Below are 61,475 nucleotides of genomic sequence, written 5' to 3' on the forward strand. Positions count from 1 at the left end.
AATAATAACAGGGACACAGTAACACACACCAGATTTGGAATAAGACAGGTTATTGTCTAATGATAACAGTGACAGAGGAACACATACCAGAATTGGAATAAAACAGGCAGGTTATTGTCTAATGGTAACATTGACAGAGTAATAGAGCTGCACACGGTGTCACAGTGGTTATCACTGTTGCCTCATAGTGTCAGGAACTTGGGTTCCATTCTGACCTTAGGTCACTGTCTGTGTGGAATTTGTACATTCTTCCCATGTCAGCATAGATTTCCTCCAGATGCTCTGGTTTCCTCCCACAGTCCAAATATGTTTATTATTAAATTAGCTAGGCTATATAGTCCCCGGGAGGGGTCCAGAGCTAGGGTGGGGGATTGGGTGCTCTTTCAGAGGGTCAGTCCAGACTCAATGGGCCGAATGGCCTCCTGCACTGTAGGGATTCTATGAGTCAACATTGGATCCACTCACAAACTGCAGCCTGACTTATTCTTGGAACAAACCGTGTTTGTTACTCTCAAAGTGAGTGAATCCTTTGCTGTTTCTCCTCTGGGCCCCATCTCCACTATTATTGTCTGATTGTCCCACTGAGACTCTCACTGTTATTATTGTACTGTCAGCGAGTCAGCCTGAGCCTGGGGCCACTCTCACCATCTGCCACCGTCACAATGACCGTGTGATTGACGGCAGCTCCCGACCAATAGGAAGAGGAGGGGTGGGGCTGGAGGACCGACAGGGAGCGGCTGGTTCTCCAACCAATCGGAGCCCGCTGTGATTGAAGCATGCGCAGTGTGGGTAATGGTGAAGCGGAAGGGCGTCGTCTTCAGATCTGAAATTGGTAAGAGGCGTTTAACAATGTTGAGGGAGCGAGAGATCGCGGGGGTGGGCGGAAATGTTATGTAAAGCTGTTGTGAGGCGCAATACTCGGAAAACAGCTTACTGGAGCCAGTTTGTACCGAGCGGAGCTGCAGCTCATATTCGGCTCTGGTTAACGGCCGCCATCTTTATTGGATGTGCATCAGGGCGCATGCGCGTTTCTCATCTTAGACTTAGATCATAGAACAGTACAGCACAGAACAGGCCCTTCGGCCCTCGATGTTGTGCCGAGCAATGATCACCCTACTTAAACCCACGTAACCCGTATACCCGTAACCCAACACTCCCCCCATTAACCTTACACTACGGGCAATTTAGCATGGCCAATCCACCTAACCCGCACATCTTTGGACTGTGGGAGGAAACCGGAGCACCCGGAGGAAACCCACGCACACATGGGGAGGACGTGCAGACTCCACACAGACAATGACCCAGCCGGGAATCGAACCTGGGACCCTGGAGCTGTGAAGCATTTATGCTAACCACCATGCTACCATGCTGCCCCATCTTTGTGTTTCAATGTTTCAATGATTGGGAGGAGCTTGTTCCCCATTGTTCAGAATGGAGACAACTTGTCCATCAAACTGGATTAGTCTTTGACTCCCAATGTCTTATTGATGATGCAAAGCGGTGGCAGAGATGGAAAGAAAAGGAAGCCAATCCTGCTCTCTGGATTTCACTGTCACATTAGACATTCTGTCCCATGTGTCCAAAGCTCTTTTGATTGATTGATTTATTGTCACATGTACTGAAGTACAGTGAAAAGTATTTTTTCTGCGGCCGAGGAACGTACACAGTACGTACATAGTAGACACAAGAATAATCAACAGGAAACATTGACAAATGGTACATCGACAAACAATGAGTGATTGGTTACAGTGCGGAACAAGGGGCCAAACAAAGCAAATACATAAGCAAGAGCAGCATAGGGCATCAGGAATAGCGTACTTACTGGAAACAGGTTGGTCTGAATGGGGGAGTTGTTGAGGAATCTTGTAGCTGTGGGGAAGAAGCTGTTCCTATGTCTGGATGTGTGGGTCTTCAGACTTCTGTACCTTCTGCCTGATGGAAGGGTCTGGATGAAGGCAATGCCTGGGAGGAGGGGTCTCTGATAATGCTGTCTGCCTTCCTGAGGCAGCGAGAGGTGTATACAGAATCAATGTGGGGGTGGCAAGTTTGTGTGATGTGTTGGGCTGAGTTCACCACAGTCTGCAGTTTCTTGTGATCTTTGACTGAGCAGTTGCAGTACCCGGCTGTGATGCAGCCGGACAGGATGCTCTCTATCACACATCTGTAGAAATTTGTGAGAGTCGATGCAGACATGCCAAATTTCTTTAGCTTCCGCAGGAAGTAGAGACGTTGTTGGGCTTTCTTGACTGTTGCAACAACGTGAGTGGACCAGGACAGACTGTTGGTGATGGTGACCTCCAGGAACTTAAAGCTATCGACCATTTCCACTTTGTAGCCTTGATGTAGATGGGAGTGTGTTGTGCTGCGCTTCCTGAAGTTGATGATCAGTTCCTTGGTCTTTATAACATTTAGGGAGAGGTTGTTTTCGGTACATCATGCAACCGAGTGATTTATCTCCCTCCTGTAGTCTGATTTGCTGTTGTTTGAGATGAGGCCCCCCACAGTCGTATGATCCGCAAACTTCGATTGAGTTGGAGTTAAATCTTGCCACACCGTCATGGGTGTATAGGGAGTACAGTAGAGGACTGATCACACATCCTTGCGGGGGTTCTGGTGTTGAGGACTATGGTGGAGGAGGTGCTGTTGCCTATCCTGACAGATTGCGGTCTGTTGGTGAGGAAGTCGAGGCTCCAGCTGCACAGGGAAGGGTCAAGTCCAAGATTGCGGACTTTGGTTATTAGTCTTGTTGGGATAATGATGTTGAAGCTCTGAGGCTTCTTTTACAGGGGATTAGAAGCGGAGGATTTGCACACAGAAAACTAACCAGGAGAAATGTTTATCTTTCCTGAATTTCATTTCTGGACTGACAGTGATGCCTTTGTAAACTTCTTTCACAGGGGCTTAGAAAGGGATTTGCAGACAGGAAACTCACAACCAATCCTCACGTCAAATTCTGACAGCACCATTCGGGTTCTCAGGACCTGGAGATTATCGACTTTTGTGTGTAAGCATTGAGTTCAGATCATTATCACTCACTGTGTAAAATTTCTTCCTCCTATCTCCCTTGTAGATCTTGCTCAAAATCTTAAATCTGTGTCCCATAATCCTTTTACACTCTACTGATGGGAACAGAGTTCTTTATCTTTTGCCGGATTTGCTGTTGTCATTTCCGATGCCTGGGTCGATGCCGGGTGGTCCGTCCAGATTTCACTCCATTTTTGTTCTTGTAGTGGTTGAATCAGCTTGGACCAGTCCATTTAGGATCCAGTACACAATTTACCCCAAGAATCAATTGATGTGTATCCAGGTCTGGGAGGGATCCCAACAATTTATTTACAAATGACACATCGTCCCAGTTAGAGGTTTAGCCATTCATCAGCACCCAGAGACCCACTGACCACCTCGTATCTCCCATTAGTGTCCGCAATGATCCCAGTGACTGAAAGAGGGGCCGGTTTATTGATTAGAATTGCAGCACCTCAAACCCTTAGTCAAAGCCCGAGTGAAACACTTGGCTCCCCGCTCCGCAGTCCGGTCTGATCTCTAACCCTTAGTCAAAGCCCGAGTGAAACACTTGGCTCACCGCTCCGCAGTCTGGTCTGATCTCTAACCCTTAGTCAAAGCCCGAGTGAAACACTTGGCTCCCCGCTCCGCAGTCCGGTCTGATCTCTAACCCTTAGTCAAAGCCCGAGTGAAACACTTGGCTCCCCGCTCCGCAGTCCGGTCTGATCTCTAACCCTTAGTCAAAGCCCGAGTGAATCACTTGGCTCCCCGCTCCGCAGTCCGGTCTGATCTCTAACCCTTAGTCAAAGCCCGAGTGAAACACTTGGCTCCCCGCTCCGCAGTCCGGTCTGATCTCTAACCCTTAGTCAAAGCCCGAGTGAAACACTTGGCTCCCCGCTCCGCAGTCCGGTCTGATCTCTAACCCTTAGTCAAAGCCCGAGTGAAACACTTGGCTCCCCGCTCCGCAGTCTGGTCTGATCTCTAACCCGCGAGTGAGTCTCCTGCAAGAACATCACACCAGAATTTAGATTCTTTAGGTGAGCGAAAACCCTCCACCTCTTCACTGGTCCAAATCATCTGCTAATGCTCCAGGTGACCAGCTGAATCAGGGGTCTGCCACCCCCCCGCCACCCCCTCGTTCCCCATCACGGAATCAGCCATGAGGGACTATCCAGTAAATCTTCAAAATGTACAGGCCAAGAGTCCACCCAAGATAGCTGCCACACACGCACCCATACACTCGCAGAGTAAAACACAAACAGTTCTTTAGTCATCAGGTAGCTCACCCGTCTCCCCCCCCCCCCCCCCCCCCCCCCCCCCTCCCTCCATATGTCTACATTCTGCTTCATAAAGAAAATCTCCCTTCATCCCCGAACAGAAAAACAGATTTTATCACAAAATATCAAAAACTATATAGAGGATATCACAACACCCACTGTAAACGTAGATCTTGTCCAATACAGATTACTGGACCCCAGTCCATGCTTTACAGTTTTTGCCTCCTGCGGTCTATCAAAATGGAAGTCTTTGGACTCATATATGAGCTGCAGCTTTGCCGGGTATACCACCCTGAATCAAACTCCTTCCTTACACAGAGCAGCCTGAACCTTATTAAAGGCCACTCGCTTCCTCACCAGCTCGGCTCCCACATCCTGGTAAATCCTCACTCGGATAACTGATTGAATCCCTTCCCACACTCAGAACAGGTGAATGGTCTGTCGCCGGTATGACTATGGTGATGAATCTCCAGCTCACATGGGGAGCTAAATCCCTTCCCACAGTCCCCACATTTCCACGGTTTCAACATGCTGCTGGTGTCCTTGTCCCTTTCCACGTTTGACGATTAGTTTCTGTCTTGTCCCCACAGAGAGCATGTGCACGGTCTCTCCCTGCTCTGAATGGTGTGATGTTTTTTTCAGACTGTTTAACTGGTAAAAGCTCTTTCCACAGGTAGTTCACTGGAACACTTTCACTCGAGTGTGTATCGGGTATTTTTCAGTCACACTGATCATGAAAATCTTTTCCTGCAGAAAGACCAGACAAACATTTTGCTGAAATAAAAGCAAATTTCTGCGGATGCTGGAATCTGAAACAAAAGAGAAAATGCTGGAAAATCTCAGCAGGTCTGACAGCATCTGTAGGGAGAGAAAAGAGCTAACGTTTCGAGTCCGATGACTCTTGTCAAAGCTCAAACATTTCTCTTTCCACATTCACAGGCCAATGATATTCAGGTCCTGATGAATGGAGTGACTCTGCTAAATCTGGATGTGAAGTTTGATTTGAGTTTCCATCTGTAAATCCTCCCCTTGTAATATCCTGTAAAAGGAGTTTATAAAAGTCATCACTAGGGGCAGGTACGGTGGCTCAGTGGTTAGCCGAGGACCCGGGTTTGATCCTGGCCCCGGGTCGCTGTCCGTATGGAGTTTGCACATTCTCCCCATGACTGCGTGTGTCTCACCCCCACAATCCAAAAAGATGTGCAGGGTAGGTGCATTGGCCACGCTAAAAGTACTCTTTAATTGGGGGAAAAAAAGAAATGGGTACTCTAAATTTATGTTTTTTGTAATTAAAAAAATAAAAGTCATCACTATCAGTACACAATAGAAATTCTGAACAGACAATTCTAGTTTCTCTGGAACATTTTTTCCCGTCTCTCACACTCTCCCTGCACTGAAATCCAAGCCCATCTCACCATCTGCACCATTTCTTTCCTCCATTCCCAGTTTTCTCCTTCTCTCTCCTCTGCCTGGGTTCAGTTCTCCAGCTCCTGTCTGCAGACTGACAATAAAATCAATGGGTCTTATTGGAGGTTTGGGGCCTCCAGCGGGTGTTTGTGAATCCTCCCCGCCCACCTGCCAGGGTTTCCTTCCTTCCCACAGATCAGAGTTCTCATTGATGATTTGAGCCCAACCTGGAACCACGCTAATTTGGCCCTTAATTGGGAAAAAAAAAATTCCAATAAGATTCGCGGCTTCACAAAGTGGTTCCAACTCCTCACACCCATCTTCTTAACACAGGCATTGTCAAAGTCGAGGGCGCGACCAGTGTTGGGTCACTGAACATTGACATCACGTGCTTTGGGCGCGATTGAGATTCCTCCATGTTGTCAGCAGCAAACAAGATAAGAGGAAATAGTGGGTCGCGAAGGTCAGCCGGCTTCGGCTGCGAAGGTCGGCCGGTGTAGCTCACGAAGATCGGCCGGGTTGGACCCCGAAGGTTGGCCGGTTGTAAAAATGGGTCCCCGGAAAAAAAAGTTTGAACAATATTGCCTTAACAGGTTGACACATTTATTTGACTGACAAAAAGCATGGTGCTTAGCACTGCTGCCTCACGGCGCCAAGGACCCGAGTTCGATCCCAGCCCCGGGTCACTGTCCATGTGGAGTTTGCACATTCTCCGTGTTTCTGCATGGGTCTCAGCTCCATAACCCAAAGATGTACAGGGCAGACGGGTTCGCCACGCTAAATTGCACCTTAATTACTGTAAATTTATTTCAAAAAAGTTCCTTAAGTTCCTAATGTTCACAATTAAAGGGATGGGTTCCCCAGGAGATGGCTGACATTTAAGGATGATTAAATTAATAATGGACAGAGATATGTCTAGTGTTGTTACATGGTACAGATTGGATATATTATTTACAGTTTGTAATAAAGTAAATATTATTATTTCTTGTCTTGTAATACAAGACTGTAGCTACGTTATAGATTTCCAGTCATCTTTGCTCCGATTCTAATCTCTGTGTCCTGGTCAGGAAGCAGTGAGCTGAGCTTGGATCTGTCAATCAGCATGAATCAGCACCTTTAGGAGAATTGGGAGGGTGAATATTAGATACAGCAGAGTGAGAATGGAGGGAGAGTGTGTGGGATGGAGATTTACAGCTTTTGGAGAACGAGAGAGGAACTCGAATTGTCAGCTCTGAATTTCTATCCTGTACTGACTGATGACTTTTGTAAATTGTTTTTAAAGGATATTGGAAGAGGAGGAATTATTGACAGAAATCTCAAACATCACATCTCGATGTGACAAACTCACTCGATTCCTTCTGGTCTGAATATCATCGGGCTCTGAATATCATCGGCGAGAAGGAGAAATGTTTGTCCGATCTGTCGGCTTCAAAAGATTTAAATGTGAGCGTGACTAGAAAAGCACCGAGACCCACACAACACACACCCCAGTGAGAGTGTTCCAGTGAGCTGACTGTGGAAAGAGCTTAAACCAGTTACACAGCCTGAAAAAACATCACACCATTCACAGTGAGGAGACACAGTGCACACGTTCTGTGAGCAGATAAGGCTTCCACTGATTGTCCAACCTGGAGAGACACGAGGAGACCCAAAATATGGAAAAACCATCGATATGCGGGGACTCTGGGAAGGGATACAGAGTCCCATCAGAGCTGGAGACTCATCGACGCAGTCACATTGGGGATAGGCCGTTCACCTGCTCTCAGTGTGGGCAGGGATTCACTCAGTTATCCAGCCTGCAGAGACATCAGCAAATTCACACTGGGGAGAGACTATTCACCTGCTCCGTGTGTGGGAAGGGATTCACTCAGTTATCCAGTCTGCAGACGCACCAGCGAGTTCACACTGGGGAGAGGCCGTTCACCTGCTCTCAGTGTGGGAAGGGATTCATTGATTTATCCACCCTGCGGAGACATCAGCGAGTTCACACTGGGGAAAGGCCATTCATCTGCTCTCAGTGTGGGAAGAGATTCATTAATTCATGCAACCTGTGGAAACATCAGCAAATTCACACTGGGGAGAGGCCATTCACCTGCTGTCAGTGTGGGAAGGGATTCACGCAGTTATCCACCCTGCAGAGACATCAGAGAGTTCACGCTGGGGAGAGGCCATTCACCTGCTCTCAGTGTGGGAAGGGATTCATTGATTCATCCACCTTGCTGAGACATCAGCGAATTCACACTGGGGAGAGGCCATTCACCTGCTCTCAGTGTGGGAAGGGATTCATTGATTCATCCACCTTGCTGAGACATCAGCGAGTTCACACTGGGGAGAGGCCATTCACCTGCTCTCAGTGTGGGAAGGGATTCACTCAGTTATCCAGTCTGCAGACACACCAGCGAGTTCACACTGGGGAGAGGCCATTCACCTGCTCTCAGTGTGGGAAGGGATTCACACAGTTAACCAACCTGCAGACACACCAACGAGTTCACACTGGGGAGAGGCCATTCACCTGCCCTCAGTGTGGGGAGGGATTCATTCATTCATCCAACCTGCAGTCTCACCAGCGAGTTCACACTGGGGAGAGACCATTCACCTGCTCTCAGTGTGGGAAGGGATTCACTTGGTTATCCAGTCTGCAGAGACATCAGCGAGTTCACACTGGGGAGAGGCCATTCACCTGCTCTCAGTGTGGGAAGGGATTCATTCATTCATCCAACCTTCGGAGACACCAGCAAGTTCACACTCGGGAGAAACCATTCACCTGTTCTTAGTGTGGGAAGGGTTTACATAGATAATAGGAGCAGGAAGAGACCATTTTGCCCTTAGCACCTGCTCTGCCATTCATTATGATCATGGCTTATCATCCAACTCAATAGCTAATCCCACTTTCCGTCCATATCCTCTGATTCCCTTAACCCTAAGTGCTATATCTAACTGTTTCCTGAAAACATACAATGTATTGGCCTCAACTATTTCCTGTGGTAACAAATTCCACAGACTCACCACTCTCTGGTTGAAGATGTTTCTCCTCATCTCTATCCTAAATGGTCTACCCCGTATCCTCAGACTGTGACCTCTGGTTCCCACCATCAGGATAATCTTTCCTGCATCTACCCTGTTAAGTCGTGTTAGAATATTATAGGTTTCTATGAGATCCCCCATTCTTCTGAATTCCAGCGAATACAATCCTAACTGATTCAATCTCTCGTACGTCAGTCATACCATCCCAGGAATCAGTCTGGTAAACCTTCGCTGCACTCCCTCTGGAGCAAGAAGATCCTTCCTCAGAGAAGGAGACCAAAACTGCTCACAATATTCCAGGTATGGTCTCGCCAAGGCCCTTTAGATTGCAGCAAGATATTCCTGCTCCTGTACTCTAATCTGCTCGCAATGAAGGCTAGAATACCATTTGCCTTCTTTGCCACCTGCTGGAGCTGCTGTTTTCCTTCAGTGATGTGTATGAGGATACCCAGGTCTTGTTGCACATTCCCCTCCTAATCTGGTTTCACATTTCACAAGGAGTGAAAGGGTGTTTGGAGGTTAGAAGATGTTTCATTACCATCTCTGTTTGGAAACCCCCAAAATCATGCCACATTGCCATGAAGATGGGCTGTGGTGGTTACATGGGTCTTTTGTTTAATTTATCTTGGTGCTTCTCACAGAAGAAATTTATTAGGGTATGAGGGGCAAGTTGTCTGAGGTGCACTGGGAAACTACATTAAATAGTACGGTGGGAGACTGGCAATCACTAATCTTTAAGGAATTATTACAGATTTACACGGAGATCGGTTAGCTCAGTTGACTGGATGGCTGGTTTGTGCTGAGTGACACCAACAGCACAGGTTAAATTTCCATACCGGCTGAGGTTAGCCATGGTCTGTGTCAGTATTTATGCTCCACATGATCCACCCACCCCTCTACATCTCCCCCCTCAGCATCTCCTAGTCTTTCTCCCTCATGTATGTATCTAGCTTTACGTTCAATGGATTCATGCTGTTCATCTCAACCACTCGCTGTGGGAGTGAGTTCCACATTCTCACCACTCGCTGGGTAAAGAGGTTTCTACTGAAATTCCTATTGGATTATTGAGCTTCTTCATAATGTTAAAGATTTCCATCAGGTCACCCATCAGTCTTCTCTTTTCCAGAAAAAAGCAGTCCCAGCCTTTCTTGAGTGTTAAATGCTCTCAGTTCTGTATATTATGAATGTTTGTTGCACCTTATCCAGTGCCTCTATTTCCTTTTTCCAAATGGAGATCACCAATGTTGACAGAGCTCCCAGTGCAGGCTAACCCTGGTTCTAAACAAGGTGAACATTTCCTCCATGCTTTTCAATTCTATCCCTCTTGGAAGGACCCCTATATATGGGCCCCACACTTTAGGAAAGATGTGAAGTTCTTAGAGACAATATTGAGAACATTTATGAGAATAACACCAGAGATGAGGGACTCCAGTTAGTTGCAGTGACTGGAGCAGCTGAATTTCTCTCCTGCGATCACAGCATCTGGAGGGTGGGTTTATTTATCTCAGTGCCCATCCAATTTCGTATTGAAATCATTCCATCATCTCTGCATCTCCTACCCTCAAAAGCAGTATGTTCCAGGTCATTACCATCACTTTTCATGTACATAAGGCTCCTGGAGCACAGAGGAGTCTATTTGGCCCATTTTCCCCATTCCAGCTCTTTGTTCAGCGACCCATTTAATCCCATAGTTCGGCTAGGTTGTTTTCTTTTTCAGAATGCATGAAATTCCCTTTTGGAAGTTACAGCGTATTGAGATTCTGGCACCATTTATCGACAGTGCATTCCAAATCACAACAACTCACTGTGTTTTACAACAAATAATTGTGCATATGGTGTGTCTGGGGTTTCACAGAGTATTCAAAATGGTGTTAATGCCGTGGTTATTACACAAAATTAAGACTCAATCTTTATCAGTGATTTTGGTGAGGACACCGAGTGTAATATATCCTCGTTTGCGGACAATTAGAACAAATGTACATTTCTATAAAATCTCTCACTACCACTAGACCTCAAGTATGGAGTACTTTAGAAACATATTCACTGTTGTAATGTAGGAAACTATAAGTACGCATGTGTAATCACATTTTGTTTTAAAATTGTTATTTCCATAGTGTATTCACTGTCATTGGTAACAAGGTCAAGGAAGCCCTTTTATACCTCTAACACGTGGCATCCTGCATCCATTTCCCCTTCTGTACCTTTTCTATATTAACTATGCATTGGTTTCACAGCAAAAAACAACAATTAAATTCATGATTATTCAGTAGTGAACATTGGTAATTATATTGCAAAGACTAGATATTTATTTTAAAAAATAACACCTTCAACCAAAATGTTTCCAGAAACTGCAGAGCTATCAGAATTTGTTTGAAAAAATAAATTACTTTATAATTTTGAGAAGTTACAAGACATCATATTCTGCCAAGACTATGTGGGCTGGGCAGTGGCGTAATGGTATTGTTACTGGGCGAGTAATCCAGAGACCCAGGTTAATGTTTTGGGGATCTGGGATTGAATCTGCCTATGACAGATATTGAAATTGAATAAAAGTCTCAAATTAAAAGTGTAATGTTGACATTGTTGATTGTTGTAAAAACCCGTCGGGTCCTTCAGGAAATCTGCTCTCCTTATGTGTCCTGGCCGACACGTGACTCCAGATCCCCAGCAATGTTGTGGTTGGTTTGTAAGTGCCCTCTGAAATAGCCTCACAAGACACGCAGTTCAACGGTAATTGGAATGTGCAGTAAATGCTGGTCCAGCCAGTGACCCCCACCTCCCATGAGTGAATAATTTTTAAGGCGGCTCATTGTTCAATCTGAAGACTAGTAAGAAACTGTCTCTTTGATTGGATTTGGTTTGTTGTCACGTGTACCGAGGTACAGTGAAAAGTATTGTTCCATACATGAGAAAACATAAGACATATAATAAATATACAATGTAAATACACAGAAGCATATGGAGTGTAGTACTACCCAGTAAAGAACCAGTGTATCTTGTATTAACCAAATGTATTAATTACAAATTACTGTATTAATTATTTTGTAACATGATTAAATAAGTAGTGATCCTTAATTGAGTTACAATTAATGAAACAATTTTTTAAAAATTCATTGGACGTGGGCATCGCAGGCTGTGCCAGCATTTATTACCCATCCCTAATTGCCCTTGAGGGCTGGTAAGAGTCAACCACATTGCTATGGGTCTGGAGCCACATGTAGGCCAGACTGGGTAAGGACGGCAGATTTCCCTCCCGAAAGTGCATTAGTCAACCAGCTGGTTTCATAGACTTTTAATTCCAGATATTTTATTGAGTTTAAATTCCAACACCTGTGGTAGTAGGATTCAAACCCGGGTCCCCAGATCATTATCCTGGGTTTATGAATGACTAGTCCAGCGACGATACCACTACACCACTGCCTCCCCACTGTGTAACTGGTTAAATCTCTTTCCACAGTTAGTTCACTGGAACTCTCTCACTCGGGTGTGTGTTGTGTGGGTCTCGGTGCTTTTCCAGTCACACTGATGTTTCCACAGTCAGTTCACTGGAACTCTCACTCGGGTGTGTGTTGTGTGAGTCTCAGGGCTTTTCCAGTCACACTGATGTTTGAAATATTTTCTCACAAACCGAACAGAGAAACATTTCTCCTTCCACATTCGAATGACAATATTCAGTTGCTGATGAATCAACTGACTTATGTCTGGTTTTTAATGCAATATCTAGTCTGAATTTCCTGAATGCAAACTTCTATTACCCTGTAAATGGAGTTTTAAAAATCATCACTGTCAGGACAGGATAGATATTCACAACACATAGTGCTCGTTTCTATGGAATATTCCTTCCTCTCCCATCCCCAAAACCTGTATCTCACCATCTCCACACACACTCCCTCCATTCTCTCTGCTGTGCCTAATATATACCATTCAAATTCTTCTGAATGTCAATTCATGCTGATGAACAGATCCATGTTCATTAATTTCTGTACAGGGCAAAGAGACCTGAAAAGGATCATATAGGCAGGATAGATGTATATATTACTGGATTTAAAATGTGTGTAATGTACACTGCATCACTCGGTGAGGTGATGGCATATTGTTAATATCTCATGACGAGTATGGGCAGCATGGTGGCGCAGCGGATAGCACTGCTGCCTCATGTGCCAAGGTCCCAGGTTCGATCCGGCTCTGGGTCACTGTTCGTGTGGAGTTTGCACATTCTCCCCGTGTTTATGTGGATTTCACACCCACAACCTAAGATTTTCAGGGCAGGTGGATTGGCCACGCTAAATTGTCCCTTAATTGGAAGAAAATATTGGGTACTTTAAATTCATTTAAAAAAAATTAAAAGTCACATGACTAGTAATCCAGGCCCTGAGTAATTCTCTGGGAATTGGGGTACGAATCCCACTATGGCAGATGGTGACATTTCAATTAAATAAAAATCTGGAATTAAAAGTAATGGTGATCATGAAAACGTTGTCAATTGTTGTAAAAGCCCATCTGGTTCACTAATGTCCTTGAGAGAAGGAAATCTGCCCTCCTTGCTCGTCTGGCCTATATGTGACTTACATAGAAAATAGAAGCAGAAGTAGGCCATTTGGCCCTTCGAGCTTACTCCGTCTTTCATTATGATCATGGCTGATCATCAAGTTCAATACCCTGATCCAACCGAATCCTGACAGTGCAGAACATAGAACATTACAGCGCAGTACAGGCCTTTTGGCCCTCTATGTTGAGCCGTCCTGTGAAACCCCTCTAAAGCCCATCTACACTATTCCCTTATCATCCATATGCCTATCCAATGACCATTTGAATGCGTTTAGTGTTGGCGAGTCCACTACTGTTGCAGGCAGGGCATTCCACGCCCATACTACTCTCTGAGTAAAGAACCTACCTCTGGCATCTGTCCTATATCTATCTCCCCTCAATTTAAAGCTATGTCCCCTCGTGCTGGACATCACCATCCGAGGAAAAAGGCTCTCAATGTCCACCCTATCTAAACCTCTGATGATCATGTATGCCTCAATTAAGTCACCTCTTAACCTTCTTCTCTCTAATGAAAACAGCCTCAAGTCCTTCAGCCTTTCCTCATAAGATCTTCCCTCCATACCAGGCAACATCCTTGTAAATCTCCTCTGTACCCGTTCCAATGCTTCCACATCCTTCCTATAATGTGGCGACCAGAACTGCACGCAATACTCCAAATGCGGCCGCACCAGAGTTTTGTACAACTGCAACATGACCTCATGGCTCATGGACACAGAGATCTCTCTGCTCATCCACACTACCAAGAATCTTACCATTAGCCCAGTACTCTGTCTTCCTGTTATTCCTTCCAAAATGAATCACCTCACACTTTTCTGCATTAAACTCCATTTCCCACCTGTCAGCCCAGCTCTGCAGCTTATCTATGTCCCTCTGTAACATCCTTCTGCACTGTCCACAACTCCACCGACTTTAGTGTTATCTGCAAATTTACTCACCCATCCTTCAACGCCCTCCTCCAGGTCATTATAAAAATGACAAACAGCAGCGGCCCCAAAACAGATCCTTGTGGTGCACCACTGGTAACTGGACACCAGTCAGAACATTTCCCATCAACCACCACCCTTTGTCTTCCATCAGCTAGCCAATTTCTGATCCAAACTGCTAAATCACCCTGAATCCCATTCCTCTGTATTTTCTGCAATAGCCTACTGTGGGGAACCTTATCAAACGCTTTACTGAAATCCATATACACCACATCAATTACTTTACCCTCATCCACCTGTTTGATCACCTTCTCGAAGAACTCAATGAGGTTTGTGAGGCATGACCTACCCTTCACAAAACCATGTTGACTGTCTCTAATCAAATTATTCCTTTCCAGATGATTACACATCCTATCTCTTATAAACCTTTCCCAGACTTTTCCCACAACAGCAGTAAGGCTCACTGGTCTATAGTTACCGGGGTTATCTCTACTCCCCTTCTTGAACAAGGGGACAACATTTACTATCCTCCAATAGTGTATAGTGAATAGTGTCTTCTGGCACTATTCCTGGAGACAAAGATGACTTAAAGATCAAAGCCAAAGGCTCAGTAATCGCCTCCCTAGCTTCCCAGAGAGTCCTCGGATAAATCCCATCTGGCCCAAGGGATTTATCTATTTTCACACTTTCCAGAATCGCTAACACCTCCTCCTTATGAACCTCAAGCCCTTCTAGTCTAGTAACCTGTATCTCAGTATTCTCCTCGACAACTTTGTCTTTTTCCTGTGTGAATACAGACGAAAAATACTTATTTAGCACTTCTCCTTTCTCCTCTGACTCCACGCACAACTTCCCACTACTGTCCTTGGCTGGCCCTACTCTTACCTTAGTCATTCTTTTATTCCTGACATATCTATAGAAAGCTTTAGGGTTATCCTTGATCCTACCTGCCAAAGACTTCTCATGTCCTCGCCTGGCTCTTCTTAGCTCTCTTTAGAGCCTTCCTAGCTAACTTGTAACTCTCAAGCGCCCTAACTGAACCATCACGTCTCATCTTTACATAAGCCTCCTTCTTCCTCTTGACAAGTGTTTCAACTGCTTTAGTAACCCATGGTTCCCTCGCTCAACCACTTCCTCCCTGCCTAACAGGTACATACTTATCAAGGACACGCAGTAGCTGTTCCTTGAACATGCTCCACATTTCCATTGTGCCCATCCCCTGCAGTTTTCCTCTCCAGCCCATGCATCCTAAGTCTTGCCTCATCGCATCATAACTGCCTTTCCCCCAGCTATATCTCTTGCCCTGCGGTGTATACCTATCCCTTGCCATCGCTAAAGTAAACGTAATCGAATTGTCGTCACTATCACCAAAGTGCTCACCTACCTCCAAATCGAACACCTGCCCAGTACCAAATCCAATACGGCCTCGCCTCTCGTTGGCCTATCTACATACTGCATCAGGAAACCCTCCTGCACACATTGGACAAAAATAGACCCATCTAAAGTACTCAAACTATAGTGTTTCCAGTCAATATTTGGAAAGTTAAAGTCCCCCATAACAACTACCCTGTTACTTTCGCTCCTATCCAGAATCATCTTTGCAATCCTTTGCTCTACATCTCTGAAACTTTTCGGAGGCCTATAGAAAAGCCCTAACAGGGTGACCTCTCCTTTCCTGTTTCTTAACTCAGCCCATACTACCTCAGTATTCGAGTCCTCATCAAATGTCCTCTCAGCCACTGTAATACTGTCCTTGACTAACAATGCCACCCCTCCCCCTCTCTTACCACCTTCCCTGAGCTTACTGAAATATCTAAACCCCGGCACCTGCAACAACCATTCCTCGCCCTGCTCTATCCATGTCTCCGAAGGTGACCATTCGGCCTATCGAGTCTGCACTGACCCTCTGAAAGATTACCCTGCCTAGGTCCATTTCCCTGCCCTTGTCCCCGTTATCCCACTGCACACTAAAGGGCAATTTAGCATGGCCAATCCACCTAAGCTGCACATCTCTGGACTGTGGAAGGAAACCGGAGCACCAGATGGAAACACACGCAGGCATGGGGAGAAGGTGCAAGCTCCACACAGACAGTCAAGGTCGAAATTGAACCCGAGTCCATGGCACTGAGACAGCAGTGCTAGCCATTGTGCCGCACTAACAGTCGACTCTGGTGGGATTTGAACCCACAAACTTTGAATCCCTTACTTGCCATTAAGTAGAAGTCCAACGGGCAGCTCAGAGTCGTAATGGATAGCATTGCTGCCTCACGGTGCTGAGGTCCCAGGTTCGATCCCAGTTCTGGGTCACTCTCCATGTGGGGTTTGCACATTCTCCCCATGTTGCATGGGTTTTGTTCCCACAACCCAAAGATGTGCAGGGTAGGTGAATTGGCCACGCTAAATTGCCACTAAATTGGAAACAATGAATTGGGTACTCTAAATTTATTTTTAAAAAGTATACGCCCAACACACTATCCATTGCGCTACAGAGCCATACATATCCTTTGATTCCCTTTCGCCCCAAGAGCTATATCTAACTCCATGAAATTTCACAATGTTTTGGCCTCAATGACTTTCTGTGGTAATGAATTCCACACACTCATCACTCTCTGGGTGAAGGATTTCTCCTCACCTCAGTTTTACCCCTTATCCTCAAACTATGACCCCTTAGTTCTGGACTCCCCACCAGCAGGAACATTCTTTCTGAATCTACTCTGTCTACTCCTGTTAGAAATTTATACGTTTCTATGAGATCCCCTCTCAGACCTACAACAATGTGGTTGATTCTCAAATGCTCTCTGAAATGGTCCAGCACATCAACCCAGTTCAAGGGCAATTAGGCAATAAAGGCTGACCCAGCCAGCGATGTCTGGATATCATGAATGAATGAAAAAAAATCACAACAAAGAAGAGCTTTATTTATGAGTGAATGCACATGACCAGGAACTTGTTACCTATCAGATTAATGAGTTCTAAATGAAATTGGATCAGCACTTGAGGAAATAAACTTGCTGGGGAAAGGGGTACAGGCGGGGGATATAGACCGGGAATGGACTGACTGGATTGATCTAAAGAGAGTCAACGTGGACACAAGTTGTTGAATTTGACTTTGTGTGCTTTAATGACACTACGACTGGAAAAATAACACAATTAGAGTAATATATTACAAGATTAGAAATAATTATGAATAATGATAATTATGAAATTTATTACAGGCCAATAAATATCTAAAACATACCAGATAACATCACGAGAAATATCTCTATGCTCTCTTAATTTACTGTCCCCTTAAATGTCAGTCGCCTCCTGGGGAAACCAGCCCTTTAATTGTGAACATTAGGAAAGAGACCATCCTTTTAGCCAGACAAATAAATATCATGCTCAGGGTGCAAAGGATGTTAATATCTTTAAGAGAGAGTGAGAGGAAGGCATGGTGGCTAACACTGATGCCTCACAGCTCCACAATCCCGGGTTCAATTCTGGCCTTGGGTGACTGTGTGGAGTTTGCCCTTTTACCTTGTGGCTGCGTGGGTTTCCTCCGGGTGATCCGATTTCCTCCCTTGCGCAAGTGTGCAGGTTAGGCTGATTGCTAAATTGCCAGTATTGTCCAAAAAATGGTTACTGGGATAGGGTGGAGGTGTGGCCTTAAGTACTTACCTGCCCTTCAGTAGGGTGCACTTTCCAAGGGCCCGTGCAACTCGATGTGGCCAAATAGCCTCTTTCTGCAATGTAGGGATTCTATGACCTGGACCAACCTTTCCAGAGTCTACACCCTCCCTGGATTCACTTCCTTTCCCTTCAGTTCCGGCAAATCAACAAATAAAAATAAATAAATAAATCACTTATTGTCACGAGTAGACTTCAATGAAGTTACTGTGAAAAGCCCCTAGTCGCTACATTCTGGCACCTGTCCGGGGAGGCTGGTGCGGGAATTGAACCGTGCTGCTGGCCTGCTTGGTCTGCTTTAAAAGCCAGCGATTTAGCCTTGTGAGCTAAACTAGCCCCTGGTTTAATAAAATCCAGAATTAGAAAATAAATGGAAAGGCGGAAGTAAGGAAAGTGATTTTCTCACAGATGTTTGAAACAGGAGGAAGTTTCAGTCTGTGTGAAGCTCAATCTTCATTCAGACAAAGCCTGCCCTCTGATTGCCTGGAGGTCCAGAGTCCTTCCGGTCCTCCAGAACTCCCCGTTGGCCGGTTACCGGGAAACCTTGGCTGGAGGGAGTCCTGGGTAGGGAACGGTCACAATGACGTCACTGCGAAGCAGAGTGATTTTTACTGGCTGATTCAGGCAAGACTCCGTTGTGGCGTCACAATGGCTCAGAGTGTTTCCCCAGCACACATTGGGAGTCCCATTGGGAGAATATCACTGGTTCCTGCAGTAAAACACTGCGGATTGGACAACAGCTCAGCGCATCAAAGTGTCTCCCAGCCCCACGAGGGGTCGGATTGCGCTCCGCGGGAGTTGACCAATGGGACGAGTCAGCGCACCGGAAGCAGTATAATCATCCCGCGTCTGAATGCGGAAGTTGGACAATGGGGTCTGTGAACTTGTTCATTGTTGCGCAGCAAAGCTGCTGCTGCTCCATATGTGAATGAAGATTCAGATTCACACAGACTAAAACCGCCCCCCCCCCCCCCCCCCCCCCGTGTCCAATATCTGTGAGTAACACACTTCCTTTTCTCCGCATTTCTAATTTTGAATTAATTTGTTGACTTGTAGGAGGTGAATCCAGGAAGGGTGCAGACGCTGGAAAGATTGGCTTCGGTCTCTCTCCTCAGAGTCATTGACATAATTTGCTCCCTCAGCTTGAAACATTTATTTCTAAGATAAAAGCAAACTACTGTGGATGCTGGAATCTGAAACAAAAACAGAAAATGCTGGAAAATGTCACGGCTCGAGTCTGGATGGCTTTGACAAAGAATCATCCAGACTCGAAACATTAGCTCTGTTCTCTCTCCACAGATGCTGTCAGACCTGCTGAGGTTTTCCAGCATTTTCTGTTTTTGTGACATGTATTGTCTGGCTAAAAGGATGGTGCTTTCTAATGTTCATAATTATAGGGATGGTTTCCCCAGTAGATGGTTGACATTTAAGGAGACAGTAAATTTATATAGGATAGAATGTATCTTGTGTTGTTATATGGTACTTATTTTATCTAAATTATTTTGATTATGTGAAAAACTGCATTTATTATTATTTCTATTTTAAATATACTATATATTCCCAGTCACAGAGTCATTAAGGCACAAAAAGAGTCCATTCAGTAACTTGAGTCCATGCCGAGACTCTCTAGGGCAATCCAGTGAATCCCTTCCCCCTCTATAATCCAGTTTCTGTGTTGGTTTATTTTATCCAATTGCCTATCGAATTTAATTTTGAAATTATTTGTCTCCACTTCCACCATCCTCCGAGATGGGGATTTCCACATTATGACCACTGGCTGTTTAAATAAAGCTCTTCCACACATCCCCTTCCAATTGTCTGTCCCTCCAATTAAGAAATTATCTTTTCTAGTATCTCACACACGCATACATACAAGCAGTCTCTATAAAGTTTTTTAATCCACTGTCCTGGACAGAAAACAGTGACCGTGGATCTGTCAATCAGCATGAATCGCTCATTCAGAAGAATTGGGAGTGTGAATATTAAGTACGGCAAAGTGCAAAAGAGAGTCTGTCTGGGATGGCTTTAGGTGACTTTAGGGCAGCACGGTAGCATTGTGGATAGCACACCCGCTTCACAGCTCCAGGGTCCCAGGTTCGATTCCGGCTTGGGTCACTGTCTGTGCGGAGTCTGCACATCCTCCCCGTGTGTGGTGGGTTTCCTCCAGGTGCTCCGGTTTCCTCCCACAGTCCAAAGATGTGCAGGTTAGGTGGATTGGCCCTGGATAAAGTGCCCAAAATTGCCCTTAAGTGTTGGGTGGGGTTACTGGGTTATGGGGATAGGGTGGCGGTGTTGACTTTGGTAGGTAGGGTGCTCTTTCAGAGCCGGTGCAGACTCGATGGGCCGAATGGCCTCCTTCTGCACTGTAAATTCTATGAGAAAGAGCGATGAAAGAATAATCCATTGAAACTAGATTTGTCTGTTTTATATTTCTGTACTGTACTGACAGTGATGACATTTGTAAACTCTTACAGGATATTCAAAGGGGAGGATTTGCAGTAAGAAATCTCAAACCAAACTTCACATTAAGATCGGACAGAGTCACTCAATTCGTCAGGATAGGGAAAACCGTCGGCCATTTTACTGTCAGTGTGACTGGAAAAGCACCGAGTCACGGACACCCGCACCATGGGAAAACCGTGGAAATGTGGGGATTGTGGGAAGGGATTCGGATCCCCGTCTGAGCTGGAAACTCATCGACGCACTCACACTGGGGAGAAACCGTTCATTTGCTCTCAGTGCGAGAAGGGATTTAGTACATTATCCAACCTGCGGACACACCAACGAGCTCACAGCGAGGTGCCACTGTTCATCTGCTCTGAGTGTGGGAAAGGATTTACTACTTCATTCAACCTATGCACACACCAGCAAGTTCACACTGGGGAGAAGCCGTTTACCTGCTCCGTGTGTTTGAAGGCATTCGGATGTCAATACAACCTGCAGAGACACCAGCGAGTTCACACTGAGGAGAGACCATTCACCTGCTCCGTGTGTGGGAAGGGATTCACTCAATTATCCCACCTGCAGAAACACCAGCGAGTTCACACTGGGGAGAGACCATTCACCTGCTCAGTGTGTAGGAAGGGATTTACTGATTCATCCAACCTGCTCGCACACCAGCGAGTTCACACTGATGAGAAGCCGTTTATCTGTTCCCTGTGTGGGAAAGGATTCAGAAGTACAGCCCACCTGCAGAAACACCAGCGAGTTCACAAGTCATTACAGGGTTTGGATTCTTCTGTTGTTGCTGCTGTTGATCACATCCAGGACTGACCCACGTTCATTCTGACAGTTAGTGGTGTGAGGGTTGGAGAGTTTGTTTCTGTTGCACTGGCTGGTTTCCCAATTTTCATTCCAGTGACTGAATCTCCTTGAGCGAGGGCACATTTCCACTGAAATGATTCACAGAAGCAGATGCAATGTATTAATTTTATCTTGTACAGTTGTGATGAATGTTTATTATATTAAATATATTGTATTGTAGGAACATAGGAACCGGAGTAGGCCATTCAGCCCCTCGAGCCACTCAGCCCCTCGAGCCTTTCCTGCCATTCAATGAGATCATTGCTGATCTGTGGCCTAACTCCATATACCTGCCTTTCGCCCATGTCCCTGAATATCTTTGCTGAATACAAATCTATCGATCTCCGATTTAAAATTAACAACTGATCCAGCTTCAACTGCTGTGTATGGGAGAGAGTTCCAAACCTCTCCCACCCTTTTTATGAAGAAGTGCTTCCTAACATCTCTCCTGAACGGTCTGGCCCTAATTTTCAGATTATGCCCCTAGTTTTAGAGTCTCCAACCAATGAAAATAGTTAACCTTTATCAACCTTATCTTCTCCTGTTAATATCTGCAAGACTTCGATCAGATCCCCCCTTAGCCTTCTATATTCCAGTGAAAACAGGTTTCATTTGTGTAATCCCTCTTTGCACTTTAACCCTTATAGTCCAGGTATCATTTTTGTAAATCTCTGTTGCATTCCCTCCAAGGCTAATATATCCTTCCTAATGTGTGAGGCCCAGAACCACTCATAGTGACTCAAAGTGGGGTTTAACCAGGGTTTTGTATAGCTGCAGCATAATCTCTGTGTTGTTATGATATAACCATCTAGATATAAATGCTAGCATTCCGTTAGCCTTGTTGATTATTTTCTGCACTTGTTTGTGGTATTTCAGAGATCTGTGCACCTGAACCCCAAAGTCCCTTTGGACATCCACTGTACTTAGCCTCTTACCATTCAGAAAGTACCCTGCTCGGGGTGGCCCAGTGGTTAGCACTTCTGCCTCACAGCACCAGGGACCCCGGTTCGATTCCAACCTTGGGTGACTGACAGTGTGGAGTTTGTACCTTCTCCCCGGATTTCCTCCAGGTGCTCCGGTTTCCTGCAGATCAAAGATGTGAAAGTTAGGTGGATTTGCCATACTAAATTGACCCTTAGTGTCCAAAGGTTAGGTGGGGTTACGGAGATAGGGCGGAGGAGTGGGCCTAGGTGGGCTGCTTTTTGGAGGGGGAGGGGGAGGATCCAGTTGTTGTGGTCCACGTTGGGACTAACAACATAGGTAAAGCTAGGGTGGAGGACCTGTTCGGGGACTATCAAGCACTAGGAAGAAAATTGAAATACAGGTCCTCAAGGGTCATAATCTCCGGATTACTGCCCGAGCCACGTGCCAATTGGCATAGGGATAAGAAAATTAGGGAAGTAAACACGTGGCTAAGGGATTGGTGTGGGAAAGAGGGATTCCACTTCATGGGACATTGGCATCAGTTTTGGAACCAGGGGGATCTGTACCGTTGGGACGGTCTCCACCTGAAACGATCTGGAACCAGTGTTCTAGCGAAGAGGATAAATAGGGTGGTCAGTAGGACTTTAAACTTCTGAGTTGGGGGGAAGGGAAAGTGAAAGTGACAGGGAGCATGGAGTTAAATGGCAAGATACGCAGGAGGATAACATGTAGGCAGGTGGATTTAAGCTTGAGGCAGACTAGGAATGCAACAAAAAGGAAGGATAACTTTGGACATCTTAGGACTTCCAATATCTGTAATGATAAGAAAGTTAGCATTAAGGCACTTTACCTGAATGCTCGTAGCATTTGTAACAAAGTAGACGAACTAATGGCACAGATCATCGTGAATGATTATGATGTGGTAGGCATCACAGAGACATGGCTGCAGGGGATTCAGGACTGGCAGTTAAACATCCAAGGATATACAACCTATCGAAAAGACAGGGAGATGGGCCGAGGGGGTGGGGTTGCCTTGTTAGTTAAGAACAAAATTAAATCTATGGCACTAAACAACATAGGGTCAGATGATGTGGAGTCTGTGTGGGTAGAATTGAGGAACCACAAAGGCAAAAAAACCATAATGAGAGTTATGTACAGACCTCCTAACAGTGGTCAGGATCAGAGGCGCAACATGTACCGGGAAATAGAAAAGGCATGTCAGAAAGGCAAGGTCACGGTGATCATGGGGGACTTCAATATGCAGGTGGATTGGGTAAATAACGTAGCCAGTGGATCCAAAGAAAAGGAATTCATGGAATGCTTACAAGATGGCTTTTTGGAACAGCTTGTCATGGAGCCCACAAGGGAGCAGGCTATTCTGGACCCAGTGCTATGTAATGAACCAGACTTTATAAAAGATCTTAAAGTAAGGGAACACTTAGGAAGCAGCGATCATAATATGGTTGAGTTCAGTCTGCAGTTTGAAAGAGAGAAGGCAAAATCGGATGTAATGGTGTTACAGTTAAATAAAGGTAATTACGAGGGCATGAGAGAGGAACTGGCGAAAATCGACTGGAAGCAGACCCTAGTGGGGAAGACAGCAGAGCAAAAATGGCAGGAGTTTGTATGCATAATTGAGGACACTGTACAGAGGTTCATCCCCAAGAAAAGAAAGATTATCCGGGGAGGGATTAGACAGCCATGGCTGACAAAGGAGGTCAGGAAATGTATCAAAGAAAAAGAGAGATCCTATAAAGTGGCCAAAAGCACTGGGAAATCAGAAGATTGGGAAGGCTACAAAAACAAACAGAGGTTAACGAAGAGACAAATAAGGAAGGAGAGGATCAAATATGAAGGCAGGCTAGCCAGTAATATAAGAAATGATAGTAAAAGTTTCTTTCAATACATAAGAAACAAACGACAGGCCAAAGTAGACATTGGGCCAATTCAAACTGATTCCGGAAGGCTAGTGATGGGAGACGAGGAAATGGCTGGAGAACTTAATAAGTACTTTGCGTCTGTCTTCACAGTGGAAGACATGAGTAATATCCCAAAAATTATAGAGGGTCAGGGGGCTGAGTTGAGTATGGTTGCCATTACAAAAGAGATGGTGCTAAAAAAGCTAAAAGGTCTTAAAATTGACAAATCTCCTGGCCCCGATGGGCTACACCCTAGATTTCTGAGAGAGGTGGCTGAAGAAATAGCGGAAGCGTTGGTTGAGATCTTTCAAAAATCACTGGAGTCAGGGAAAGTCCCGGACGATTGGAAGATCGCTGTTGTAACCCCCTTGTTCAAGAAAGGATCAAGACAAAAGATGGAAAATTATAGGCCAATTAGCCTAACCTCGGTTGTTGGTAAAATTCTAGAATCGATCGTTAAGGATGAGATTTCTAAATTCTTGGAAGAGCAGGGTCGGATTAGAACAAGTCAACATGGATTTAGTAAGGGGAGGTCGTGCCTGACGAACCTGTTAGAATTCTTTGAGGAGGTGACAAATAGGTTAGACCAGGGAAACCCAGTGAAACCCAGTGGACGTGGTCTATCTGGATTTCCAAAAGGCCTTTGATAAGGTGCCACACAGGAGGCTGCTGAGTAAGGTGAGGGCCCATGGTGTTCGAGGTGAGCTACTGGCATGGGTTGAGGATTGGCTGTCTGACAGAAGGCAGAGAGTTGGGATAAAAGGTTCTTTTTCAGAATGGCAGCCAGTGACCAGCGGTGTCCCACAGGGTTCAGTGTTGGGGCCGCAGCTGTTCACCATATATATTAATGATCTGGATGAAGGGACTGGGGGAATTCTAGCGAAGTTTGCCGATGAAACGAAGTTAGGTGGTCAGGCAGGTAGTGCTGAGGAAGTGGGGAGGCTGCAGAAGAATCTAGACAGTTTGGTAGAGTGGTGCAGGAAATGGCTGATGCAATTCAACGTGAGAAAATGTGAGGTCTTGCACTTTGGAAAAAAGAATCCAAGCATAGACTACTTTCTAAACTGTGAGAAAATTCATAATGCCAAAGTACAAAGGGATCTGGGAGTGCTAGTCGAGGATTCCCTAAAGGTAAACATGCAGGTTGAATCTGTGATTAAGAAAGCGAATGCAATGTTGTCATTTATCTCAAGAGGGTTGGAATATAAAAGCAGCGATGTGCTACTGAGCCTTTATAAGGCTCTGGTTAGGCCCCATTTGGAGTACTGTGTCCAGTTTTGGGCCCCACATCTCAGGAAGGACATACTGGCACTGGAGCGTGTCCAGCGGAGATTCACACGGATGATCCCTGGAATGGCGGGTCTAACATATGATGAACGGCTGAGGATCCTGGGATTGTATTATTGGAGTTTAGAAGGTTAAGGGGAGATCTAATAGAAACTTACAAGATAATACATGGCTTAGAAAGGGTGGACGCAAAGAAACTGTTTCCGTTAGGCGAGGAGACGAGGACCCGTGGGCACAGCCTTAGAATTAGAGGGGGTAAATTCAGAACAGAAATGCGGAGACATTTCTTCAGCCAGAGAGTGGTGGGCCTGTGGAATTCATTGCCGCGGAGTGCAGTGGAGGTCGGGAGGCTAAATGGCTTCAAGGCAGAGATATATAAATTCTTGATGTCGCGAGGAATTAAGGGCTACGGGGAGAATGCTGGTAGGTGGAGTTGAAATGCCCATCAGCCATGATTGAATGGCGGAGTGGACTCGATGGGCCAAATGGCCTTACTTCCACTCCTATGTCTTATGGTCTTAACACTAAGGGCAATTTTGGGCACTAAGGGCAATTTAGCATGGCCAATCCACCTAACCTGGAGCTCCACCTGGAGCTGTGAAGCAATTATGCTAACCACTATGCTACCGTGCTGCCTTGTGACTCTTCAGCGCAGGGTAAATCGGGATTGTCCCTCTGAGATCAGGGAAGGTGAAGGGGAGATTTAATCGAGGTGTTTAAAATGAGGAAGGATTTGTGATAGTGTCGATGGGGAGAAACTGTTTCCCAAGAGCAGGAGGGTTTGTAACCAGATGACACAGAGATTTAAGATATTTGGCAACAGAACCCAAGGGGGTGATGAGGAGAATTGTTTTTACACAGTGATGTGATCTGGAATTCACACTGACAGGCTGCTGGAAGCAGATTTACAGTAACTTTCAAAGGGAATTGGATAAACACTTGCAGAGGGTAAACTGGCAGAGTTATGGTGAATGGGGTTAATTGCACAGTTCACTCATCTTTGTGACATTCTGAATTTTCCTCTAACTGATGTTTTAACATTCGATCTTTTCAGTCACCAAGTGTCTCAAGGAGAAGATTAAAACTTTGGTTTTGATGAGTTGTCAGATACATTTCCTGTGTGACTGTAACTCGAGAACTATAAGAAGGATCTGAATATTTTCAGTTCCTCTAACAGATGTACCTCAGATATCAGAAATCTCTGGAGTTCCCCATGTCCTCATTGCTGTCCCCTTGGGTATAACAGCTCTCAGTCAGGTGGAGTCAGTCACACGTGTCTCTGTCATGTTTCCATTCCTATTTTATCACACACCTCCCAGTGACACCACAACACAGAAACCTCAAAATATCATTGCTTCCTTTCACCTTGTCCTCCTATTACAATTGAATATTTATTGGGCCTTTTGTCTCCATTAACATCAGCTTACCTGCCGTTGAAATGACCTCAGAGGCACTGGAACCAGACTCTGTTTATTATACCAGACTCCAATCAGCCCAGGACCTGCAGTGGCAACATACACCAGAATTGGAATAAAAGGCAGGTTATTGTTTAATAAAGTGGGCGGCATGGTGGCCTAGTGCTTAGCACTGCTGCCTCACGGTGCCAGGGTTTGATCCTGGTCCCGGGTCACTGTCCATGTGGAGTTTGCACCTTCTCCGTGTGTTTGCGTGGGTCTCACCCCCACAACCCAAAGATGTGCAGGGTAGGTGGATTGACCACACTAAATTTCCCCTTAATTGGAAAAAATTAATTGGGCACTCTAAATTCATTTCTTTAAAATGTCTGATGATAACAGTGACAGTGTAACACACACCAGAAGTGGATTATATTATGTTGTCAACAAACCATGACGATCTGATTATTATATGAAAACCAAATGTAGTTCCGGTTCTCCAGATACTGACTGTGGCCGCTCTCACCATTTGAAACTGTCACAATGCCCGGGTGATTGACAGCGGCTTCGGACCAATAGGATCAGGTGGGGCGGGACTGGAGGACCGACCGGGAGCGGCTGGTCCTCCAACCAATCGGAGTGAAAGAGAGGCAGGGCCTGCTGTGATTGAAGCATGCGCAGTGTGCGTAATGGCGACGGAGAGCGGTTGCTTGTTTACATGTGTAGCAAGTAAGCGGTGGTGAACCATATGTAGCGAGCGAGAGATCGCGGGGAAGGGCGGAAACGCTGCGTAAGCACCTTGGAAAAAAGTTAGCCGGACCCAGATTGTACCGAGCGGGGCTGCAGCTCCTCATTTTCGGCCTGAATTAATGGCCGCCATCTTTAGTGGAAACAGTGTGCACCATGGCGCATGCGTGGCCGCCATCTTTGTCGGGGCGATGTTTCAATGAGTGGGAGGGGCTTGTTCCCCATTGTTCAGAATGGAGACAACTTGTCCATCAAACTGGATTAGTCTTTGAGTCCCAATGTCTGAATGATGGGGCGGTGGATTGATGGAAAGAAAGGGAAAAATACATCCTGCTCTCCTGATTCCAATACCTCATGGTCTCAAGATCTGTGGTGCTGTCCACCCATGGCAGAAACTCAAGACTCTGAGTAGATGTCATCCTCAAATTGAGGGACTGCTGATGACGACAAGGGGCAAAGTACAGCAGGGAGCATGATCGGTCATTTGGATGAGGGAGCAGGAGAAGAAACGTTGGGATTTTCTATCCTAGATTGACAATCATAGAATCACAGTGCACAAGGAGGCCATTCGGCCCCTCAAGTCTGCACAATCCTCAGACAGTTTCTGAGGAGATAGACGGATTGAATGGTTAGGAAGTGGAATTTGTAGCAGGGAGCGAAGACAGTAGCTTAAGTCTTCCCAAGATTAAAATGAGGGAACTTTCTAACCCAGAGATGGAGAGATTTTTCAGGGAATCAAAGGATTTGAGGAGGAGGACGGGAAGTTGGAGATTAAACCAAGATCAGCCATGATCATCGTGAATGTTGAAGCAGCTCAATGGGGCTTATGGTTTACTCCTGCTCCTATTTCATATGTTCGTATAGAGGCCAGAATCCTGTGTAGGGATGTAGGAATCCAGACCGGATGGTAGGTTCCCTTCCCTGAGGACATTACTGAAACAGTTGGTTTTTCGTGACAACCCAGCAGTTTCCATGGTCACTTTCTCCCAGTGCCGGCCCCACAAATGACCAGATTCTTTCAGCTCAACCTGTGTTTTTTGGGTTCTCTCTCACTCCCTATTTTTCTGTTTTAAATCAATTTCACAGGATGTTAGAAGGGGAGGATTTGCAGTTAGAAAACTGAAAACAGACATCACATCAGGATCTGAATATCATCGGATTTTTAACATGCAAGAAACTAGCAATGCTGGCAGTGCGGAGAAATGTGGGGACTGTGAGCAGGGATTCAGATCCCTGTCTGAGCTGGAAGCCCATCAGCCCAATCACACTGGAGAGAGACTGTTCACCTGCCCAGAGTGTGGGAAGGGATTTACCTGGTCATCCAACCTGCTGAGACACCAGCGAGTTCATAGTGGGGAGACACCATTCACCTGCCCAGAGTGTGGGAAGGGATTCACTCGATCATCAGGGCTGCAACAACACCAGCGAGTTCACACTGGGGAGAGGCCATTCACCTGCTCCAAGTGTGGAAAGGGATTTACTGATTCTTCCACTCTGTTGAAACACCAGCAGGTTCACACGGACGAGAGACCTTTTAAATGTGTAGACTGTGAGAGGTGCTATAAAAGTTCCCTCAACCTAATGCGTCATCAGCGAGCTCACACTGATGAGAGACCGTTCAGGTGCTCGGACTGTGGAACTGGGTTCAGGCAGTCATCTGAACTCATTGTACACCAGCGAATTCACACTGGGGAGAGGCCGTTCACCTGCCCTGAATGTGGTAAGGGATTCACTCAATCATCAGGACTGCTACAACACCAGCGAGTTCACACCGGGGAGAGGCCATTCACCTGCTCCAAATGTGGAAAGGGATTCAGCGATTCATCCACCCTGCTGAAACACAAGCAGGTTCACACTGAAGCGCGACCATTTCAATGCACTGACTGTGAGAAGTGCTATAAAAGTCCTGTGGACCTGATGCGCCATCAGCTTGTTCACACTGATGAGAGACCATTCAGGTGCTCTCACTGTGGGACAGGGTTCAGGCAATCATCTCAACTGACTGTACATCAGCGAATTCACACTAGAGAGAGGCCATTCATCTGCGCCAGGTGTGGGAAGGGATTCACTCAGTCATCCACTCTGCAAAGACACCAGCGAGTTCACACTGGGGAGAGACCGTTCCCCTGCTTCGTGTGTGGGAAGAGATTCACTCGGATGTCCATCCTGACAAGTCACCAGCGTGTTTGCAAATAATTAGTGATCATATTTACTGTTAATCACACCCAGGAATGAACCTTGTTCATAAATGTCGATTTCTACTGATGTTTTATCAAGAAAATTTGTCAGAAGAATCTAAGAAATTGAACTATTTTCTATGTGTAATATCATGTTTTGTAACTGGTGAAGTGTGAGAGTGGTCCTTACAGTGGGAGAAAGAGTAGCTGTGTGAATTTAAACTGTGAGTTTGATGTGTTAATGAGCCCAGCTCGACTTCAAACCAGATATTTACCGAAAAAATCTAGTTAGGTTGGGTAGAGAACAGAAACAGATGTGAATGGGTGTTGCGATTCAAAAGATGCAAGGTGTGAAAGAAAGGTGTCATGAATGAAGTATGGATAAAGTAAATTCAATTTTTAAAATTATGAATTTAAAGTAAAGAGATTATGTTAATCAATTCTGGGAGAGATTAGTTCGAAATAAATTGGATAAAACGATGGAGAGATCAAAGGGAAAGAACGTAGTTAAGGGGGTGAAGATACTGTTTAAATCTCAGCCCAGAATGCTGGGTGAAGGAAGCCAGATTTGAAAAGCCAGTTAACTGCTGGTTAACCTCAGGAGCAAATTGGAGTAAAGGCACAGTTTGGGATAAGGTTTCTGCATTTTATAGCATTGCTGGACAGATTGGGGAAGGTTAGCTCTGAGGTAGTTAAATTAAGATTGTTTGGAACTGTTTAAAGTATTGGGATGTGTGAAGCCATTGTCTTATTTTAAGTGTACTTCTATTTCATTTTATTTATTTTCCGATTCCATCATGAACATTTACTTTGCTAAGAAACCATCACAAATAGTCGGGGACATCATTTCTGGAGTCCACAACCTCTCCTTCTCCCATACAAATTGCAAAGACAAACTGTGGGGACAAATGTCTCAAATTTCCTTTCTGGCAGTGCCCTTAACAGTAAATATACTCCAGCTCAGTTATAGGGGTTAATATTCCAGGTAAAAGTCAAATAAATCAGTATTGTGTGAAACAATGTGCGTCAAGTATTTAAAAAATTTTCTAACAAAAGTTCTTCCTTTTGAAATGTTCTTCGCCCTCCCCCCGTTTCATCCATCCTCACCTCTGACAACAAGTGTGTGGAGTTCATGGGGTTCCTTTGTCACTGACATTGAGGCAATCTGATCAGCTACCTCCGCTGCTTCCCTCCCTTCCACTAACCCACCAGACCAAACTGCGTCAAAAGTTCCTCCTCGTCTGAGCCCTGAACTCGGATCTTTCTCCAGTTTCTCTCCTATCTTCTATCTCCCTCTGAGCTTATATTGTCCATCAGACCCAACTTCTGTTCCCTTGACTCCATTCTCACAAAACAGTTGACCATCCAACTTCTCTGCGTTAGTTGATATGTTTACAGTTCTACATTTGGTTCTGCCCTCTCACTTTAATGCAACCCATCCTAAACAGAACACTTGACCCCACCATCTTTACAAATTTCCAAGACATCTCCAATCTCCCTTTCCTCTCCAAAGTCCTTTTACTTGGTGTTCTATCCCCAGCCCCTCCCAGACCCCAGTAGGTGACATCATCCAAAAGCACTGTGTTAGTTTTCACATGGACACTGACAACACCCAGCTCTACCTCACCCCCATCCCTCTCCATTCCTCCACTGTTACTAAATTATCAAACTGATTGTCCCACATCCAGTACTGGATGGGCAGAAACTTCCTCCAATTAAAATTGGGAAGACCAAAGTCATTATCTTCAGTCACCACCACAAATTCCCTTTCCTTTTTAAAAAATAAATTTAGAGTACCCAATTATTTTTTTTCCAATTATGGGGCAATTAAGCGTGGCCAATCCACCTAACCTGCACATATTTGGGTTGTGGGGATTAAACCCATGCAGACATGGGGACAATGTACAAACTCCACATGGACAGTGACCCAGGACCGGGATGCAAATTCCCTTTGCTAACTCCCGAGTCCATCCCTCTCCCTGGGAACTGTCTGAGGCTGAACCACACTCTGCACAATCTCCGGGTCAGATTTGACCCCAAGATGAGTTCTGACCCCATATCCACACCATCACTAATACCAGATATTTCAATCTCCATAATCTCACCTGTCTCCACCCCCCCCCCCCCCCCCAACCCCAGCTCATCTGCTGATGAAACCTCATCCATGCCCCTGTTACCTTTAGACTTGATGACTCCTCTAATAATAATCTTTATTATTGTCACAGTAGGCTTACATTAACACTGCAATGAGGTTGTTGTGAAAACCCCCTAGTTGCCACACTCCAGCGCCTGTTCAGGTACAGGGGGAGAATTCAGAATGTCCAATTCACCCAACGAGCATGTCTTTCGGGACTTGTGGGAGGAAAGCGGAGCACTGTTCTAGATTCTCCTTGGCTGTGACCTCTGTTTGTCTCTGGCATTGTTCTAGATTCTCCTTGGCTGTGACCTCTGTTTAATCTTATTGACTTCTCACAACTGATTTCTACACTGGAGCTGGTTTGCCTAATTTCTTAATTACACATCGTAGTAAGATACTAAAACTAGGGGAGCACGGTGCTGCAGTGGGTTAGCCCTGTTGCCTCATGGTGCCAAGGTCCCAGGTTCGATCCCGACCCTGGGTCACTGACCGTGTGGAGTTTGCACATTCGCCCCGTGTCTCACTCCCACAAACTAAAGATGTGCAGGGCAGATGAATGTGTCGTGCTAAATTGCCTCTTAATTGGAACAAAAAGAATTGGGTACTTTAAATTTAAAAAAATTTGAAGGCTTCAGATTCCTGCGGTAATTTCCAACAGGGGCTCCCTTCATACGTTCTCAGTGATGCAGTGTTAATGTAAGCCGACTTGTCACACTAATATTGATTATTATTATTACCCATCCAGACAAGTGGAGAGTATTCCATTACACTCCTGATTTGTGTCTTGCAGATGGTGCACAGGCTTCAGGGAGTCAGGAGGTGAGTTACTCGCCTTTGATCTGCTCTTGTAGCCACAGTATTTATGGCTAGTCCAGTTTGGTTTCTGGTCAATGGCAACCCCTAGGATGTTGCCAGTGAGGGATTTAGTGATAGTAATGCTATTAAATGTCAAGGTTAGATCCTCTCTTGTTGGTGATGATCATAGTCTGGCACTTGTGAGAGACGAATGTTACTTACCACTTCTCAGTACAAGCTGCATTTGGCCATGGACTGCTTCAGTGACTGAGGAGTTGCAAATGGTGAACATTGTGCAGTCATCAGAGAGCATCCCCACTTCTGACCTTATCATGGGAGTACGGTCATTGATGAAGCATCAGCTGAAACTAGTTTGGCCTAGGACACTGTTTGAGCATGTCTGGGATTCATTCTTCAGTCAATTTCACGAAACATTTCTTCATGAGTTATTTTACATTTGACAAATCACATCTGCACATTCACACCGATATCCTCACGTGAGGCTGCAAGGGCTCCATCCAATGCAGACAATTTTATAGACTTTCAGGTGATCTCATATTAAAACGTATGTTTGTCGTATACATAAACAATTTGGAGGAAAATGTAGCCGGTCTGATTAGTAAGTTTGCGGATGACACCAAGGTTGGCGGAGTGGCAGATCATGTTGAGGATCGTCAGAAAATCCACCAGGACATAGATAGGGTGAAGACTTGGGCAGAGAAATAGCAAATGGAGTTTAACCCGGTCAAATGTGAGATAATGCATAGAGGGCAAATGTACTGTAAATGACAAAACTCTTAGGAATAAAGAAAGTCAGAGAGATCTGGGCGTGCAGGTCCACAGATCTTTGAAGGTGGCAACACAAGTGGGCAAGTTAGTCAAGAAAATATACGGAATGCTGACCTTCATTGGATGGGGCATCGAGTATAAAAACTGGCAAGTCATGCTCTAGTTAGCACTTGGAATATTGTGCACAATTCTGGTCGCCACACTACCAGAAGGATGTGGAGACTTTGGAGAGGGTGCATAGGAGGTTTACCAGGATGTTGCCTGGTCTGGAGGGTGTTAGCCATGTGAAGAGGCTGAATAGACACGGACTTTCATTAGAAAGACGGAGGTTGAGGGATGACCTGATCGAGGTCTACAAGATTACGAGGGGCATGGATAGAGTGGATGGACAGGCACTCTTTCTCAGTGTGGAGGGGTCAGCCACCAGGGGGCATAGGTTTAAGGTCCGTGGGGCAAAGTTTAGAGGACATGTGCGAGGCAGGTTTCTTGTGCAGTGGGTGGTGAGTGCCTAGAACGCATTGCAAGAAGAGGTGTGGAGGCAGATACATTAGCGGCGTTCAAAAGACATCATGACAAACACATGGATAGGATGGGTATAGAGGAATATGGCACAAGGAAGTGCTGAGGGATTTGGCCAAATTTGGTATGACCGGTACAGGCTTGGAGGGCCGAAGGGCCTGATCCTGTGCTGTATTGTTCTTTGTTCTAATTTCAACCAAGCAATCCACCAGTGTTTGTAAATAGTTTACTCAATTGTTTTAGTTTGAACAAGACTTTCAACGATTAGGAAGGACAGGAATTTCAGATGGTAAATTGAAATAAATTTATTTAAAATAAAGATACATATCAATACAGAATGAAAAGGGTAAACTGATGGATACAGAATGAAAAGGGGAAACTGATCGATACAGAAGGAAAAGGGGAAACTGATCGATACAGAAGGAAACGGGTAAACTGATTGATACAGAAGGGGAAACTGATCGAAACAAAAGGAACCGGGTAAACTGATCGATACAGAAGGAAACGGGTAAACTGATCGATACGGAAGGAAAAGGGGAAACTGATCGATACAGAAGGAAAAGGGTAAACTGATTGATTCAGAAGGAAAAGGGTAAACTGATTGATACAGAAGGAAAAGGGGAAACTGATTGATACAGAAGGAAAAGGGGAAACTGATTGATACAGAAGGAAAAGGGAAAACTGATCGAAACAAAAGGAACCGGGTAAACTGATCGATACAGAAGGAAACGGGTAAACTGATCGATACGAGGGCAACACGGTGGCCTAGTGGTTAGCACAGCTGCCTCACGGCGCTGAGGTCCCAGGTTCGATCCCGGCTCTGGGTCACTGTCCGTGTGGAGTTTGCACATTCTCCCCATGTCTGCGTGGGTTTCGCCCCCACAACCCAAAAATGTGCAAAGTAGGTGGATTGGCCATGCTAAATTGCCCTTAATTGGAAAAAATAATTGGGTAATCTAAATTTAAAAAAAAAAACTGATCAATACGGAAGGAAAAGGGTAAACTGATCGAAACAAGAGGAAAAGGGTAAACTGATCGATACGGGAAGGAAAAGGGTAAACTGATCGATACAGAAGGAAAAGGGGAAACTGATCGATACGGAAGGAAAAGGGGAAACTGATCGATACGGAAGGAAAAGGGTAAACTGATCGATACAGAAGGAAAAGGGTAAACTGATCGATACAGAAGGAAAAGGGTAAACTGATCGATCCGGAAGGAAAAGGGTAAACTGATCGATACAGAAGGAAAAGGGGAAACTGATCGATACAGAAGGAAAAGGGTAAACTGATCGATCCGGAAGGAAAAGGGTAAACTGATCGATACAGAAGGAAAAGGGGAAACTGATCGATACAGAAGGAAAAGGGGAAACTGATCGATCTGGAAGGAAAAGGGGAAACTGATCGATATAAACAGACTTTTTCCATTTATCTTGGCTGATCAGGCTGTATAAACATAATCCCTCTTGTACCACTTCTTGACAACAATTATTTTTAAAATATAAATTTAGAGTACCCAATTCAATTTTTTTCCAATTAAGGGCCAATTTAGCGTGGCCAATCCACCTACCACGCACCTCTCTGGGTTGTGGGAGCGAAACGCATGCAAACGGGAGAGAAGGTGCAAACTTTACACGGACAGTGACCCAGAGCCGGGATCGAACCAAGGACCTCAGCGCCGTGAGGCTGCAATGTTAACCACTGCGCCAACATGCTGCCCTTTTGACAATTCTGATGGGAATCTTGCTTTGGGGATTCCAGTACTTGGCTGACAACAGACCTTCTCCTCGGGTTTTAAATCCTTAAGTAGCTCCTCCCTCAGTTTGAATCAACTGGTTAGAACTCAATGGTTGGTCAATTTCATTACTGAATCATTTTAATTGTTTTTTAACCATTTGGGTAAATGTCTCAGATCGAGATACAATGGGACTGTTTAATGTGTCCCTCCTATCTGATCCTGCACAAGTCTTCAATTCATTGTGTGACCTTCCATCTCAAAAAGGTTACCAAGAGCATGAAACCTCACTGCTAACCATCTTATCAAATCATACATTTCTTCTTACAGAAGCTGGAGTACAGAATTTAAAACAGGCTGACATTAGTTTCAGGTATAACCCAGTCTTTTAACACATACTACAAACTGATTATTAAATCTTCAATTAAAATCAATTGATGATCACTATTTGTTTCTGATTGGTGAGTAATGAATACACTTCATTGATTAATACAATTGGTTAATAGCTGGATACAAAATGCCCCATTCAGGTAAATATTAGTCTCAAAATGGCTTCCTCGATCTTGTTCGCTTATAAAATGGAACTTGTCTGAAAATAAATAATTTCTACTGAAATGTACTACCTTGTCCCACTTCTAGGTGTCTGTAAAGACTATTGTTCACCCCCCTGCATGATTCAATGGGTTAATGTATTCAAGAGAACAACCAAAGATGTGAGAACGGAAATAATTGTGAGTTAATGATGAGGGGTTATTGTTCAGTGGTTACATTCCCATCTCTGAGCCAGGAGGATGTGGGTTCAACTTCAGCTCCAGAAACCCAACCATAAAGCACAGCTGGTATTCCGATGTTGTACTGAGGGAATACTGCACTGAACTGAGGGAATACTGCACTGTACTGAGGGAATACTGCACCGTACTGAGGGAATACTGCACCGTACTGAGGGAATGCAGCACCGTACTGAGGGAATGCAGCACCGTACTGAGGGAATGCAGCACCGTACTGAGGGAATACTGCACTGTACTGAGGGAATACTGCACTGTACTGAGGGAATACTGTACTGAGGGCAATACAGCACTACTGAGGGAATAAAGCGCTGTACTGAGGGAATACAGCACTGTACTAAGGGAGTACAGCAGTGTACTGAGGGAATACTGCACAGTACTGAGGGAATACTGCACTGTACTGAGGGAATACTGTACTGAGGGAATACTGCACAGTACTTAGGGGCAGCAGGGTAGCATGGTGGTTAGCATAAATGCTTCACAGCTCCAGGGTCCCAGGTTCGATTCCCGGCTGGGTCACTGTCTGTGTGGAGTCTGCACGTCCTCTCCCTGTGTGCGTGGGTTTCCTCCGGGTGCTCCGGTTTCCTCCCACAGTCCAAAGATGTGCGGGTTAGGTGGATTGGCCATGCTAAATTGCCCGTAGTGTCCTAATAAAAAAGTAAGGTTAAGGGGGGGGGTTGTTGGGTTACGGGTATAGGGTGGATACATGGGTTGAGTAGGGTGATCATGGCTCGGCACAACATTGAGGGCCGAAGGGCCTGTTCTGTGCTGTACTGTTCTATGTTCTATGAATACAGCTGTTCTTGAAAATACAGAAAAATGTGTCATTTGAAACATGGAAGTCTGGCAATATCTGGTTTGAGAGGGTACAGGGAAAGATCCCACAAAAGTTTCATAGCAGCTTCAAAGAGCAGGGTTGTAAAATGCAGATTCTTGCTCACAAGCAGGCTAATCAAACACAGTCTCATGTGGTAAGCTAAAACAATGGCTCACACCTTCATGGAATGTAACTATCTCAGGAAGCATCTGAAAAAGCATGGATGAGAGTTTCAATTGCATTAAGTGACGAATGTTTAAAACAGGCAAGTCTTTCAAGTCATAACCAAGTTAAATTTTAGCATGCAGCTAAAAGCAAAATTTCACACCTTAATTGAAATAAACTCTCTTAGTAAACAGCCGGAAAGGATGGAAGATACTCAGTCAAATTTGGTGTCAATTTTAAAGTGTAAAATTCTATGAACATCAAACAATTAAAAGAAAATTGGAGACGACCTGTCTACGAGAAACATCATGTAAGTCAAAATCAAAGGCAAAGTTATGAGCTGGGGACAATTGGAAAATTAAACGATTTGAAATCACAGAATTAAAAGTAACACCTATTGAAACCAAAGCATTGTTTAATCAGATCTGAGAGGAGACGATATGCCCAAAATGAATAATTAGTTGTAGTAAGATGTTTACATCAAAGATACTTTTAAACTATCAAAGTGAAACAAGCCCATTTACAATAAAGTCGTTAAAACTTAATAACTCTCAGAAAGAGAATATAAACCCAGGGAGCAGAAGCAGAACAGCAACAGACAGCACCAGCAACAGGAGAGAAGGGGAGGAGAACTCAGAGAGAGAGAGAGAGAGAGCTCGGTCATGGGAAAGACAAGGCAAGCAGCCGAGTTTAAACAGCTATACATCTAAGGAAGGCTAGAATTTAAACATGAGTCAGAGTCAGCTTAGAGATAGCTAGCAGAGCCAGCTCTCACAGCTCGGTGCATGGGAAGAACAGGACACAGCAACCGAGTTCACCAGCGAATACAACTCAAGAAGACCAGATTTTAAGAAGATCGATTGCCAAGGTGGGCCTGAAGCAGCCAGAAGCAAGATCTTTTTTCCTTTCTGTAAAGAAAGTGTTTGCAGCTTTTAAAAGAAAAAATATAATAATAAAATAACTTAACCTGAAAAGTGGTTATTAGCTTACTTCACTTCCTTAATAACGCAGGACCCAGGACATCGATGCTATTAAGGGGTAAGTAGGTAAAATTCTTCGGTGAAGGTATGGGTTATACCGGGGGATAACTTGAAAAGATAGTTTGACCTGAATGGCACCCACAGAAGCCTGCACTGGAGTCAGGGAGTGAGAATCCCTGTTCACCATTTAGAATATCAACCTTTTTTTGGTATAGGGGGAATTCTAAGAATAGTGGTGAGTTTTAACTTCAAGCGCTGTACTGAGGGAGTACTGCACTGTATTGAGGGGAGTACTGCAGTGTACTGAGGGATTACTGCACTGTACTGAGTGAATACTGCACCGTACTGAGGGAGTACTGCATTGTACTGAGGGAATACTGCACTGTACTGAGGGAATACTGTACTGAGGGCAATACAGCACTACTGAGGGAATAAAGCGCTGTACTGAGGGAATACAGCACTGTACTGAGGGAATACAGCACGGTACTGAGGGAGTACAGCACGGTACTGAGGGAGTACAGCACTGTACTGAGGGAATACTGCACTGTACTGAGGGAATCCAGCACTGCACTGATGGAATGCAGCACTGCACTGAGGGAATACAGCACTGTACTGAGGGAATACTGCACTGTACTGAGAGAATGCAGCACCGTACTGAGGGAATGCAGCACCGTACTGAGGGAATGCAGCACTGCACTGATGGAATGCAGCACCGTACTGAGGGAATACAGCACGGTACTGAGGGGATGCAGCACCGTACTGATGGAATGCAGCACCGTACTGAGGGAATACAGTACTGAGGGAATACAGCACTGTACTGAGGGAATACAGCACTGTACTGAGGGAATACAGCACTGTACTGAGGGAATACAGCGCTGTACTGAGGGAATACTGCACTGTACTGAGGGAATGCAGCACTGTACTGAGGGAATACTGCACTGTACTGAGAGAATACAGCGCTACTGGGATAAACTGTACTGAGGGAATACAGCGCTGTACTGAGGGAATACTGCACCGTCTTTCAGAGGAAACCTTTCAATCTCACCTCATCTGCTCTTGCAGCTGGACATAAAGGTTCTGCTGTTGATAGTTTGAAGGAGGAAGTTCTCTCGTGTGAACTGCTCACTATAAAGCCCTCGGTGATGAACACTGAATAGATAATCTGGTCATAATCACAGTTCTGTTTTGAACTCACTTTCTTGCTTCACAGATGCTGCCTGACCTGCTGAGTATTTCCAGCATCTTATTTGTGTTTGTTGGAGCCTGTTGTACACAATCTGGCTGCTGCATTTCCTACATTACAACAGTGACTACAATTCAAAAGAACCTCATTGTCTGTAAAGCACTTAGGGACATCCTGAAGTTGTGAGAGGCGCTATATAAATACAAGTCTTCCATTAACAAAAGAGAAAAGACCCAACAATGGAACAGTCGGTAACAGGAAAATACTCCAAACACTGTGTTTAATGCAATTCATGTCCATTCTATTAATCCCTTTCAATGGGTTGGTGTTTAACATCAATGGAAATAAATCTCAGCTGTCAGAATGAACATGGCTCATACCTGGGTGTAGAAATCCAATCCCTGTAATAACATGTGAACTCTCTGGTTTGCCAGTCGAGCAATTGGATAAGCCAAGCGAGCGGATGTCTGGAGTGAATCCTCCATCACATGGCTGATGAACGGCTTCTACCCAGAATGGATTCGCTGGTGTTTCGTCAAATCGCTTCTGCTTTTAAAGCTCTTCTCACAGTCAGAACATTGAAATGGTCTTTCATCTGTGTGACAAGTTTATGTGACCGAAGCTGCGATTTTGCAGTGAATCCCTTCCCACACTCAGCACAGGTAAAGGGTTTCTCCCCAGTGTGAACTCGCTGGTGATCCCGAAGACTAGATGCACGGGTATAACTCTTCCCACACTTCCCGCAAGTAAAGGGTTTCTCCACAGTGTGAACTCGCTGGTGATCAAAAGATTATATGAATTAGTGAAACTCTCCCACACTCAGTGCAGGTGAATGCCTTCTCTTCAGTGTGAATACGTTGGTGTCTAAGAAGGAATGTTGATCTAATAAATCCCTTCCCACACACGGAGCAGACGAACGGCCTCTCACCAGTGTGGACAAGCTTGTGATGAGCAAGATGGGAAGAACAAGTGAATCTCTTCCCGCACTCAGAGCAGTGGAATGGTCTCTCCCCAGTGTGAACCCGTAGATGTTCGGTGAGGTTGGATGAAGACCGGAATCTTTTCCCACACTGGGAGCAAATGAACGGTTTTTCACCAGTGTGAACTCGCTGGTGTGACACCAGTCCAAATGAATCAGCAAATCCATTACCACACACACAGCAAATGAATGGTTTCTCCCCAGTGTGTCTACGTTGATGAATTTCCAGCGCTGATGGGATTCGGAATCCCTTCCCACAGTCCCCACATTTCCACCGTTTCACCATGGTGTCACCAGGTTAGACAATCAGTTGATCCTTGTCTACACGCAGAACACATATACGTTTTCTCCCCACTGTAAATGGTGCGATATTTTCTCAGGCTGGGTAATTGGTTAACGTTCTTTCCACAGTCAGTTCATTTGAACACTCTCACTCGGATGCGTGTCTCGGTGCTTTTCCAGTCACAATGATGTTTCAGATCCTTTCCGATGGAAAGAACAGACAAATATTTCTCCTTCCACATTCAAAGACTGGTGATATTCAACTCGTGTGAATGTGTTGAATCCTCTCCTTTCAATCCTCTGTAAAAGGAGTTGACTGTGTCAGTATTACTGTCAGTCCAGGATAAAAATTCAGAACAAATAATTCTAATTTCATCTCTTGGTTCCCCAAATATGTTGCCCAATCAAAGTAAAAGAAGGCAAAATCCCAACAAAAACAAGGAACAGTTTTACCTAAACCAGAATGTTGTTTTCAGTGTCTCAGAAGCACTCTACACCCTGATTTAACAACAGTTGTGGAAGATATCAAGTGAATTGGTGATCATGATCCAGCTCCAGGGCCACCTGAACATGGACAAGACCACAGAGAGGGTTCAGCAGCCAGAGGAAGCCCTACATTCTCCCCATTGGGCTCACCCATCTGGATCTACAAATTGATGTTTTAATCAAATCCAGGAACAGACCATCTACTCCGACCAGCCCAGACCCATATGTGCAGCAAAGCTAGGAATGTGGAGGTAAAGTAGCACTACACATTTCGGAGCAGCCCCTTCCAGTAACTATACAGGGACTGAAACCTCCCCATTAGCATCCCCACAGTGCAGGAAGCCATTCGGCACATCATGTCTACACTAACTCTCTAAAATAGCATCCTGCCAAGGCCCACTCCTCACCCTATCCCCATAACCCCACCAAACCTGCACATTGTTGCACTGTGGGAGGAAAGTGGAGGAAACCCACACAGACACGGGGAGAAAGTGCAATCTTCCCAGTGTGAACTCGCTGGTGTGCCAGCAGGAGTCACCTGATGAAGGAGCTATGCTCCGAAAGGCAGTGATTCCAAATGTTGGACTTTAACCTGGTGTTGTAAAACTTCTTACAATCTACACAAAGACAGTCATCCAAGCTCGGATTTGACCCTGGATGCTTGTTAGCGGTGCTAATCACGGTGCCAATAAACCGCTTGAAAAACCTGTCGCTCAGTTGAAAACCTGAAGTTCATTTAATATCCCCAGGCACTAGGACCCGATTGGGAACAGGAACCCTGAAAGTCCCACTCATTCCTTCTTACGTCACCCAGAAGCCAGCGCATGCGCTCTTCTCCTAACTGAACCATCATGGTGGATGTTCACCCGGGGCTGATCCCAGGCACAGGGCCCGGAGCCACACACTCTCCATCGCAGGGTCTTATTTAGGGTTTGCGAGCTTCACTCGGGAGTTGAGAAACTTTCCCCGTCCAGAGCTGGCTCCATCACTCCCCCTGGGATTCCATATCCTTACCAGTTTACTGCAGCCCATCTGCTGCACCACTTCCGGCTCTCTCCGACTTGGAATAGCAAGAACTACCCAGAATGCCCCGCGGCTGGCTGGCCCTGGACCATGCGCACACAGTGCCTGGGCAATGAGCGAGTTGGATAGAGCGGTTTCTGAACCGCGGGGGATTATGGGCGCTATTGCTATCATTCATCAGCTGCATTTCATCAGAGTTCATACCGCAGATCATACCTCAGCCTGGAATTCTGGTCCTTTCTTTCCACAGATGTCCAGCATTTGCTATTTATATTTTGATATTCTAACGTCTGTAGTGTTTTTGCTTTTCAAATTTTCATTTATACGATGTTGACGTCGCTGGTTCGGCCAGTATTTTTTTTCTTTTATAAATTTAGAGTACCCAATTTTTTTTTCCAATTAAGGGGCAATTTAGCGTGGCCAATCCAACTACCCTGCACACCTTTAGGTTGTGGGGGTGAAACCCACGCAGACACGGGGAGAATGTGCAAACTCCACACAGATCGTGACCCAAGGCCGGGATTCGAACCTGGGTCCTATGCGCCGTAGGCAGCAATGCTAACCACTGTGCCACGTGCCGCCTGCTGGGCCAGTGTTTATTTCCTATCCATAATTGCCCTTCAGCAGGTGGTGGTGAGCTGCCTTGCTGAACTGCTGCAGTCCATGTGGTGTAGGTACAGCCACAGTGCTATTGGGCAGAGAGTTCCAGGATTTTGACCCCATGAAGTGAAGGAACAGTGATATATTTCCAATTCAGGATGGTGAGTGGCTTGGAGGGGAACTTCCAGGCGGTGGGATTTCCATTTGTATGTTGCCGTTATCCTTTGTGAATGTGGGTTTGGAAAGTGCTGCATATTTCTGCAATGCATCTTGTAGATGGTACACACTGCTGCCACTGTCCTGGAGGGAGTGGATGTTCATGGAGTATGCTGCGCACGTGAAGGAGACACATCCTGAGTGAGACACAGCCAGAGTGGGAATTGGACGTGGTAATTTGGTGCAGAGTGGGAGAAGGTGCTTTTTCCCTACCATTTGTTTTCTTTTTCTAGCTTGTAACTGTTCATCTGCAGGGAGAGAACCAGAGAACATGCTGGAAAGTAAATGATTTTTACTTTTTCAAATTGTGGGGGGGGGGGGGGGGGGGGCTGAAGTGACATCACAGTAAAGCTGTGACCTGATTGGCTGATTGGGAATCTGTTGAATTGGAAAATAAAAATTAATTGCAAACCAAATCTCATTGATTAGCGAGATAGTGGAGTAACTAAACTTGAGGGCAGAGGTCAGTATTTAGCATTTAATTTTACAGTAAAATCTAACGTCAGGGCCATATAGTTAATTGTAACTCAATCTAAGTGCTCCAACTGTGAGACTGTGGCAGATATGTTATGCTTCCAGCATTCCGGTTGACTACAACTGCAGCAAGTGTAACCAATGGCAACTCCTCACAGGCCACGTGGTTCGGTTGGTGCAGCAATTGGATGCACTTCAGAGCATGCAGGTGGCGGAAAAGCATCATAGATAGGAGTTATAGAGATGTGGTCACACCCAAGGTGCAGGCAGAGAGATGGGTGACCACCAGAAGGGGCAGGCAGTCAGTGCTGGAATCGCCTGTGGTTGTCCACCTCTCGAACAGGTATACCCCTTTGGATACTGTTGGGGGGAATAGCCTATCAGGGGGAAAACAGCAGCAGCCAGAGCAGTGGCACCACGGCTGGCTCTGATGCGGGAGGGCCAAAGAGCAGAAGGGCAATAGTCATAGGGGACTCTATAGCCAGGGGCACAGATAGGTGCTTCTGTGGATGTGAAAGACACTCCAGGATGGTATGTTGCCTCCCTGGTGTCAGAGTCCAGGATGTCTCAGAACGGGTAGCAGGCATCCTGAAGAGGGAGGGCAAACAGGCAGAGGTTGTGGTACATATTGGTACTAATGATGTAGGCAGGAAGGCGGATGAGGTCCTGCAGCAGGAGTTCAGGGAGTGAGGCAGAAAGTTAATAGACATGACCTCTAGGGTTGTAATCTCGGGATTACTCCCTGTGCCATATGCCAGTGAGGCTAGAAATAGGAAGATAGAACTGCTAAAGACGTGACTAAACAGCTGGTGTAGGAGGGAGGGTTTCAGTTATCTGGACCACTGGCAACTCTTCCAGGGCAGGTGTGACCTGTATAAGAAGGACGGGTTGCATCAAAGCTGAAGAGGCATAAATATCCTGGCCGGGAGTTTTGCTAGTGTCACACGGGAGTGTTTAAACTATTATGGCAGGGGGGTGGGTACCGGAGCAATACGTCAGAAGGTGAAAAAAGTGAGGGAGAATGACTGATTAGGGCCAGTGTGGCTCTGAGGAAGAGCAGACAGGGAGATGTTGCAGAAAACAGCGGGAACGGTGGCCTGAAGTGCATATGTTTTAATGCAAGAAGTATAACAGGTAAAGCAGATGAACTTGGGGCTTGGATTAGTACTTGGAACTATGATGTTGTTGCCATTACAGAGACCTGGTTGAGGGAAGGACAGGATTGGCAGCTAAACTTTCCAGGATTTAGATGTTTCAGGCGGGATAGAGGGGGATGTAAAAGGGGTGATGGAGTTGCTACTGGTTAGGGAGAATATCACAGCTATACTGCAGGAGGACACCTCAGAGGGCAGCGAGACTATATTGGTAGCGATCAGGAATAAGAAGTGTGCACTCACAATGTTGGGGGGTGACTACAGGCCACCTAACAGCCAGCAGGAGAAACAGGAGCAGATAGGTAGATATATTTTGGAAAGGGTAAAGCAACAGGGTTGTGTGATGGGAGACTTTAACTTCCCCAATATTGACTGGAACTTCCAGTGCTAGGGGCTTGGAAGGGGTAGAGTTTGTTAGGAGCTTCCAGGAGGGCTTCTTAAAACAAAATGTAGATAGTCCAACTCGGGAAGGGACTGTACTAGACCTAGTATTGGGGAATGAGCCCTGCCAGGTGGTAGAAAGTTTCAGTAGGGGAGCATTTGGGAACAGTGACCACAATTCAGTAAGTTTTAAAGTGCTGGTGGACAAGGATAAGAGTGGTCCTAGGGTGAATCTGCTAAATTGGGGGACGGCTAATTATAACAATATTAGGCAGGAACTGACTAACCTATATTGGGCGGATATTTGAGGGTAAATCAACATCTGACATGTGGGAGGCTTTCAACGAAAGTTGAAAGCAATTCAGGACCGGCATGTTCCTGTGCAGAAGAAGGATAAATACGGCAAATTTCGGGAACCTTTGATAACGAAAGATGTTGTAGGCCTTGTCAAAAAGAAAAAGGAGGCATTTGTCAGGGCTAGAAGGCTGGGAACAGACGAAGCCTGTGTGTAATATAAGGAAAGTCGGAAGGAACTTAAGGAGTCAGGAGGGCTAAAAGGGGTTACGAAAGTCATTGCCAAATACGATTAAGGAAAATCCAAAGGCTTTTTACACGTACATAAAAAGAAAGAGGGTAGCCAGGGAAGGGTTGGCCCACTGAAGAACAGGGAGGGAATCTATGTGTTGAGCCTGAGGAAATGGGCGAGGTACTAAATGAATACTTTGCATCAGTATTCACCAAACAGAAGGAATTGGTGGATGTTGAGTCTGGAGAAGGGTGTGTAGATATCTGGGTCACATTGAGATCCAAAAAGACGATGGTGTTGGGTGTCTTGAAAATATTCAAGTAGGTAAGTCCCCAGGCCCTAATGGGATCTACCCCAGAATACTGAAGGAGGCAAGAGAGTAAATTGCTGAAGCCTTGACAGACATCTTTGGATCCTCACTGTCTTCAGGTGATGTCCCGGAGGACTGGAGAATAGCCAATGTTGTTCCTTTTGTTTAAGAAGGGTAGCAAGGATAATCCAGGGAACTACAGGCTGGTGAGCCTTGCGTCAGTGGTAGGGAAATTACTGGAGAGAATTCTTTGAGACAGGATCTACTCCCATTTGGAAGCAAAGGATGTATTAGCAAGAGGCAGTGCAGTTTTGTGAAGGGAGGTCATATGTCTCACTAACTTGATAGCGTTTTTTGAGGTCACAAGATGATTGATGCAGGTTGGGCAGATGATGTTGTCTATATAGAGTTCCAGTAAGGCCTTTGACAAGGTCCCTCATGGCAGTCTGGTACAAAAGGTGAAGTCACACGGGATCAGAGGTGAGCTGGCCAGATTTGATACTAGAACTGACTAGGTCATAGAAGACAGAGAGTAGCAAAGGAAGGGTGCTTTTCTGATTGGAGGGCTGTGACTAGTGGTGTTCCACAGGGATCAGTGCTGGGATCTTTGCTGTTAGTAGTACATATAAATGATTTGGAGGAAAATGTAACTGATCTGATTAGTAAGTTTGCGGACGACACAAAGGTTGGTGAAATGAAAATTGCTTATTGTCACCAGTAGGCTTCAATGAAGTTACTGTGAAAGCCCCTAGTTTCCACATTCCAGCGCATGTTCGGGGAGGCTGTCCGGGAATTGAACCAGCCCCATTTTGGTGAATTGTGGATAGCGATGAGGACTGTCCGAGGATACAGCAGGATTTAGATTGTTTGGAGATTGGCAGATGGAGTTTAATCTGGACAAATGTGAGGTAATGCATTTTGGAACGTCTAATGTTGGTAGGGAATATATAGTGAATGGTAGAACCCTCAAGAGTATTGACAGTCCAGAGAGATCTAGGTGTACACGGTCCACAGGTCACTGAAAGGGGCAACACAGGTGGAGAAGGTAGTCAAGAAGGCATACTCCATTCTTGCCTTATTGGCTGGGGCATTGAGTATAAAAATTGGCAAGTCATGTTGCAACTGTATAGAACCTTAGTTAGGTCACACTTGGAGTATAGTGTTAAAATTTGGTGATGTCCCGGAGGACTGGAGAATAGCCAATGTTGTTCCTTTGTTTAAGAAGGAACAGGGGAGGTGATGGAAGCAGGGACGATAGTGACGTTTAAGGGTCATCTTGACAAATAGGATGGGAATAGAGGGATACAGATCCTGGAAGAGTGAGGATCCAAAGATTTCTGTCAAGGCTTCAGCAATTTCCTCTCTTGTCTCCATCAGTATTCTGGGGTAGATCCCCATCAGGCCTTGGGACTTACCTACCTTAATATTTTTCAAATTACCAGAGGATGTGGAGACTTTAGAGAGGGTGCAGAGATTTATCATGATGTTGCCTGTTATGGAGGGCATTAGCTTTGAGGAGAGGTTGAATAAACTCGGTTTGTTCTCACTGGAATGACGGAGGTTGAGGGGCGACCTGATAGAGGTCTACAAAATTATGAGGGGCATAGACAGGGTGGATAGTCAGAAACTTTTTCCGAGGGTAGAGCGGGTCAATTACTAGGGGGCATAGGTTTAAGGTGCGAGGGGCAAGGTTTAGAGGATATGTATGAGGCAAGATTTTTACACAGAGGGTAGTGGGTGCCTGAAACTCACTGCCGGAGGAGGTGGTGGAAGGCAGGGATGATAGTGACGTTTAAGAGGCATCTTGACAAATACATGAAAAGGCTGGGAATAGAGCAATACGGACCCCCGAAGAGTAGAAGATTTGTAGTTTAGACGGGCAGCATGTCAGCACCGGCTTGGAGGGCTGAAGGGCCTGTTCTGTGCTGTACTTTTGTTGTTCTTTGGATTGGGTGCAAGCAAATGGGCTGCTTCGTCCTGGATAGTGTTAAGCTTCTTGCGTGTTGTTGGGAGCTGCATCCATCCAGGCAAGTGGAGAGTATTCCATCACACTCCTGACCTTGTGTTTTGAAGATGTTGGACAGTCTTTGGGGAGCCAGCAGGAAGGTTACTTGCCACAGGATTCCTAGCTTTGACCTGCTCTTGTAGCCATGCTATTTATATGGCTAGTCCAATTCGGTTCTGGTCAATGGTAGCCCCAAGATGTGATAGTATTAATATGTTTTATTACAGATGTTGCTCACAGAACCGAGTCCAGAAACACAGACCAATTAAAGGCTGTTTAAAGTCAGCAAAACTATTTCTGTTGAGACTTTTTACTTCTACAATATTTTTATTGTTCATTATTGGGACATGGACATCGCTGGCATTGCCAACTCACCAAGCCTCTTCTGAAAGTACCTTCCAAACCCCCTAACATACAAGGATATGGACAGCATGAGCATGGGAACATTACAACCTGCAAATACCCTTCTAAGCCACACACCATTCTGACTTGCTGTGCTTTCACTGTCTCTGGGCTAAAGTGCTCGAATTCCTTCCCAAACATCACTATGGGTACACCAACAGTACTGAGACTGCAGCGATTAATGAAGGAAGGTCACCCCCAACTTTGGAAGGACAATTCGGGATGGACAACAAATGCCGGTTTTGTCAACAATGCCTACATTCCGTGAAAGAATGAAAACAATCTATGGAAAATCAGCAGTTTCCCCTTGACGGTGATGTTTTGTCAATTGCTGCAATCTGTGCGGTGAAGGTGCTCTCACAGTGGTATGAGGTAACAAGTGACAGGATTACCACCCTGGTAACAATGATTAATGCCGATGTAAGTCCAAGTCAGGTTGGTTTGAGATTGGAAGGGGAATTTGAAGCTGATGGTATTCCTGTGTATTTTGAGCTGATGAATGTTGTGGCTGGGGCAGGTTCTCTGAAAGTTCTTGTCTAGTTCTAGATCTTTCAAGTCCTTATCATTCACTTCCTCCCTTCGCACCTGTCGCCCTTCTCCGATGGGCTACATTGCTGTGTAGGTCTCGACCATTTGGCAGGTTCCTTTCCCTGAAGGACATTAGTGAACCAGTTCGGTTTTTATGACAATGCAGCAGTTTACATGGTCTAACAGTCACTCGATTCATCACAGCCTGAACCATCAGCTTTTGTATATAACATCAAAAAGCATTGTTCACAATGGGGAGAATATGTTTATGTGTTCTGTGTGTGGACGATACTTCAGCCAATCATCAAATGGCGGCATGGTAGCACAGTGGTTAGTACTGTTGCTTCACAGCACCAGGGTCCCAGGTTCAATTCCCGGCTTAGGTCACTGACTGTGCAGAGTCTGCACGTTCTCCCCATGTCTGCATGGGTTTCCTCCGGGTGCTCCGGATTCCTCCCACAAGTCCCGAAAGACGTGCTGGTAAGGTAATTTGGACATTCTGAATTCTCCCTCTGTGTACCCGAACAGGCGCCCGAGTGTGGTGACTCGGGGCTTTTCACAGTAACTCAATTGCAGTGTTAATGTAAGCCTACTTGTGACAATAATTGGAATGAACTCCAATTGGCTTTATTGGTTGGCCAATTGGAGTATGAGCTCCCTCAATTATAGCTCACTGAGGGGGCACATATAAGCACCTGTGAGGCTTTGTGAGCCAGTCTTAAGTTGACTGGACTGCTCGCAGCACTGTTTGTAGCTGCTCCTGTAATATCGTTATTGTAAATAAATATTGGTGTGGTGACGGAAGTCCTGCCTCCTGTGGATCACTACAATAATGAAGATTATAAAGTAGACGTGGAGCTGATGCTTCCTCTTGTGGGGCATTTTAAACTGTGCTGTACTGTTCTATGTTCTATGAGAGGTCATAATCTTAGAACAAGAGGTGGAAAATTTAAAACAGATTTGAGGAGAAACTACTTCTCCCAAAGGGTTGTGAATCTGTGGAATTCACTACCCCGGAGTGCGGTGGATGAAGGGACAGTGAGTAAATTCAAGGAGGAGTGAGACAGATTTTTGATTGGTAATTGGTTGAAGGCTTATGGAGAACGGTGGATTTGAGCCGAGGATGGGATCAGCCATGATCACATTTAAGGTGTTCAGGCGCGGGAGGCTAAATTGTCTGCTCCTAGGTCATGTGTTCTCGGGAGGAGATGCTCTGGCTATGATAGAATGGTGGAGCAGATGCGATGGGCCAAATGGCCTAATTCTGCTCCTGTATCTCATGAACTTATGACTGCAGTAAGAAGTCTTACAACACCACGTTAAAGTCCAACAGGTTCGTTTCAAATCACTAGGTTTTGGAGCACTGCTCCTTCCTCCAAAAGCTAGTGATTTGAAACAAACCTGTTGGACTTTAACCTGGTGTTGTAAGACTTCTTACTGTGCTCACCCCAGTCCAACGCCGGCATCTCCACATCAGAACTTATGACTGTACACAGAACAATACTTTTCATTGTACCTCAGTACATGTGACAATAAAACAAATACAATACAAACAAGTCTTGTTTACCCATCCCCTGGGCTCACTTTCCTTTTAAGAAGTACCAAAAGTTGAAATTTCCCCTTCTTCGTTTGTTATAGTTGTCATCATCCTGATCACTGTTATCTCCTCCACACCCCTTCAAGATCTCTGCACTAATTTCATTCCGGCCACGATAACATTCCTAATTTATTCGGTCCACCATTACTGGCCTTTTATCATTTGACTGGGCCACAAGCTCTGTAATTTCCTCCTTCAAACTCTGCGACTCTCTCACTCACTTTCCTCCATTAAGATTATCCTTAAAATCTAATATCTCCTCATGTTGCTCACTGTCAATTGTTATTTTATAACGTTTTTCTGAGATGTGTTAAAAAGCTTGATTCTGTCAAGGCACAATAAATACGAATTATTGTCACTGCCCTGGACAGGGCGGGGTTTACAAATCCCGGGTTAGGTCTCATAAATAAGAATTTGTAACCTGGAGTGAAACACACTATCATGAAGAAACATTTGAAAATTATTGCCCTCAACATTGATGGCGACTGAGCCTGCTGCTGCCCCCAATAAAGATGGTGGATGCGCGTGCGCTTCGCTACTACCGCCGCCAACACAGATGGTCATGATGTGGAATAAGGAATTCATCAGGCGAATGAGGCTCCGGGAATTCTTCCACAGACCCCAAGAGGCCGACAGCGAACCCAGGGACACGACCAATGAACCGGAACATCAGACCGCGAGATCTGCAGTGCAGCAACCGAAAAAAGAGTCAAATTGGACCCCTCTGGAAGGCCGCTGCCCTAGACTCGACATGTATGCTCAAGCCGTCAGAAGTCGTGTCAATGCCAGATTCATCACTCGCAATCACAAGGCAGCCTCAAACGTCACCCAAGCACAACGCAACGCCATCCGCACTCTCAAGACCAACCGCAACATCGTCATCAAACCAGCAGACAAAGGAGGGGCCACCGTCATACTGAACAGAACAGACTACTGCAAAGAAGTATACCGACAACTCGACAACCAGGAACACTACAGGCAGTTACCCGCAGATCCAACCAAGGAACACATCCGCCAACTCAGCAGACTGATCAAGACCTTAGATCCAGACCTTCAGAACACCCTACGTGCTCTCATCCCACGTAATCCCCGCATTGGAGATCTCTACTGCCTCCCGAAAATACACAAGGCCAACACACCAGGCCGTCCTATCGTTTCAGGCAATGGGACCCTGTGTGAGAACCTCTCTGGCCACATCGAGGGCATCTTGAAACCCATCGTACAAGGTACACCCAGCTTCTGTCGCGACACGACGGACTTCCTACAGAAACTCAGCACCCATGGACCAGTTGAACCAGGAACATTCCTCGTCACAATGGATGTCTCGGCACTCTACACCAGCATCCCCCATGACGACGGCATTGCTGCAACAGCCTCAGTCCTCAACACCGACAACTGCCAATCTCCAGACGCAATTCTGCAACTCATCCGTTTCATTCTAGACCACAACGTCTTCACCTTCGACAACAAATTCTTCATCCAGACGCACGGAACAGCCATGGGGACCAAATTTGCACCTCAATATGCCAACATCTTCATGCACAAGTTTGAACAGGACTTCCTCACCACACAGGACTTTCAACCGATGCTATACACCAGATACATCGATGACATTTTTTTCCTTTGGACCCACGGCGAGACATCACTGAAACGACTACACGATGACATCAATAAGTTCCATCCCACCATCAAACTCACCATGGACTATTCTCCAAATTCAGTTCCATTCTTGGACACACCGTCTCCATCAAGGACGGTCCACCTCAGCACCTCGCTTTACCGCAAGCCCACAGATAATCTCACGATGCTCCACTTCTCCAGCTTTCACCCGAAACACATTAAAGAAGCCATCCCCTATGGACAAGCCCTCCGTATACACAGGATCTGCTCAGACAAGGAGGAGCGCAACAGACACCTACAGATGCTGAAAGATGCCTCGTACGAACGGGATATGGCGCTCGACTCATTGATCGACAGTTCCACCGCGCCACAGCAAAAAACCGCACCGACCTCCTCAGAAGACAAACACGGGACACCACTGACAGAGTACCCTTCGTCGTCCAGTACTTTCCTGGGGCGGAGAAACTACGACATCTTCTTCGCAGCCTCCAACACATCATCAGCGAGGATGGACATCTTGCCAAGGTCATCCCCACACCCCCTACTGGCCTTCAAACAACCGCGCAACCTCAAACACACCATTGTTTGCAGCAAATTACCCAGCCTTCAGAACAGCAACCACAACACCACAAAACCCTGCCAGGGTAATCTCTGCAAGACATGCCAGATCATCGACATGGACACCACCATTACACGTGGAAACACCACCCACCAGGTACGCGCGCATACTCGTGCGACTCGACCAATGTAGTCTACCTCATACGCTGCAGGAAAGGATGTCCCGAAGCGTGGTACATTGGCGAGACCATGCAGACACTGCGACAACGAATAAACGGGCATCGTGCGACTATCAACAGGCAGGACTGTTCCCTTCCAGTTGGGGAACACTTCAGCAGTCAAGGACATTCAGCCTCTGATCTCCGGGTCAGCATTCTACAAGGAGGCCTTCAGGAGACGCGACAACGCAAAATTGCTGAGCAAAAACTTATAGCTAAGTTCCGCACGCATGAATGCGGACTCAACCGGGATCTGGGATTCATGTCGCATTACATTCGGCCCCCACCAACAAGCCTGGACTTGCAGAGGCCTACCGACTGAACTGGCTTGGGACAATTCACACCTCTTTAACCTGGAGTTACCTCTCTCTCTGCATCTTTGATGATTTGATTGCCTGCAGGTGCTCGCATTCCGGGGCATCTCTGACTGTGTCTATATAAACATTTCTGGAACAAGCCTTTCCATTCACCTGAAGAAGGAGCCGTGCTCCGAAAGCTCGTGTTTGAAACAAACCTGTTGGACTTTAACCTGGTGTTGTAAGACTTCTTACTGAACACAGATGGTGGGTGCGCGCGCGCACTGAAGCTGGTGCCACAATAAAGATGGCAAGTGCGCATGCGCACCATCGCCAGTGCGCGAGAGAGAGATGGCGTCCTCATTGTCCTGTCTGTGAAAAAGCTGCAGGCCCCGTTCAGGTCCCCGCGGTACTGGTAGGTTATTTCTCCGGGTTTTCGGTTTACATAACATGTTTAAGAAGTGTGTCCAACGACGCGCCTAATCCAGCTCTCCCTCGCTCCCGCCATTCCGGATTGTGAATCCGAGAAAGCCTGCGCATTCTTCACTAGGCCCAGTCCCGCCCCCTCATTCACTCTGATTGGCTGGAGGACCAGCCGCTTCTGATGGCCCTTCGATCCGCCTCTTAACCCTATTGGTCAGGGGCGGCTGTCAATCAGTTCCATCAAGCATTGTGAGGTGTCAAGTGAGAGGTCAATGTCGGGGGGCGGGGTTTACAAATCCCGAGTGCGGCCCCAGCGCCGAATGTGAAACAATGAACATTCTCCACTCTCACTGTCCGTCACTTCCGGCTTCTCTCCACAAACAACCTCACAGACACCAGGGGGAGACACTGACCCAGTGACAATGTCACTACATTAGTGGGAAAGTCTAATGTAACCCCTCCTGTTCAAAAAGGCAGAAAGTAGGAAACTAGTTAGTTTAAAACCTGTTGTTTGGAGACTGTTGGAATCCATAATTGAAGTAGTAACTGGACATTTGGAAAGTCAAACCGCAATCCATCAGTCAGCGTGGTTTTGTGAAGGGTAAATCGTGTTTGACTCATTTGTTTGGAGTTCTTTGAAGATGTAACAAGCCAAATGGATAATAGGGTACTGTAGACGTATTTGGACTTCCAGAATACATTTGATAAGATGGAATTTAACATGCATAAGTGTGAGGTTATTTTGGTCAGAGGAATAAAAGGCAATTTATTTTTTAAATGGAGAGAAACTTTTGGACGTTGGTTTGGGTGATGAACAAATATTTCACATCTGTCTCCAGCCAAGAGAATGAGGAGGTAGATATAGAACTCGGGAAGAGAGACCGAGAGGTTCTTGAGTGAATTGACAGAGGGAGTGACAAGGCATTGGAAGTGTTCGCAGGCTTAAAAGTGGACAAATCTCCAGGTCTGGATGAATTGTGTCCCAGGATGCTGTGGGATTGTAGGGCCCTGACCCAAATTTTTAATTCCACTTTGGTTATGAGGGAGGTGCTAGAGGACGGGAGATCAGCTAATATGATCCCACTTTTTAAGGAAGATTGTCGAGATAAGCCAGTGAACTGCAAAGCAGTGAGTCTCACGTCAGTGGTAGTGGAAACTATCTGAGAAAATTCTGAAGGAGCGAATCTATCTCCACTTGGAGAGGCAAGGTTTGATCAGGAATAGTCAGCATGGCTCAGCGGGAGGTCATGCCTCACAAATTTTGATTGACACCAAGTGTGTTGATGGTGGTAGTGATGTAGTTTACACAGATTTCAGCAAAGCCTTTGACAAGATCCCACATGGGAGACTTTATAAAGAAGACAAATACATGTGATAGAGTAACATGATAAGGTGGATTCAAAATTGGCTTAGCTGTAGGAGACAGGGTGATGACAGACGGCTGCTTTAGTGTCTGGAAGCCAGTGTCCAGTGGGGTACCACAGGGATCTGCGCTGGGTCCCCTGTTGTTTGCCATTTATATAAACGCCATAGATGACTATGTGTGGGGTAGAATCATTACCTTTGTGGATGACACACAGCTTGGCCTGGTGATTAACAGTGAGGTTGAGTGTCTTGGGTTACAGGAAGATATAGACAGGATGATCAAATGGGCAGAAACGGGGCAGATGGAATTTAACCCTGAAAAATGTGAGGTGACACACTTTGGAAGGAGTAATTTGAAAAGGAAGCATTCAGTGAACAGCCTGACACTGTGACGTCTGAGGAACAAAGGGACCTTAGCCTGTTTGTCCATAGATCTCTAAAGATGGAAGGGCAGGTTAATAGGATGGTGAAAGAGGCATATGGGGCACTTGTCCTTTAGCAATTGAGGCATAGATGGGGTCGCAGTGTCGTCTCAGGAAAAGTGACGTCAGCCTTCAGACCATCTTCATGTTGTATTTGGCGTCATCCCCGCTGCTGCCTCCGCCGCCCCCGCCAGCGTGCGGCACGAAGTCGACATGGATGTTGTGTTTGATGGGCCCGCTGACCCGGCTCCAGATGAAGAGTAAAGTGAAGCAGAGCGACACCACGGTGAAGAAGGAAGCGAAGCCCATGGTGGTGGCCACCAGCTGCGTGTGGGTGTCGAAGGGGTATCCGGGCCGCAGGCCGGCCTTGGCCCGGGAGTCGGAGCGCCCGGCCAGTCCCAGCTCTGAAGCGAGAGCGGCCGCACCTGTAGCGAGGCTGAGGCCGTGGTGTTGCCGCCGGCGTTGCGGGCCACACAGCGGTAGGTGCCGGAGTCCATGCGGCGGACCGAGGTGATCTGCAGGCTGCCGTCCGGCAGGAGGCGGCTGCGGCCCATGGCGGGGCCAGAAAGGAGCGGGGGCGCGGGGGCAGGCTGGGGTCCGGACGCCCGGGGAGGAGGCCGCGGTCCTCGGGGTTCAGGCCCTGGTCCTCGGCTATTAGGCCCAGGCCCCCGGGGAGGCCCATCCCAGCCTCGGGTGGCCCAGCCGCTGGCGCCGTGGGTTGAGCCACAGGATGAGGGGCAGCGGCTGGCCGTCAGCCGAGCAGCGCAGGGTGACGGTCTGGCCCTCTCGGGCCTGCAGCCGCTGCGGCCTCATGTCGCGGATGCGGGGCCGGCGGCAGCTGAAGGTGCTGGCAGGGAGGGAGCCGGCGGCGCGGGGGGCGCAGGCGGGCGGCTGGGAGCCCAGGAAGCGGAGGCGATGGCGATGGCGCCGGCGGACGATCCAGAGCAGGCGGCAGTCGCAGGCCAGCGGGTTGAGGCCGAGGCCCAGGCTCTGGAGGGAGGCCAGCGAGCGGAAGGCGGTAGCCGGCAGGCTGGCCAGCTGATTGGCCGTGACGTCCAGCAGCCGGAAGTAGATAAGGCCCCGGAAGGCGGCGTCATGGATGACGCGCAGGCTGCAGCCCACCAATCGCAGCTCCTCCAGGCGGGTCACGTGCTGCAGCAGCGCTCCGCCGATGGCAGCGATGGGATTGTGGGAGAGGTTCAGGAAGCGCAGGTAGGCCTGAGTCCTCAGGCTGGCATAGGGAACGTCGCTGAGGTTGCAGCGGGTGACTGAGAGCCAGACCAAATTGAGGCCCAGGAGGCAATCTGGGCCTAGTTGGGCCAGTGAGGCCCAGGAGTCGATTTCCAGCAGGCGGAGACGGGAGAGGCCCTGGAAGGGGCGGCCGGGCAGGGCGGTGACCTTGGGAAAGGCCAGCAGGCGGAGGGCGGTCAGGTTGAGGAGGGGAGAGGACAGGCCCGGGTGGCCAGGCCAGCGCGGCGCCGCGGACGGTGAGTTGGTTGAGGCCTGCCCAGGCCTGCGGGCCGGCCCCCAGCTCGGGGGAGCCCAGGCTGAGGGTGCGCAGGGCGCCAGGCCGCGGAAGGTGTGATCGCTGAGCAGCAGCGGGTTGCCGGCCAGCTCCAGGCTGCGGAGGGCGGCCAGGCCGCGGAGGGCTCCGGGCTGCAGGTAGCGCAGGAGGTTGTGGCCTAGGCCCAGCGCCATAGCCGCTCCAGGCCGTCCAGGGCGCCGGCTTCCAGCTCCCGCAGCCGGTTATGGCCCAATTCCAGCTCGTCCAGCCGACGGCTCAGGCCTCGCGCCGGGCCCCAGTCCAGCCGGTTGCCGCTCAGGTCCAGCGCCCGTGTGCCAGCCGGGATCCCCCGTGGCAGCGCCTCCAGCCCCCGGGACGAGCAGCTCACCGTCCGGTTGGGGCTCCAGCAGAGGCAGTCGGAGGGGCAGCCGAGCCCCGGGCCCAGGGAGGAGCAGGGGGAGGGGAGGCCACACCACCGGCAACAGCGTCCTGCCCCCCGGCCTGCAAAACAAACACAACAGGGGGTCAGTGAGGGGAGCTGGACCCCCAGACACACACCCACACACAGGCACCTCTCCCACACACAACCCACCCGACACACACCCACACAGGACACCGCCCCCAGACACACCCACACACAGGACACCACCCCCAGGCACACCCCCATACAGGCACCTCTTCCACACACAGGACACCCCCCCCAGACCCACCCCCACACACATGACACCGCCCCTTCCCCCCCCCCACACACAGGACACCTCCCCGCAGACACACACCCAGACACAGGACACCACGGCCCACATACATACAGTAACCCCCCCGCGCGCGCACACACACAACCCCCTCCCCCAGGCGCCCGCTCAACACTCTTTCCCCCCCACCCCGGCGCCCACCCCACACACGCAGCAGCACAGGACCCTCCCCGCACACACACACAACAGCACAGGACCCCCCGCCACCCCCACACACACCAGCACAGGACCACCCCCGCACCACACACACACTACGACAGCGCAGGACCCCCCCACACATAGGACACCTCCCCGCAGACACACACCCACACACAGCACACCACGGGCCACATACATACACAGGACCCCCCCCCCCCCCCCGCACACACACGACCCCCTCCCCCAGCGCCCGCTCAACACTCTTTCCCCGCCCCCGCCACTTCGGGACGCCCACCCCACACACACGCAGCACACAGGACCCTCCCCCACGCGCACACACACAACAGTACAGGACCCTCCCCACACACATGACAGCACAGGACCACCCCCCCCCACTACACACACATACGACAGCACAGGACCCCCTCTCCGCCCCCCCCCCTCCCCCCCCCACACACACACACAACCGAGAGCACAGGACACCCCCCCGCCCCACACACCCAGAAACAGGATGCCCCACCTCCCTCCAAACACAAATGCCCGTGCGCACAGGAACCCCTTTCCCCAGACACCCACAGGGTCCCCCTCACACACGGAACCCTGGTGTCCCCGAACACCACCAGCCCCTCTCCTTTGGACCACGTATTCTACAGTCTCTCCATCCCAGGTTCTCTTCCCCCCACCCCCCTCTCCAGAGATGTGCAGGATGGGTGGGGTTTACGGGGATAGGGGAGTGGGCCTAGATTCAGGTGCACTTTCACAGGGTCGGTGCAGAACCGATAGGATGAATGGCCTCCCTCTGCACTGTAGGGATTCTGCGGTTTGACTCTCTTCCCCCAGACCCCATCATTGAGGGGGAGGGGGAATCTCCCCCACTCTTCAGTAACTTCCCCGGGGCCCTCTCGAACCCATCCTCTCCAGAATCCCCACCCCGTCCCCGTGACACAGCCTTGTCCACCTTCCCTCTCGTACCCTCTCCACTACCCTCCACAACATCCCCCCACCCCCCACATCGTCACCCCTCTTGTGGCTTCACCTCGCTCCCACAAACACCTTTGTGTCCTTCCCAAATTTCTGTGCAAAGGCGGGCTTCGGGGTACAGAGAGAGATGGGAGGGTTGAATATATTTGACTGAAAATCGTGTTTACCTCGTAAGCTTCATATTTATGGCAAAAGGGTCTTCTTCGGTCCTGTATCTGCTGACGGTCCGGGAACAGCTTTCGCTGTACAAGGAGCTACTGCCGCTTGTCAGCTTGTTTTAATCCTGCTGGGATCTGGTTACAGGTTACACACCAGCTGGAGCCTGTGGCTGAGGCTCCGGACGAGGGGCTTGATCGGGTTTCAACATAAATATTGTTCCTCCTGAATATTTAAACATTTGACATGGATAAACACGGGCAGAAAGAGAAAACACGGCTCAAAGTGTGAAAAGCTGGAGTGTGACCCACATTCATCTACACAGAGCAACGTGCTAGACAGGGAGTAAAGCTCCCTCTACACTGTCCCCATCAAACATTCCCAGGACAGGTATAGCACAGGGTTAGATACAGGGTAAAGCTCACTCGACACTGTCCCGATCAATCACTCCCAGGACAGGTGCAGCACGGGGGTTAGATACAGAGTAAAGCTCCCTCTACAATCTCCCCATCAAACACTCCCAGGACAGGTACAGCACAGGGTTAGATGCAGAGTAAAACTCCCTCCTCTACACTGTCCCGATCAATCACTCCCAGGACAGGTGCAGCACGGGGTTAGATACAGAGTAAAGCTCCCTCTACAATCTCCCCATCAAACACTCCCAGGACAGGTATAGCACAGGGTTAGATACAGAGTAAAGCTCCCTCTAGACTCTCCCCATCAAACACTCCCAGGACAGGTTATAGCACGGGATTAGATACAGAGTAAAGCTCCATCTACACTGTCCCCATCAAACATTCCCAGGACAGGTACGCACGGGGTTAGATACAGAGTAAAGCTCCTTCTACACTGTCCCCATCAAACATTCCCAGGACAGGTACGCACGGGGTTAGATACAGAATAAAGCTCACTCTACACTGTCACCATCAATCACTCCCAGGACAGGTACAGTATGGTGTTAGATACATAGTAAAGCTCCTTCCACACTGTCCCCATCAAACACTCCCAGGACAGGTACAGCACAGGGTTAGATACAGAGTAAAGCTCCCTCTACACTATCCCCATCAAACACTCCCAGGACAGGTACAGCACGGGGTTAGATACAGAGTAAAGCTCCTTCTACACTGTCCCCATCAAACATTCCCAGGAAAGGTACGCACGGGGTGAGATACAGAGTAATGCTCACTCTATACTGTCCCATCAAATACTCCCAGGACAGGTACAGCACGAGGTTGGATACAAAGTAAAGCTCCCTCTACACTGTCCCAACGCCCAGGACAGGTACAGCATGGGGTAGATACAGAGTAAAGCTCCCTCTACACCATCCACATCAAACACTCCCAGGACAGGTGCAGCATGGGCTAGATACGAGTAAAGCTCCCACTACACCATCCCCATCAAACACTCCCAGGACAGGTACAGCACAGTGTTAGGTACAGAGTAAAGCTCCCTCTGCACCATCCCCATCAAACACTCCCAGGACAGGTACATAGGAAAGGAGCAGCCATTCAGCCCATTGAGCATGCTCTGTTCTCTAATATGATCATGGCTGATCATCCACTTCCATGGAAAAATAATTCCAAGTAAAAGTGGTTTTCTGAAAATTAACACAAAGTTCACTGTTTAATGAATTCCCGCACTCAGAGCCACTGGTTAATGCTTTGCTGCACACAGAGCCACTGGTTAATGATTTCCCGCACACAGAGCCACTGGTTAATGATTTCCCGCACACAGAGCCACTGGTTAATGATTTGCTGCACACAGAGCCACTGGTTAATGAATTCCTGCACACACAGAGCCACTGGTTATGATTTCCTGCACACAGAGCCACTGGTTAATGATTTCCTGCACACAGAGCCACTGGTTAATGATTTCCTGCACACACAGAGCCACTGGTTAATGATTTGCTGCACACACAGCAACTGGTTAATGATTTCCTACTCCGATTCCAGCTGCGATTGGTGTTATGAGTGGAGGCGGGCTTAATATACCTCCCCATGGGCGGATTTGAAAGGCAGGCCAGCTTTGGGGGCTTCCTTGATGGTTGGTTTGCGCTCTGGTCCCCATCGGTCCTGGTCCCCGAGGGAAAGGCAGATGGCTGGTCCTCAGGGTGCTCCTTTCCCGGGGACACGGTTCAGATTCACTCCCTTACTCTCTGGCTGGCAGGAAGTGCCTTAGTTTCCTGTGGAATATATGAATTACATCTAAAGCTGATTATTTATGTATGTCACTGAGGACCAGAACCATGTAAGGATTTGACTGTCTGTATTATTGCAGAGCTGTCAAGAAAGTCAGTAACAGACAATCTGTTGTTGGGAGTTTGATTCTCTGGTGTCTGAACCACAAGGTTCAATGTTTAGAGTCAACAAGATGAACAAGGAAACACATCAGGTCCCAAAACTCCAGCTAGATATTCACAGGAGAAAGGCTGTTATCAAACACCTCGAATGGACAGGACAGAGAAAGGTCCCAACTGTAAGAAACCCTCAAATTATTTGTAAATATCTTTCAAATGCTGGCAGGTTGCAGCTGTCAGTTTCCATCACATTGAAGGTTACAGAATGGTTATTCTAGAACTA

The 61,475-nt window shown here is 47.0% G+C and overlaps 2 protein-coding genes, 1 long non-coding RNA gene and 1 pseudogene across 4 annotated transcripts; 2 read left to right on the top strand and 2 right to left on the bottom strand.

Moving 5' to 3' along the window:
* Nucleotides 1-2,985: 2,985 nt before the first annotated feature.
* LOC119961332 (gastrula zinc finger protein XlCGF7.1-like) lies at nt 2,986-21,999 on the top strand. 2 transcript variants are annotated; one of them, XM_038788725.1, is made up of 2 exons: nt 2,986-3,004; nt 20,323-21,999. In XM_038788725.1, exon 2 carries the CDS (start codon nt 20,477-20,479, stop codon nt 21,119-21,121), a length of 645 nt encoding a protein of 214 aa, XP_038644653.1. In that variant the 5' UTR covers nt 2,986-3,004; nt 20,323-20,476; the 3' UTR covers nt 21,122-21,999. The 2 variants fall into 2 exon arrangements, with proteins under 2 accessions (XP_038644653.1, XP_038644652.1); XM_038788724.1 differs by lacking the exon at nt 2,986-3,004 and adding an exon at nt 18,821-18,843.
* On the top strand, nt 7,154-29,716 carry LOC119961336 (annotated as a pseudogene).
* Nucleotides 29,717-39,763: 10,047 nt separating this feature from the next.
* Nucleotides 39,764-42,308, bottom strand: LOC119961333. Its single transcript, XR_005459642.1, has 2 exons — nt 42,262-42,308; nt 39,764-41,061 (listed from the first exon to the last, which is right to left on the bottom strand). It is a non-coding gene; the product is annotated as an uncharacterized LOC119961333 (long non-coding RNA).
* A 13,711-nt stretch (nt 42,309-56,019) lies between these two features.
* LOC119961338 (leucine-rich repeat and immunoglobulin-like domain-containing nogo receptor-interacting protein 1) lies at nt 56,020-57,063 on the bottom strand. Its single transcript, XM_038788728.1, has one exon. The coding sequence runs from the start codon at nt 57,061-57,063 to the stop codon at nt 56,020-56,022; it is 1,044 nt and encodes a 347-aa protein (XP_038644656.1).
* Between the last annotated feature and the right edge of the window lie 4,412 nt (nt 57,064-61,475).

This window comes from Scyliorhinus canicula, unplaced genomic scaffold (assembly GCF_902713615.1).
Source record: "Scyliorhinus canicula unplaced genomic scaffold, sScyCan1.1, whole genome shotgun sequence".
NCBI lineage: Eukaryota > Metazoa > Chordata > Chondrichthyes > Carcharhiniformes > Scyliorhinidae > Scyliorhinus > Scyliorhinus canicula.

What these genes read in the sequence shown, in the direction of transcription:
- LOC119961332 (XM_038788725.1), top strand. Translation starts at nt 20,477, where the DNA reads ATGGGAAAACCGTGGAAATGTGGGGATTGTGGGAAGGGATTCGGATCC.
- LOC119961338 (XM_038788728.1), bottom strand. Translation starts at nt 57,063, where the DNA reads ATGGCGCTGGGCCTAGGCCACAACCTCCTGCGCTACCTGCAGCCCGGA.